This window comes from Haemorhous mexicanus, chromosome 5 (genome assembly GCF_027477595.1).
Source record: "Haemorhous mexicanus isolate bHaeMex1 chromosome 5, bHaeMex1.pri, whole genome shotgun sequence".
NCBI lineage: Eukaryota > Metazoa > Chordata > Aves > Passeriformes > Fringillidae > Haemorhous > Haemorhous mexicanus.
The window spans coordinates 10,442-82,530 of NC_082345.1; the positions used below are offsets into that span (position 1 = coordinate 10,442).

The following is a 72,089-nucleotide window of genomic DNA, read 5'->3' on the forward strand; positions in this document are numbered from 1 at the left end:
CAGCCGGGGGGAAAAAAAAAAAACCCCCCCGGCTGGGGATTTTTTATTCTAAATTTAAATATGAGTTGAAAAACCTGAAAGGCAAAAGTCATACAAGGTGTTAGAAACATTCAACACACACACTTCCTTCAGCTTACGCACAAAACCACGCTCGCTCACGTGCAAATCCCTCTGCTAACCCCCGGCACTCATTCGTAGCGCTCTTCGGGAACGTGGTTCCCGGGAGCCTCCGAAAAACAATCCTCCTGCCTGACAAAAACCCCGGTCCCTGGACGGTCCGCGCCCAAACTTTGGCGATGAACGTCGCCTCGCGCACCGGCCGGGACCGAGGAAAAAAAAACCCAGCCGGGGGGAAAAAAAAAAAACCCCCCGGCTGGGGATTTTTTATTCTAAATTTAAAAATGAGTTGAAAAACCTGAAAGGCAAAAGTCATACAAGGTGTTAGAAACATTCAACACACATACACACAAACCCACGCTCACTCACACGTTAAATCCCTCTGCTAACCCCCGGCACTCATTCGTAGCGCTCTTCGGGAACGGGGTTCCCGGGAGCCTCCAAAAAACAATCCTCCTGCCTGACGAAAACCCCGGTCCCTGGACGGTCCGCGCCCAAACTTTGGCGATGAACGTCGCCTCGCGGACCGGCCGGGACCGAGGAAAAAAAAACCCAGCCGGGGGGAAAAAAAAAAAAACCCCCCGGCTGGGGATTTTTTATTCTGAATTTAAAAATGAGTTGAAAAACCTGAAAGGCAAAAGGTCATACGCACAAGGTTAGTTCCGGTCAGCGTGCACTCACACGTGCGGAGACGAGCGGACACGGACGGCCGCATGCTCTCGCACGCTTCCGACTCGGATGCTCGCTGCGGCCCTTACTTGAAACGCTGGAGAACGTGCTTCAACGCATCATCTGGCTGCTGCTCCTCGATGTCAAATGGTAGATTCCGGGGAGAAATCAGTAGCCTCGGGGACCTGCAAGACGAGAGAAAGTGGTCAACGAGGGGCTGACAGCTAGGACTTGTCCCCGCTCTGGACCGATAAAATTTCTACCCAAAATCCCGTAGAAGACAGATGAGCGGTAAAGTTTTCGTAACTGTTCTACCTAGCTGTGACTACGTGCCAGGGCAGGGCAGCTCCAATCGTAACAGGTACAAAATAAGTAAACACGATATAAGCCGACGCATACGGTGCAAGTGTACGTATGGTGTAATTACAGACAATACAAGTACATAAACTATAAGCCAACATAGGTACAGCCAACATAGGTACAGACACTATAAGTACAGACACTATAAGCCAACATAGGTACAGACACTATAAGTACAGACACTATAAGCCAACATAGGTACAGGCACTGTAAGTACAGACACTATAAGCCAACATAGGTACAGACACTGTAAGTACAGACACTATAAGCCAACATAGGTACAGACACTGTAAGTACAGACACTATAAGCCAACATAGGTACAGACACTATAAGCCAACATAGGTACAGACACTATAAGTACAGACACTATAAGCCAACATAGGTACAGACACTATAAGCCAACATAGGTACAGACACTATAAGCCAACATAGGTACAGACACTATAAGCCAACATAGGTACAGACACTATAAGCCAACATAGGTACAGCCAGCATAGGTACAGACACTATAAGCCAACATAGGTACAGCCAACATAGGTACAGACACTATAAGCCAGCATAGGTACAGACACTATAAGCCAACATAGGGACAGCCAACATAGGTACAGACACTATAAGCCAACATAGGTACAGACACTAAAGGTACAGACACTATAAGCCAACATAATTACAGACAATATAAGCCAACATAGGTACAGACAATATAAGTACATACACTATAAGCCAACATAGGTACAGACAATATAGAGTACATACAATATAAGCCAACGCAGGTAGATACAGTATAAGTACACAGAGTATAAGCCAACACAGGTAGATAAGGTATAAGCCAGGACTTGACATAACTCTCTGAAAGATTAATTCTTGAGCCCTATACCCTTTGAGAAGATGGAACCTAGAGAACTACTGCGGTCACGTGAGGAGGGTGTAAGACACTCCCTCTAAAAGTCCAAGAGAATGGCGTGGAGGAAAAGGCGCTACCAAAGCCGGTAGCGAGAAGGAAGATGGATGAGGACATCTTGTGTAATCTTTCCTGTCTCAAAGAGTAAAGATTTAAAGATGCCGGAATAAGTGAAGGAATGTGTGTAAAATACGGCCGATATGGCAAGAAATAGTGCCCGTAAAGAGCTGGGATGGAACGAAGGCCTACGACATGGAAGACGGTGGAGACAGACTACGTAACACGGACATGGATGACGTAACATAGACACGGATGATGTAACGGAGAGACGAGTGGAAACTGCCTGGCGCTTTCACCTTATGGACCCGAGATTGCTAGCGCAAGATGAGCCGGGGGCTGATGATGCAAAAGGAAAGAAAGCCGTATGACGATAGGATGTAATGATGAAATGTAACTCGTTAAAAGAAGTTAGCGCCGAAGCGGTTAAGAGGACGCTCGAGAGGCTCGGTGGGCCTAGAGAAGGAAGCGGAGACCGCCGGTTGACCGTGGCCGTAGCTCCGGACCTGAAGGCGAACTCCTCGGGCGAAAGATCCGTGACGATGTCGAGTTGAAGAAGGCTGACGACGCAAAGTTTACGACAATGTGGAGATGGGTCGGAACTGCCCTGCCCGGCAGAGGCTGTGGTGAGGCTGAGGAGAAACCCTCTCCCTTTGCTTCCAGAGAGCCCGTCCCGCTACAGACCTCTGCGCTAAACTGACATCAAATTGCCCCCTGTGATAGTAAAGGTTTTTCCCCTTCTCCCAACTACTGGCCGCGACACTTAGCTTTTGGAAGACGAGCGGACGAAATCCATCGTCGGTTGTACGTGGACGTCGGGACGTTCTCCGTGTTTGCTTCGGTGCTGCCGTTTCCAAACTTTGGCTGCAAACCTCCTCCGGGTACCTAAGACAATACAGAAAAGATGACTATTGCCCTCAAAAAGAGTAATCCCCGGGACTCCTCTGCACCGCTGCCCCAGCTCACCTCAAATCCTGATTCTACTCCAGAGGCTGCTCAAAGGATACCTGCAAAAAGAAAAGGTACAGGCTTAGCATGCTGCTGCATAAAACTCACCTATGAGTCACCCTGCCTAAACACAGACTCACCTGCTCTCCTCTGTTCTTTGGCATGCCTGGAGCGGTGACAGCACCTGGAAAAAAGCAAAGCAGAAAAGCATGATGAGATACTGAGAAAAGATAACCTCCCTAATCTGACAAGTATGCCATACTGATACCTTAAGCTTGTACCCACCTGACATCGGGCATGCTCGGCCAGGAGAGATGGCAAGTGGACCACCTAAAATAAAAAAATTAGGAGTAGATGTTTAGAGCTGCAGTGGAAACTGAGACCTCAGCAATACCTGCTTCTGGAAACTACTCAATGCTCACCTTGCCTACTTGGCCTTGACTGTGGCTCTCTGCCTTGACTTCCGAAAAAGACAAAGAACAGCGCTGTAACAGAGTCACCATTTACACTTCTGCTGCAGAGACAAACAGTGACGGACCTGCTCCGCGGGACTCCCAGACCCAGGATGGGGCCCTCGTGCACAGATATTATCCAGATGAATCTGAAAAACAAGTAAGAACAAACGTCAAAGGTCTCCAGGATAACTTCCCAGCTGCAAACACCTTGTGTCCATCTACAAATGCCATCTAGAGTCCAACCACACCCCACATTACCAACTACAAGGCCCCGGGACTTCCCCTATTGCACCAGGCTATGCGGCAGGGCAGAGCAGCTCCGGCACAAATGCAGACACCCGTGCAGACACCCGTGACGAACAAGGGGGACACAACACACACAGAAATCTCTTGGCAAGGAAAATGACTGCAAGGACTGAGAGAATGAAGAATGAGATGACCGAGGTGAGACCGATGGAGAGCTGATGAGGCTCAGAGAAGCCTGGAGGAAGAAGATGCTAACTGAATGATTTATCTCAAGAACTGCCAAGATGGATGCCTGGGAATCCTACGGTCAGAATCCTCTGCCTAAGCTCGCATTCTTACAAGTCCTAACCTGCCGTAATGGATCCCTTGCAGGGAGTGGCTTCCCGTACAGCTCGGGACAAGACCTGAGAAGACATCTGACTGGATGCTTCTAAAGAGACATGCGAGTCTGATGGCAGTCTGAGCTCCTAAGTCAAAAGTTCTATGGCATTGGTGCCAGAATAAAGAACGCGGATCACAGATGCCAAGAATGGTTTCTGATAGGCCCCTCAAAGGCCTGAGGTAATAGACATGACATATACAAACACACAGATTGCACGACAGACAAGTGACACGATACACACCGGACCTGCTCTGCCCTGTGCACCTTGGCACTCTGATCAAAAGTGACATTTTCCCTTTACAGGGCCTAAGGGGGCATTACTTGGACATCCCCATCTCCAAAGCCAAATCAAAATCCCCTCACCTTGAGTCGTGACCCAGACCCCCCTTTCATCCCCTCGCTGGGTCGTAGCCCTCTACTTATCTCTCGGACAGGTGGGCGTGCCGATCCGTGCGAAGGAAAGCGGACGCGCCGTCTGGGAAGTCCCTGCTGACACCGGGCTGTTGTCTCTTAGTCTGCCAGGAGAAAGGAAACCAAAGGTCAGTGCATAATCTCAGCAGCACGGCGGCCAAAATATGACAGCATTGCTACTCACCCCTCTCCTAAGAACGCCCAGGTCCTAGGGCCACACGCTTCAGGCTTGCTTGGAGACCATCGCCATTGTTGCAGGGTGCAGCTGGGTTAAAGTGGAGACAAGGTGATTTATCATTGCCGGGACCTGAGTGGAGCCTCCCTCCTCCTCCCCGCCTCCTCCACTCACCACAACTCCTCCGCCGTTCCTGAGGGCTGCCAGGATGGGACCATGAAATAGAAAAGTTGAAGGCTTCATCATCACAGACTCTTGTAATACTTCCACAGGACTTGCATTTGCAGGAAACCCGGTGCATCAGCCGGCAGGTGACGGGGGCTGGATGTACGCTGAGTCAATTGCCTAAAGTGCACAAACAGGAATGAATGCTTAGAGCTGCACCAGAACCTGAGACTTGAGCAATAACAACTGCTCCTGTACACTACTCAATACTCACCTTGACCACTTGGCCTTGACTGCGGCTCTCTGCTTTGACTGGCTAAAAAAACCACAAAAACCACAAAAACCACAAAAACCACAAAAACCACAAAAACCACAAAAACCACAAAAACCACAAAAACCACAAAAACCACAAAAACCACAAAAACCACAAAAACCACAAAAACCACAAAAACCACAAAAACCACAAAAACCACAAAAACCACAAAAACCACAAAAACCACAAAAACCACAAAAACCACAAAAACCACAAAAACCACAAAAACCACAAAAACCACAAAAACCACAAAAACCACAAAAACCACAAAAACCACAAAAACCACAAAAACCACAAAAACCACAAAAACCACAAAAACCACAAAAACCACAAAAACCACAAAAACCACAAAAACCACAAAAACCACAAAAACCACAAAAACCACAAAAACCACAAAAACCACAAAAACCACAAAAACCACAAAAACCACAAAAACCACAAAAACCACAAAAACCACAAAAACCACAAAAACCACAAAAACCACAAAAACACAAACAAAAAACAGTGCTGTAACAGAGTCACCATTTAAACTTCTGCTGCAGACACAAAGAGTAACTGACCTGCTCAGGGGAACTCCCTCACCTGGGATGGGGCCGTCTGGCACAGATTTAATCCATCTGAAGCTGAAACAAAAGGTAGGACAATAGTCAGTGTTGCAGGATCACTTAACTTGCAGAGCTCCAGACATCTTGTGTCCATCTACAAATGCCATCTAGAGTCCAACCACACCCCACATTACAAACTACAAGGACCCGGAACTTCTCCTATTGCACCAGGCTATGCGGCAGGGCAGAGCGGCTCCGACACAAATGTGTGCAGACACCCGTGACACAGGACGGGACGTGACAAACAAGGGGGACACAACACACACAGAAATCTCTTGGCAAGGAAAATGACTGCAAGGACTGAGAGAATGAAGAATGAGATGACCGAGGTGAGACCGATGGAGAGCTGATGAGGCTCAGAGAAGCCTGGAGGAAGAAGATGCTAACTGAATGATTTATCTCAAGAACTGCCAAGATGGATGCCTGGGAATCCTACGGTCAGAATCCTCTGCCTAGAGCTCTCATTCTGACAAGTCCTAACCTGCCATAATGGATCCCTTGCAGGGAGCGGCTTCCCGTACAGCTCGGGACAAGACCTGAGAAGACATCTGACTGGATGCTTCTAAAGAAGACATGCGAGTCTGATGGCAGTCTGAGCTCCTAAATCAAAAGTTCTATGGCATTGGTGCCAGAATAAAGAACACAGATCACAGATGCCAAGAATGGTTTCTGATAGGCCCCTCAAAGGCCTGAGGTAATAGACATGACATATCCAAACACAGAGAATGCACAATAGACAAGTGACACGATACACACCGGACCTGCTCTGCCCTGTGCACCTTGGCACTCTGATCAAAAGTGACATTTTCCCTTTACAGGGCCTAAGGGGCCACTGCTTGGAAATCCCCATCACCAAAGCTGAATTAAAATCCCATCAAAGTGAATTGTGACCCAGACCCCCCTTTCATCCCCTCTCTGGGTCATAGCCCTCTACTTATCTCTCGGACAGGTGGGCGTGCCAATCTGAGCGAGGGGGGAAGGAAAGCGGACGCGCCGTCTGGGAAGTCCCTGCTGACACCGGGCTGTTGTCTCTTAGTCTGCCAGGAGAAAGGAAACCAAAGGTCAGTGCATAATCTCAGCAGCACGGCGGCCAAAATATGACAGCATTGCTACTCACCCCTCTCCTAAGAACGCCCAGGTCCTCGGGCCACACGCTTCAGGCTTGCTTGGAGGCCATCGCCATTGTTGCAGGGTGCAGCTGGGTTAAAGTGGAGACAAGGTGATTTATCATTGCCGGGACCTGAGTGGAGCCTCCCTCCTCCTCCCCGCCTCCTCCACTCACCACAACTCCTCCGCCGTTCCTGAGGGCTGCCAGGATGGGACCATGAAATAGAAAAGTTGAAGGCTTCATCATCACAGACTCTTGTAATACTTCCACAGGACTTGCATTTGCAGGAAACCCGGTGCATCGGCCGGCAGGTGACGGGGGCTGGATGTACGCTGAGTCAATTGCCTAAAGTGCACAAACAGGAATGAATGCTTAGAGCTGCACCAGAACCTGAGACTTGAGCAATAACAACTGCTCCTGTACACTACTCAATACTCACCTTGACCACTTGGCCTTGACTGCGGCTCTCTGCCTTGACTTCCTAAAAAGAATGACAAAGAACAGTGCTGTAACAGAGTCAACATTTACACTTCTGCTGCAGAGACAAACAGCGAGTGACTGACCTGCTCAGGAGGATGCCTGCACCCAGGATAGGGCCCTCTGGGACAGATTTGATCCATATGAATCTGAAAGGAAAGTTAGGACAATAGTCAAACTGTTGAAAGATAACTTTACCTGCAGAGCTCCAGACATCGTGTGCCCATCTAGAGTCCAACCACACCCCACATTACCAACTACAAGGCCCCGGGACTTCCCCTATTGCACCAGGCTATGCGACAGAGCAGAGCAGCTCCGGCACAAATGCGTGCAGACACCCGTGACGAACAAGGGGGACACAACACACACAGAAATCTCTTGGCAATGGAAATGACTGCAAGGACTGAGAGAATGCAGATTGAGATGACCGAGGTGAGACCGATGGAGAGCTGATGAGGCCCAGAGAACCCTGGAGGAAGAAGATGCTAACTGAATGATTTATCTCAAGAACTGCCAAGATGGATGCCTGGGAATCCTACGGTCAGAATCCTCTGCCTAGAGATCTCATTCTGACAAGTCCTAACCTGCCGTAATGGATCCCTTGCAGGGAGCGGCTTCCCGTACAGCTCGGGACAAGACCTGAGAAGACATCTGACTGGATGCTTCTAAAGAGACATGCGAGTCTGATGGCAGTCTGAGCTCCTAAGTCAAAAGTTCTATGGCATTGGCGCCAGAATAAAGAACACAGATCACAGATGCCAAGAATGGTTTCTGATAGGCCCCTCAAAGGCCTGAGGTAATAGACATGACATATACAAACACACAGATTGCACGACAGACAAGTGACACGATACACACCGGACCTGCTCTGCCCTGTGCACCTTGGCACTCTGATCAAAAGTGACATTTTCCCTTTACAGGGCCTAAGGGGGCATTACTTGGACATCCCCATCTCCAAAGCCAAATCAAAATCCCCTCACCTTGAGTCGTGACCCAGACCCCCCTTTCATCCCCTCTCTGGGTCGTAGCCCTCTACTTATCTCTCGGACAGGTGGGCGTGCCGATCCGTGCGAAGGAAAGCGGACGCGCCGTCTGGGAAGTCCCTGCTGACACCGGGCTGTTGTCTCTTAGTCTGCCAGGAGAAAGGAAACCAAAGGTCAGTGCATAATCTCAGCAGCACGGCGGCCAAAATATGACAGCATTGCTACTCACCCCTCTCCTAAGAACGCCCAGGTCCTAGGGCCACACGCTTCAGGCTTGCTTGGAGACCATCGCCATTGTTGCAGGGTGCAGCTGGGTTAAAGTGGAGACAAGGTGATTTATCATTGCCGGGACCTGAGTGGAGCCTCCCTCCTCCTCCCCGCCTCCTCCACTCACCACAACTCCTCCGCCGTTCCTGAGGGCTGCCAGGATGGGACCATGAAATAGAAAAGTTGAAGGCTTCATCATCACAGACTCTTGTAATACTTCCACAGGACTTGCATTTGCAGGAAACCCGGTGCATCAGCCGGCAGGTGACGGGGGCTGGATGTACGCTGAGTCAATTGCCTAAAGTGCACAAACAGGAATGAATGCTTAGAGCTGCACCAGAACCTGAGACTTGAGCAATAACAACTGCTCCTGTACACTACTCAATACTCACCTTGACCACTTGGCCTTGACTGCGGCTCTCTGCCTTGACTGGCAAAAACCACAAAAACCACAAAAACCACAAAAACCACAAAAACCACAAAAACCACAAAAACCACAAAAACCACAAAAACCACAAAAACCACAAAAACCACAAAAACCACAAAAACCACAAAAACCACAAAAACCACAAAAACCACAAAAACCACAAAAACCACAAAAACCACAAAAACCACAAAAACCACAAAAACCACAAAAACCACAAAAACCACAAAAACCACAAAAACCACAAAAACCACAAAAACCACAAAAACCACAAAAACCACAAAAACCACAAAAACCACAAAAACCACAAAAACCACAAAAACCACAAAAACCACAAAAACCACAAACAAAAAAAAACAAAAAACAAAAAAAAAAACAAAAAACAAACAAAAAAAAAAAACCAAAAAACAGTGCTGTAACAGAGTCACCATTTAAACTTCTGCTGCAGACACAAAGAGTAACTGACCTGCTCAGGGGAACTCCCTCACCTGGGATGGGGCCGTCTGGCACAGATTTAATCCATCTGAAGCTGAAACAAAAGGTAGGACAATAGTCAGTGTTGCAGGATCACTTAACTTGCAGAGCTCCAGACATCTTGTGTCCATCTACAAATGCCATCTAGAGTCCAACCACACCCCACATTACCAACTACAAGGCCCCGGGACTTCTCCTACTGCACCAGGCTATGCGGCAGAGCAGAGCAGCTCCGACACAAATGCGTGCAGGCACCCGTGACACAGGACGGGACGTGACAAACAAGGGGGACACAACACACAGGCAGAAATCTCTCGGCAAGAGGAATGACTGCAAGGACGGAGAGAATGCAGATTGAGATGACCGAGGTGAGACTGATGGAGAGCTGATGAGGCTCAGAGAACCCTGGAGGAAGAAGATGCTAACTGAATGATTTAGTCCAAGAACTGCCAAGATAGATGCCTGGGAATCCTACGGTCAGAATCCCATACCTAAGCTCTCATTCTGACAAGTCCTAACCTGCCGTAATGGATCCCTTGCAGGGAGCGGCTTCCCGTACAGCTCGGGACAAGACCTGAAAAGACATCTGACTGGATGCTTCTAAAGTAGAGATGCGAGTCTGAGCTCCTAAGCCAAAAGTTCTATGGCATTGGTGCCAGAATAAAGAACGCAGATCACAGATGCCAAGAATGGTTTCTGGTAGGTCCCTCAAAGGCCTAAGGTGAAAGACATGTGACAGAGGATACCCAAACGACGCATAAGACACGATAGACAAGTGGCACAATACACACCGGGACTGCTCTGCCCTGTGCACCTCGGCACTCTGATCAAAAATGACACTTTGCTTTTATGTAACCTAAGAGGACACTTCACGTACACCTCCGTCTCCAAAGCGGACTCAAAAACTCCTCCTGGTGGGTCCCTGCCCAGCACCCCACTTTGGTCCCCTCTGTGGGTCATAGCTCTCGACTTATCTCTCAGACATCTGGGGATTCCGGTCCGTGTCAGGTGCACAAGAAGGCGGCCTCGACATCTGGGAAGTTCCGCTGGCACTGTTGTTCAACAACTTCCTGTTGCTACTTAGTCGGCTGCATTAAAGGAAACCAAACATCAATGCGTGATCTCGGCAGCACAGCGGCCAAAATCCAATAATTCTTCTACTCACCGTTCTCCTAAGAATGCCCGGCTCCTCGGGCCGCACGCTTCGGCCGCGCTCGGAGGCTTACGCCGTCCTCGCGGGGTACGCCTGGATTAAGAGGAGACGAGGTGATGTGGCGTTGCTGAAACCTGAGTGGAGCCTCACTCCTCCTCCCTACTTCCCCGACTCACCGCTACTCCTCGGCCATTGCCAAAGACTACCCGGGTGACACCTTTAAATAGAAAAGGCAGAGGCTTCGTCCCCGAGTCCCGTAATACTTCCAGAGGGCTCACGGGTGCACCAAACCCAGCGCGTCGGCCGGTCGGTGACGGGGCCCGGACGTACTCCGAGCGGATCGCCTAAAGCGCGCGAACGAGAACGGATGCTTAGAGTTGCACCAGAAAGTGAGACTTGAGCAATAACAACTGCTCCTGTACACCGCTCAATGCTCACCTTGCCCGCCTCACCTTGACTGCTGATATCCGGCTTTACTTCCTAAAAATAAAAAGAACGGTGCTGTAACAGACTCACGCTTCACACTCCCCCGGCAGAGACAAACGGTGACTGACTGACCTGCTCGGCAGAACCTCCTCACCCAGGATGGGTGGATGGATTTTTCCCTGGATTTCATCCTTCTGCATCTGAAAGAAAGTGAGGACTAAAGTCAAAGGGCTGCAGGCCAACTTCACAGCTCCAAACATCTTGTGTCAATCTAGGAATATCATCTAGACTCCAGCAATACCTCACAAACTGCAAGTCCCCGGGACTCGTCCTATTGCACCGGGCTATGCGGCAGGGCAGAGCGGCTCCGGCACAAATACGTGCGGACACCCGTGACACGGAACGTGACGAACAAGAGGACGTTAAACACGACACACTATGCTAGAAACGGTGTGACGCAAGGATGAGAGAAGAGTTCCTGGCAAGATTAATAATGGCAAGGACCAAGAGGATGCCAAAAGAGATGACTGATGCTAAGGTGATGGTAGATGGAGGAGGCTCGTCTAAGGAGCAGAAGAAAAGACTGGAACAGAGTGGCCTGTTAGAAGAACTGTCGGTCACGATGATCGAGGTGGCTCTGAGACGATGCTACGTTTGGAATGCTCTCCGTAGCATACAATGTTATAAGGCCCCGAGTGTTATGACTCGGGCTGGAAAGGATGGATGGTGATACGCCGCAAAACAGAGCCTCAAAAAACATCTGACTCGATGCATCTGAGATGTGACTAGGACAGGGCCGAGCCTGCCGGTGAAGAAACAAATGATATCGGCATTGTGCCGAGAAGTATGAGCGTTTGAAAACCTAGAGATGATAGCTGATGCTTGTAGTAAGAGCCTCGAGAGGAAAAGCAGAGCTATCTGATCAAAGGACCCCAAAGACACGCTAGGTAACATGGTACACCAGACAACACGACACAGACCGGAACTGTTCTGCGCTGCGCACCCGACAGCTGCTATCAAAAGTAGAGCCTCTCTCTTTAGCTGTTCTAAGAGGCCTCTTAGAGGACATCCTTTTACCCTCTACTAATTTTTACATCCGTTCCAGGAATTTCCAACCCCGTACTCGCCTATCCTCCCATCTACCGGCTGTGGCTCCTGACTTATCTTTTGGATGATCGGTGATGTGAATCCACATTGGACCTGAAACGAGTCTGCCTCTGAGGGCCCCGTGATCGCCTCTTAGCCTCTCGGTCAGCTACAATAAAGAAAACCAAAACCAATGTATGAGTTCGGTGTTATGTGGGCCGCATCCCAGCAAGTCAGCTACCTGCCCTCTCCTGAGTGTGCCTGGGTCCTTGATTCTCCAGGTTCATCCCGATTCCAAGGCTGCAGCCGTTATTATGAGTAGCGCCTGCGTTAGAGAAAAGCAAGGTTAAATGGCATTCCTAAGATTGCAATGAGTGACCTTGTGGGCTGTAAGGCATGTGAATGCCTCTGCTATGCTTCTGAAAAGCCTTGGGGGGGAGGTTAGGGGTGACCCTGAAATAGACACCGTTTCTCCCGCTGCTGCCTTAACCCTCAACCCCAATAACCCCTAACCTGATACCTGCTCACCCTCCCGCTCCTAGGCACAATCCTCAACTCATCTGAAGCCTCATCTTCAAACATCATCTTGTACACTGGGCAGATGCCTCTTGTGATAGGATGGATCTGCCGAAAGAAATGTTGTATTTAAAACAACCTGGAATTTCTGCAAGCTGCACTCTTCCTAGAAAAAAAAAAAAAAAACCAAACAAGAACAAAACCATAATTAAAAATACGCTTTACTGCCCCTAAACACAAAACCCAAAAATGTAAACTTAAATACTCCCTGTAATCAATGCTGTTTTCCTCACAGTATCTTCAAAGCTGCTGCTGCTGCTGCTGCTTTAGATACCCAGAAGCACCTGCTGAAAACAAGCTGAGATAGGCTGACAGAGTCTCTTCCCTGCAGTGAGAGGAGACCTCTTACCCTAGCACACCCCAGAGAGGGAATGAAGCCCCTTAGCAAAGGCTGGGGTTAATATACCCCTGATTGTGCCCGCCTCTCTTTCCCATGATGCCCGGGAAAAGGGAGGGGGCAAATCCCACCGGCTATAAAAGCCCTCAGAGCTGCTGCAGCTGTTTGGCTCCTCTGACTTGAATTTGAGGGGAGTAAAGGGCTTGTTATAGAAGAAAACTCTTCAGAGAAATTAACAGCGCTTTCTTTTTTGCTACGACTACTTGGAGCAGAAGAACAGAAAACTGGTAAGAAGTAAAACTTTGTGTTTAGGTAGTATAGCTAGATAAATTGGGTAATTTGCTGTTAACTTACATAATTAGTCCTTGGTGATTACTAAGTAGTACCTCACGTGTGACTAAGCCGAGTGGAGAAAATGACTAATGACATGAATAGTCAAAGTCTCCTTGGGACCTCTAATTAGAGCTATCTACATTGTAAACAAAAATAAGAGAAAAACTCTCCTGGGCAGCGTAAGGATTAAGTACGTACCAGGCTGACCCTTCTCTGAGATATCTAGTCCAAAGGCACAGAAAGAAGTGCCCAGAAATGAATATATAAATCCTTAAAATGCTGAAAAAGACAGAGCTTCCTTCAAGTGAACCCCTAAAAATGAAAAAAACAGGGCAGTTATCTCCACTGAAACTGATAAAATGGGCCAAAAAACTGCTTCTGCCCTTTAATTTATTCTCCAAAAATATTGTGAAAAGAAGGGTTCTCCTCAACTTAAATCTCTCCAGCAATGAAAAAAGAGAAATTTTTCCCTCAATCAAAACCCTAAACAAGGAGGGACAGCTGGAGAAGACTTGCAGGAGGCACTTGGGACCCACAAAGCAGCCCAACTTTGTGGTGGTGGCCGCTGGGGTCTGGGAGGCGTCCCGTGCAACGCGGAATTTTCAGCGTGCGGCCGGCCTCTCTGGGCACCGGGCCCCTGAACGACGGTGCCGGCCCTTTTTCCGAGTAAGCGAAACTGACTGTTCCGGGTTCCCGATGGCAGTTTGCAGGAGGCGCTTGGCATTATCAAAGCACCTTGAGTTGGCACCGGTGCTGACTTGGGTCTGGGAGACATATTTCACAATGTGGAATTTCAGCAGGGAGCCGGCCACTCTGGGCTACAGGCCCCCGAACACCAACGTCAGCCCTTATCCCTGGCAAACAAAACTCACCGGCTGAGGTTCCTGATGTCAGTTTGCAGGAGGCACTTGACACTGTCAGTGCAGCCCAAGATGGCGCAGGTGCCAGTTTGGGTCTGGGAGGCATCCTGTGCGATGCGGAATTTCAGCAGACGGCCGGCTACTCTGGGCCGCGGGCCCCTGACCGTCCGTGCTGGCCCTTTTCCCTCGAAATCAAAACTCACTAGCCCAGGTTCCTGATGGCAGATTGCAGGAGGTGCTTGAGGCTGTCGAAGCAGCACGAGTTCCCAGTGATTACTGTGTGAATGCATTATACCAAAAGGTTTTGGGAAAGCTGCAAAAGGCAGTTCTCGGAGACAGCGGAACTGTGATTAAAAATAAGCAGTACCCTTGAGGTAGGTCAGCAGAGAAATTATTTAAAAATAGAAAAGTATGGACAAATAGAACAATGGTCTGTGTATTAATGCTTGTCTAGCATAACTCCCTAAGCTGCAGAGAAGCATTTCTAGGAAGATATTAGGAAGTTCTAAGCTTAATAATGGAGCTCTGTGCATTGTGTTTTAAGGCTTACAAGCAGGTATTGTATTTAAAATAAGCAAGCAATGTTTTAACCAAAGGTACCTGTGCTTATAGTGGCTCAATAGAACTACTGTCAATATGCTTTTGCTTTGTGTGTCTGGTCAAAAAACTGTTAAAGTAAGTTGTAACAATAAGTTCTTGGTCTACTGCCTGGGATGTGAGCTGCTGGCATCTTCCCATTGTCATAACCATGTAATGAGACTGATGCTGAAAAATAAAACAGCTCAAGGCACATTCCTAGCAGTCTCATCCTGTTTTTGATTTGTACATAGCTCCCAGCCGGTGATAGTGGCAGCTTGGGTCTGAGAGGAATTCTGAGCCGTGTGGAATTTCTGGAGGCGGCCACCCGCTCTGAGGCACGGACCCCTGAACACCAACTCTGGTCATTTTTCCTGGGAAACGAAACTCACCGGCCCAGGCTCCTGCTGGCAGTTTGCGGGAGGCGAGGCACTAGGGACTGTCAAAGCAGCGTGAGTTCCCGGAGCTGGCAGGTTGGGTCTCGGAGGCATCCCACACCGTGTGGAATTTCGGTATGGGGCCACCCGCTCGGGACCACAGGCCCCTGAACTGAAAGGTGGGTCCTTTTCCCTGGGAAATGAAACTCACGAACCTAGGTACCTGAACTCAGTTTGCAGGAAGTGCTTAGGACTGTCAAAGCAGCCCAAGTTCCCGGTGGTGACAAGTTGGATCTGGGAGGCATCCTGTGGCATGTGAAATTTCAAGAGGTGGCCGCCCACTCAGGCTCACAGGCCCCTGAACACCAAGGCAGGACCTTTTCTCAGGGAAGAAGAAACTCAGCAGCCCAGGTTCCTTGACGTCAGTTTGCAGAAGGTGCTTGGGACTGTCACAGCAGCAGAAATTCCCAGTGGTGGCAGGCTCGGTCTAGGAGGAATTCTGAGCAGTGTGGAATTTCAGGAGGTGGGTGCCCGCTCAGGGCCACAGGCCCCTGAACTGAAAGGTGGGCCCTTTTCCCTGGGAAACCAAACTCACCATCCCAGGCTCCTGATGTCATTTTGCAGGAGGCAATTGGGACTGTCAAAGCACTGTAAGTTCTAGGTGGAGGGGGGTTGGGTCTGGGAGGCATCCTGTGCCATGCAGACTTTCTGGAGGTGGCCGCCCACTCAGGGCCACAGGCCCCTGAACACCAAGGCGGGTCCATTACCCTGGTAAACAAAACTCACTAACCCGGGTTCCTGATGGCAGTTTGCAGGAAGCACTTGGCACTGTCAAAGCAGCCCGAGCTAGTACTGGAGGCAGATTTTATCTAGGAGGCATCATACACCACATGAAATTACAGGAGGTGGCTGCAGACTCAAGACGAATGCTGCCTCACCTGCCCGGGGATCCGCTCACCCGGCACGCTGCTCTCTGCCGTGCATTTTGTCTGGCGGCACCTGAAAGAATGGGAGGACAAAAGTCAGAGCGCTGCAGAATAACTTAAGAGTTCCAGACACCTTGTGTCAAGCTACAGATCCCATCTAGAGTCCAGCTACACCCTGCATTAACAATCCCCATGGCCCCGGACTTGTCCTATTACACCTACACCAGGCTGTGCAGCAGGGCAGAGCAGCTTCAGGCCAAATACCCAGACACCCGTGACAGAGAACAAGACAAACGAGAGGACACAACGGGGAGAGAAAGCTCTCGGCGAGAAGAATGCCAGCAATGACCGGGAGAAGGTGGGACGAGATGACCTGGGTGAGAGTGATGGCGAGCCCGTGAGGCTCAGAGAACCCTGGAGGAAGAAGATGCTGACCAAAGAACTTATCACAAGCGGTGCAAAGATGGGCGCCCGAGAATCCTACCGTCACAATCCTCTACCTATCTTGCCATTTTTACAAGTCCTAATCAGCTAGAATGGATGGTTGCCATGCGCAGCTGTCGAGAATGGCTCAGAACAAGACCGTACAAGTAATCTGACTGGATGATTCTAAAGAGAGATGCTATGCCCATGCCTGGCCAGCCTCCTGAGTCAAGGCTTTGAAGGAATTGGCACTGGGCCAAGGAACACAGATCTGAGTTACAAAAATGGACACCTGCGTTTCAGATAAGCCCCTCAAAGGACTAAGGCAAAGGACGTGAGACACACAAAAGACACGCAAGGCACGATAGACAAGTGACACAAGGGACACGCACCGGGACTGCTCTGCCCTGAGCACCTCAGCACCGGGTGACTCTTCCTTTACGTGGCCTAAGGGGCCGCCTCCTGCACAACCCCGCCTCCAAAGCTGCCACTCCAAAGGCCCTCCCAGCACCTCGCTTTCGTCCCCCTCTCAGGGGGCTCGTAACCCTCCACTTATCTCTTGGACGTCCGGGGATGACAATCCGCCTCCGCTGCCAAGGAAGGCCGCCTCACCCGCTGGGAATTTTCCGCAGTCATCGGGCTCTGGTCTCTTGGTCAGCTACAATCAGCAACACCAAATATCACTGCACCCTCTTAGCTGCACAGCGGCCAAAGCCCACCGAGCCTGCTACTCACCCTTCTGCTAAGAACGCCCGGCTCCTCGGGCCGCACGCTACGGCCACGCTCGGAGGCTGCCTCCGTCATCGCGGGCTCTGCCTGGCTCGAGAGGAGACGAGGTGATTCGGCATTGCTGACACTTGAGGGGACCCTGGCTCCCCCTCATTACTTGCCCAACTTAGAGCAACTCCTCAGCCGTTCCTGAAGGCTCTCCAGGCTACACCCTGAAATGGAAAAGGTCAAGGCTCCGTCACAGAGCCCTGTGCTACTTCCAGAGTTCCCACCAGAGTGACGAACCGGGTCTGTTGGCCTGTTTTTTAGTTTCAGCATAACATGCATGGACCATCTAAAACACACAAACAAAAATGGGTACTTAGAGTTGCAACAGAAACACCACTACCCCAAGCAGATAAATACATACATTTTTCAAAAACAAAACTAAAAAAAACACCAAAAAAACCCACCTCCCTTACCGACTTCCCCACTACCTAATGTAATAACAAAGACCCCATATCTAATCACCTTAATAAAACCTGTAAAATCTATGCCAAAAAAACCCTAAAACTAAAAAACCTTGCCTCTGACCAAATAAGAGGCAAAAAACCATGTCTTCTTAACTATACAATACCATTAACCTAACACATAAACCCCACAAAATTATAAAACCTTTCTGAACATCGTTACATGCTAATGTCATCACAACATATGAAAATCCACCTATTTCTAACATAAAACATCACAAAATTTTACTGCAGTGGTATCTTAAAACCTCACTAAAAATAAAATTTAAAAATTCCATTACAACCTGAAAACTCATACATTCTAAACATGAACTTCCTCCAAAAGAAATATTTCTAAAACCCAGAAATCTTAAATCAATATTTAAAATAACTTAGAGGGAGTGTTGTAGTGTCATAAAACCTCCCAGTGTGACCACGCTCCCTCCGTGATGCCCGCCCTGGTTACGTTGACAATCCGTGGAAGTTGTAGCGAGTGTTCGGTGTTCCAAGCTGGGAGAACGGCCCAGCAACTGTAGAAGGCCTTTGCTCTGAGGAAATACATAGTAAATATACTACCCACTAACTTTCTTTCTTTCTTTCTCTTTCTTTCTTTCTTTCCTCCTCCCTTCCTCCTTCCCTCCTTTCTTTCTTCAATTCTTCCTTTCCTTCTTTCCTTTCCTCCTTCCTTTCTTTCTTCCTTTCTTTCTTTCCTTCCTTTCTTTCTTTCCTTCTTTTCATTCTTCCTTTCTTTCTTTCCCTGTAGTTCTAACTTTATTTTTCTTTTTAGCTTTAGAATAAAAAAAGCAGCAGTAGAAACTTTCAGGATACCTGGAAGTAAAAAAAACCCCAAACTATAATGATTTAAAGAATACAATTTACTGCCTGGGAGCCTGAAATTTTCTACTGCTGCACCAGACATGTAACATTTATTCCTTTTAATATATACTTTATAAGGCCCCAATTACTGCTCCAGCTGTCAGTAACGAATAGCAATATCCATTAACCACAGCACCAGTACTCCCATCTACATTACCAGTCAAATAATGACACAACTAAGAGGTAACTGCGTCATGATTATGTAATTGCATAAACCGGCAATCCATCATCACAGCTATCAGTCACCATCAAGCCCACCCCTCACAAAAACCTCGCCGCCGCAACTGCGTCCCGCCCCGGACCCATCTCCGGCGAGCCAGCACAGCGCTGCCTGCCGTCTGCCCCGGCACGCTGCTGGAAAAGCACCGCCCAATGACGTCACCGCGTCGACACGGCGCACCGCCCCGGCCGCGCCCCCAGCGCCTTAGGAAGGACACCGAAGCGTAGCCGAACTCCCAGCTGCCTGATCAAAATGCCCGCACCGACACCGCAGCCTAGAAACAATTTCCCGCCACGCTGCCCTCTGCAGACGAACCGGAATGCCACCACCGCCACCGGGGACCCGCGGAAGGCACGGAAAAAGCGCCACAAACCGAAAAAAACCCCGGCGCCTAAAGCCGCCATCTTCGTCGGGCATCACGTGACGCGGGCAGCCGTCGCCATCTTGTACGGCACCCCTTAACGGGCAAGGCGCCGCCATATTGTACGGACGCCGTGAATATAGCGCCGCCATCTTGTACGGAACCACGGAACGTGGGCGGCGGCCGCCATCTTGTACGGCACGCCGTGGCGGCCAAAGCGCCGCCGACTTGCGTGAAACCACGTGACGTCCAGGGCGCCGCTGTCATGTACGGCGCCAGGCGACGGCTAGGGCGCCGCCATCTTGTACGGTCGTAATGTTCGGCTGAGCTCGTTCGATTCGACCGAAGGGGGCGTCGTTCGGTTCTGTTCAATTAAACTCAGCTAAATTCGGCTTGGTTCGGCTCTTCATCTAAACTCGGCACGCTTCGGCTAAACTCGGTCATATTCGACTCTTCGTCTAAACGCGGCTAGTGTCGGATACACTCGGCTCTCATCGGCTACACTCGGCTACCATCGGCTCTTCGGCTAAGCTCGGCTATTTTCGCCTTGTTTCGGCTCCTCGGCTAAACTCGGCTACTTTCGTACACACTCGGCTAATTTCGGCTACTCGGCTAAACTCGGCTACTTTCGGCTACACTCGGCTATCATCGGCTTTTCTCCTAAACTCGGCTATTTTCGGCTATTCCCGGCAATCATCGGCTTTTTGCCTAAACTCGGCAATTTCCGGCTAACCTCGGCTATTTTCGGCTCATCGGCTAAACCCGGCTCTTTTCGGCTACAGTCGTCTAGATTCGGCACTTCGGAAGAATTCGCTGCGGCTCGGCTCCCCGAGGGCGGGAAAGCGAGCGAGAGGACACCGGCTGGGAGAGGCGTTTACACAGATGCCCGTTAGAAACCCGCCGAAATACGCCCGCCCGCGGCGCCGATGAGCCCACAGACCGTGTCCGCGGCACTCGAAATGCCACAGAAAACCTCGCCGGGGCCGCGCCGGCGTCGGGGTGCCGTGCAGGCAATCCGGTTAGACGGACCGGGGTGGGGGGGGAGGCGAGGGCGTCTCTTCAACTTTCCCGCCCTTTTTGCCACCACCTTGGGAAAGTCAAGCGACTCCGCGACATCCGCGGCGTGCTACTCCCAACGTGGCGGCCGTGGGGCTGCCTGTTGGTGCGGGGCTGCAGTACCGCGCTCTGCCCACGAGGCGGCAGCACCGCCGCCCACCCCAGCCGGGGGCAGCCGCGAGCCTTGGGGCTGCGGGCAAGGAAGGCGGCGAAAGAGAACAGGGGCGGCCCCCGCCAAAAACTCCTCTGAAATAAATGCCAAAAAACAAGCCGGAAGAAGAAAAAAAAACCCAACAGGATCAAACCCACCCCCCCCCCCCCCCCCCAACAATTTATTTTTTAAAATATTTAAATATTTTGAAAATATTTTTTATATTTATATTCACATTTCTATTTATAATGTATATTAATGGATAATGTTTAGCTATACATTTTTATTTATAAATAAATGTATATTCTATATTACATATTTTCCTATTTCTTAGATTTATTTATGTATTTTTATACACATTTTTACATATTGATTATATATTTCTGTGTTAGGATTTTTACTTCTGTAACACTTATAGTATTTAAAATAAATCTCCTGCTTCTACCGAAATAAAAGCCAAAAAAACCCACATTAATTTCAACTGTATTCAATTTTTTTTTTAAATTCTATTTTTCACATTTATATTCACATTTATATTTATAATTTATCTGGCCCTATAATGTTATTTATATTCTATATTACATATCTTCATTTTACTTACATATATTTATATTTAAATTCATATTTAGAGCTTAGTAATATATCTTTATATATTTATTATACACTTCTATATTTAGATTTACATTTCTATAATACATATATTATTTAAAATAAAAGCCATGCCTCTAATCAAATAAAGACCAAAGACACCCCTTTATTTAAACCATATTTAAAATTTAAAAAATAATTTTACTTTTCAAAATTCTATTCACATTTACATTTATAATTTTATTTATTATATTTATTGATATTATAGATATTAGAGAGAATACCTTTTAATATAATAATAGATATATTATTTTTATATTAGATATTTCTAGCACTTCATTTATATTAAATATTTATATTTATCACTACATATATTACATATTTGTATATTTTCATTTCTATGTTTATATTATTTATATTTATATTATATATAAAAACCCTAGCCTATAACCTAATAAAAATCAAAAAAATACCCAATGTATTTTGACTATGTTTAAATATTTTTGTATTTACAATCTATATTTACATATCTTTGTATTTATATAATAGACTATAATTTTTATATATTATATGTTAAACAATATACTGTACATATTATAGTTTTATATATTTATTTATTTGTTCACTGATCTTATGTTTACGGCTTTAATTTTATATTTCTTTTAAAATTTATATTTAATTCTATTTTTATCTGTATATTAAACCATATAAATGCACCTGATACATCAGAACCACATAAGTCCTGTGCCTTGGTCAGCACCGGCACAAAGGGCACGCTCGTCCCATTGCAGCACATCAAAACAAAACCTATTTCTACTACTAACAAAGAACAAAGGTCCCACTACATTTCACCCTAATAAAATCTCAAACCTAACTGTAAATAAATTTAGAAATCCCACTATAACTGGCCCAAAACCCCCATCCATTCCAATCCTAAACTTCCTCCCAAACCAGCATCTCAGAAACCCAAAAAACTCAAAATCACATTGAAACTGAAATAACTGCTAATAAAAACAAAAACCCGTAAAATCAAGCCGACTCACTGAACTCAAAACTGTGCAACTGACCCTAAACATTACTACAAAAAGCCCCCAAAGCTCCACCTTTATGCTAACTCACAAATAAGAACCAATAATCTACAAAGTTATCTTAGAAATTTAAAAAAACTCATTAAAAGCATAAAAATAAAAAATGTAAACTATTAAAATAATAAAAAATACCACTACCCAAAGTAAAAAAAAAAAAGTTGCCTATAAAAACCCACCATAAAAATGCCCCTGTCCCCAAAGATAAAACCAAAAAAACCCATCACACCAGAAATAAATCGGAACTTGGGAACGCTAAAACCGTAACACTTCAAGACGTACACCATATCCCTTATCATACACCAACTACAAACAGCATAAAACAATACAATCAATTCTTAAAAACCACCTTAAAGCCACTACATTCAAAAAAACAATTCAAAGATTAAAAACTGCATTTAACAAAAGCCATCTAATAAATTAACACCCAACACTCCAGCAGCCGAGCTACCCCTACCAAATCTCTATGTTTATACATCCAATAAACAAAACCAAAATCCCAACAATACCTATCAGAAGTCTATTAAAGGAACCTATTGAATATAATCCTACCTCAAATAAAAACCAACCCATCCATAAAGTTAGCTTCACTCAAAAAACAAATTACGCAGATTTCATAATACCAAGAAATAAAACAACACACCATATACCACCAACGAATACAATATTGAATGAAAGAAACCACTTTTTTTGCCTTTTTTTTTTTTTTTTAACTTCTTTTATTAGCTAGAACAAAAGATTTTGCCAGGACTGTAACAACAACTTCCTCTTCTCCTCATTCCTCTTCTTCTGAAACGTCCCATCTCATTCCCAAATTCCTTACAACTTCTGAGTTGAAATCCAAGCAAAAAGCAAAACTTGTGCACGTGTGCGTCGGATGCTCCTGCCAGATTCTCCATTTCACCCCACGTCTTCTTACACGTTCAGTCTTCATGCTGACCTGCTGGGATGAGTTTCGCAGATGAATTGGCACATGTGAAGAGAGGATTTCACTCCCTCCCTCCTTCCCTCCCTCCCTCCCTATCCAGGTGCTGTGTAAGAGCCAGGGGGGTCAAGGCTGTTCAGAACCATAGGATCCTTTAGGCTGGAAAAGCCTTCTAAGGTCACCGAGCCCAGCTGTTGCCCCGGCACTGCCAAGCCCCTCCCAAATCAGGTCCCTAAACACCCTTTAAATGTCTCCAGGGATGGGGGCTTCCCTGGGCAGCCTGCTCCTAGGCCTGACCACACCTTCAGTGAAGAAATTTTTCCTCAAATCCAACCTAAGCCTTCCCTGCTGCAACTTGAGGCCATTTCCTTTTGTCATGTCGCCTCTTACTTGGGAGATGTCGGTACTTAAACCTTACCTGCTTGTTCCCTAGGAGGTCTCTGGCTTGGCTGGATGAGAGGAGAAACACTCCCAGCACAGGAATGGGAGCTCAGGAGGTCCCACACCAAGGCAGAGGGAGCGGCAGTCCTCACCAGGGCTCACACGTCAGTTCTCAGTGCTTGGCTCTGCTTTTCCTCCCAGATCTCTGGCAGATCTCTGGTGAGCGCTTCAAAATTGGCTGTTTGGAAGAGGGAGGAAAAAGAGGTTAGCCAAGGTTTTTATCCAGACTCCTCTGATGTCTTTGCCTGCTTTGCCTCTTCCAGACTTCCTTCTGCTAAGAAAACAGCTGCCTTTGGACTTCTAGGGGGAACTTTCATGTAATGCTTGAAAAGGAGCTACAGAAAAGCGCCTCATTTTTAAAGACTCGGCCGAGAAGACAGACAACTGCAGCTTCTCCATCCCCACTGCCTGCAGAGCTGGCAGGCACCAGGCCAGCTCTGCTCCTCCTTCAAGTTGTTCCCAAACCTGCTGAAGAACTGAAGGCTACTTTGGTGTTCCATCGCTCTGCTTTTCCCGAAAAAGATCTTTGGGTGCTGCTATCCCTCCACGGGAAGGGCCCTTCTGTCTCGCACGCTCGGTGACACGAGGCTGCACGAAGCTGCAGCGGCCTCTGCTCCGGGTGGGAAGGGCTTTCTGCCTCCTCTAGCACCTGGCTGGCAGAGGTTGCTCAGAGATGCTGCGACTGCCCCACGCCTGGAAGTGCTCAAGGCCCATTGGTGCTCTGGGATGGGGCTACAATCAGCAACACCAAATATCACTGCACCCTCTTAGCTGCACAGCGGCCAAAGCCCACCAAGCCTGCTACTCACCCTTCTGCTAAGAACGCCCGGCTCCTCGGGCCGCACGCTACGGCCACGCTCGGAGGCCGCCGCCGTCATCGCGGGCTCTGCCTGGCTCAAGAGGAGACAAGGTGATTTGGCATTGCTGAATCTTCAGGGCAGTCAGGCTCCTCCTCCTTACTTCCCCAACTTACAGCAACTCCTCGGCCCTTCCTGAAGGCTCTCCAGGCCTCACCTTCAAATGGCAAAGGTCACGGCACCATCACAGAGCCCCGTACCGCTTAGCGAGTTCCCACCAGAGCGACGAACCGGGTCTGTCGGCCACTCGCTGATGGGGTCTCGGCGTGATACCCGTGGACCGCCTGAAGCACACAAAGGAGAATGGAGGCTGAGAGATGCAGCAGAAATTGAGACCTGTGCAATAACCACTGCTTCCATCCAGGGCCCGCTGCTCACCTTGCCCGCTTACCTTGACTCCTCAGGTTCGGCTTTATGTCCTAAAAATAAAGGCAAAGAACAACGCTGTAAACACACAGTCACCATTAACGCCGCCCCTGCGAAGGGAAACGGTGCCTCGCCTGCTCAGGGGAACCACTCACCCGCCACGGGGCGCTCCGCCATGGATTTCATCTGCCAGCACCTGAAAGAATGGGAGGACAGGGGTCAGAGGGCTGCAGGATAACTTAGGCCTTCCAGACATCTTGTGTCAATCGACAAATGCCATCTAGAGTCCAGCTACACCCTGCATTACAACTCCCCAGGCCCCAGGACTCGTCCTATTATACCTACACCAGGCTGTGCAGCAGGGCAGAGCAGCTTCGGGCCCAATACCCAGACACCCGTGACACAGAACAAGACAAACGAGGGGACACAACGGGGAGAGAAAGCTCTCGGCGAGAAGAATGCCAGCCAGGGCCCAGAGAAGGCGGGACCAGATGACCTGGGTGAGAGCGACGGTGAGCCCGTCAGGCTCAGAGAATCCTGGAGGAACAAAGACGCTAACAGAAGGACTTATCGCAAGCGGGGCAAAGATGGGTGCCCCAGAATCCTACGGTCAGAATCTCCCCCTATCCTGGAATTTGTACAAGTCCTAACCAGCTAGAAGGGATCGTTGCCATGCACAGCTGTCGAGAACAGCTCAGAACAAGACCTGAATAGAACCATCCGGTCAGATGTCTTAAGAGAGATGCTACGCCGTTGCCTGTCCAGCCTCCTGAGTCAAGGCTTTGAAGGAACACGCACTGGGCCGAGGAACACAGAGATCTCAGTGGCAAAGATGGACACCTGGGCTTCGGATAATCCTTTGTGGGGCACGAGGCAAAAGACACAGAAGGCACGATACACACAGAAGGCACCATAGACAAGTGACACAAGTGACACACACCGGGACTGCTCTGCCCTGAGCACCTCAGCACCGGGTAACTCTTCCTTTACGTGGCCTAAGGGGCCATCTCCTGCACAACCCCGCCTCCAAAGCTGCCACTCCAAAGGCCCTCCCAGCACCTCGCTTTCGTCCCCCTCTCAGGGGGCTCGTAACCCTCCACTTATCTCTTGGACGTCCGGGGATGACAATCCGCCTCCGCTGCCAAGGAAGGCCGCCTCACCCGCCGGGAATTTTCCGCAGTCACCGGGCTCTGGTCTCTTGGTCAGCTACAATCAGCAACACCAAATATCACTGCACCCTCTTAGCTGCACAGCGGCCAAAGCCCACCAAGCCTGCTACTCACCCTTCTGCTAAGAACGCCCGGCTCCTCGGGCCGCACGCTACGGCCACGCTCGGAGGCCGCCGCCGTCATCGCGGGCTCTGCCTGGCTCAAGAGGAGACAAGGTGATTTGGCATTGCTGAATCTTCAGGGCAGTCAGGCTCCTCCTCCTTACTTCCCCAACTTACAGCAACTCCTCGGCCCTTCCTGAAGGCTCTCCAGGCCTCACCTTCAAATGGCAAAGGTCACGGCACCATCACAGAGCCCCGTACCGCTTAGCGAGTTCCCACGAGAGCGACGAACCGGGTCTGTCGGCCACTCGCTGACGGGGTCTCGGCGTGATACCCGTGGACCGCCTGAAGCACACATAGGAGAATGGAGGCTGAGAGATGCAGCAGAAATTGAGACCTGTGCAATAACCACTGCTTCCATCCAGGGCCCGCTGCTCACCTTGCCCGCTTACCTTGACTCCTCAGGTTCGGCTTTATGTCCTAAAAATAAAGGCAAAGAACAACGCTGTAAACACACAGTCACCATTAACGCCGCCCCTGCGAAGGGAAACGGTGCCTCACCTGCTCAGGGGAACCACTCACCCTCCACGTGGCGCTCCGCCACGGATTTCATCTGCCAGCACCTGAAAGAATGGGAGGACAGGGGTCAGAGGGCTGCAGGATAACTTAGGCCTTCCAGACATCTTGTGTCAATCGACAAATACTATCTAGAGTCCAGCTACACCCTGCATTACAACTCCCCAGGCCCCAGGACTTGTCCTATGATACCTACACCAGGCTGTGCAGCAGGGCAGAGCAGCTTCGGGCCCAATACCCAGACACCCGTGACACAGAACAAGACAAACGAGGGGATACAACGGGGAGAGAAAGCTCTCGGCGAGAAGAATGCCAGCCAGGGCCCAGAGAAGGCGGGACCAGATGCCCTGGGTGAGAGCGACGGTGAGCCCGTCAGGCTCAGAGAATCCTGGAGGAACAAAGACGCTAACAGAAGGACTTATCGCAAGCGGGGCAAAGATGGGTGCCCCAGAATCCTACGGTCAGAATCTCCCCCTATCCTGGAATTTGTACAAGTCCTAACCAGCTAGAAGGGATCGTTGCCATGCACAGCTGTCGAGAACAGCGCAGAACAAGACCTGAATAGAACCATCCGGTCAGATGTCTTAAGAGAGATGCTACGCCGTTGCCTGTCCAGCCTCCTGAGTCAAGGCTTTGAAGGAACACGCACTGGGCCGAGGAACACAGAGATCTCAGTGGCAAAGATGGACACCTGGGCTTCGGATAATCCTTTGTGGGGCACGAGGCAAAAGACACAGAAGGCACGATACACACAGAAGGCACCATAGACAAGTGACACAAGTGACACGCACCGGGACTGCTCTGCCCTGAGCACCTCAGCACCGGGTAACTCTTCCCTTACGTGGCCTAAAGGGCCACCTCCTGCATAACCCCGCCTCCAAAGCTGCCACTCAAAAAACCCTCCCAGCACCTCGCTTTCGTCCCCCTCTCAGGGGGCTCGTAACCCTCCACTTATCTCTTGGACGTCCGGGGATGACAATCTGCCTCCGCTGCCAAGGAAGGCCGCCTCACCCGCCGGGAATTTTCCGCAGTCACCGGGCTCTGGTCTCTTGGTCAGCTACAATCAGCAACACCAAATATCACTGCACCCTCTTAGCTGCACAGCGGCCAAAGCCCACCAAGCCTGCTACTCACCCTTCTGCTAAGAACGCCCGGCTCCTCGGGCCGCACGCTACGGCCACGCTCGGAGGCCGCCGCCGTCATCGCGGGCTCTGCCTGGCTCAAGAGGAGACAAGGTGATTTGGCATTGCTGAATCTTCAGGGCAGTCAGGCTCCTCCTCCTTACTTCCCCAACTTACAGCAACTCCTCGGCCCTTCCTGAAGGCTCTCCAGGCCTCACCTTCAAATGGCAAAGGTCACGGCACCATCACAGAGCCCCGTACCGCTTAGCGAGTTCCCACGAGAGCGACGAACCGGGTCTGTCGGCCACTCGCTGACGGGGTCTCGGCGTGATACCCGTGGACCGCCTGAAGCACACATAGGAGAATGGAGGCTGAGAGATGCAGCAGAAATTGAGACCTGTGCAATAACCACTGCTTCCATCCAGGGCCCGCTGCTCACCTTGCCCGCTTACCTTGACTCCTCAGGTTCGGCTTTATGTCCTAAAAATAAAGGCAAAGAACAACGCTGTAAACACACAGTCACCATTAACGCCGCCCCTGCAAAGGGAAACGGTGCCTCACCTGCTCAGGGGAACCACTCACCCTCCACGGGGCGCTCCGCCACGGATTTCATCTGCCAGCACCTGAAAGAATGGGAGGACAGGGGTCAGAGGGCTGCAGGATAACTTAGGCCTTCCAGACATCTTGTGTCAATCGACAAATACTATCTACAGTCCAGCTACACCCTGCATTACAACTCCCCAGGCCCCAGGACTTGTCCTATGATACCTACACCAGGCTGTGCAGCAGGGCAGAGCAGCTTCGGGCCCAATACCCAGACACCCGTGACACAGAACAAGACAAACGAGGGGACACAACGGGGAGAGAAAGCTCTCGGCGAGAAGAATGCCAGCCAGGGCCCAGAGAAGGCGGGACCAGATGCCCTGGGTGAGAGCGACGGTGAGCCCGTCAGGCTCAGAGAATCCTGGAGGAACAAAGACGCTAACAGAAGGACTTATCGCAAGCGGGGCAAAGATGGGTGCCCCAGAATCCTACGGTCAGAATCTCCCCCTATCCTGGAATTTGTACAAGTTCTAACCAGCTAGAAGGGAGGGATCGTTGCCATGCACAGCTGTCGAGAACAGCTCAGAACAAGACCTGAATAGAACCATCCGGTCAGATGTCTTAAGAGAGATGCTACGCCGTTGCCTGTCCAGCCTCCTGAGTCAAGGCTTTGAAGGAACACGCACTGGGCCGAGGAACACAGAGATCTCAGTGGCAAAGATGGACACCTGGGCTTCGGATAATCCTTTGTGGGGCACGAGGCAAAAGACACAGAAGGCACGATACACACAGAAGGCACCATAGACAAGTGACACAAGTGACACGCACCGGGACTGCTCTGCCCTGAGCACCTCAGCACCGGGTAACTCTTCCCTTACGTGGCCTAAAGGGCCACCTCCTGCATAACCCCGCCTCCAAAGCTGCCACTCAAAAAACCCTCCCAGCACCTCGCTTTCGTCCCCCTCTCAGGGGGCTCGTAACCCTCCACTTATCTCTTGGACGTCCGGGGATGACAATCCGCCTCCGCTGCCAAGGAAGGCCGCCTCACCCGCCGGGAATTTTCCGCAGTCACCGGGCTCTGGTCTCTTGGTCAGCTACAATCAGCAACACCAAATATCACTGCACCCTCTTAGCTGCACAGCGGCCAAAGCCCACCAAGCCTGCTACTCACCCTTCTGCTAAGAACGCCCGGCTCCTCGGGCCGCACGCTACGGCCACGCTCGGAGGCCGCCGCCGTCATCGCGGGCTCTGCCTGGCTCAAGAGGAGACAAGGTGATTTGGCATTGCTGAATCTTCAGGGCAGTCAGGCTCCTCCTCCTTACTTCCCCAACTTACAGCAACTCCTCGGCCCTTCCTGAAGGCTCTCCAGGCCTCACCTTCAAATGGCAAAGGTCACGGCACCATCACAGAGCCCCGTACCGCTTACCGAGTTCCCACCAGAGCGACGAACCGGGTCTGTCGGCCACTCGCTAACGGGGTCTCGGCGTGATACCCGTGGACCGCCTGAAGCACACAAAGGAGAATGGAGGCTGAGAGATGCAGCAGAAATTGAGACCTGTGCAATAACCACTGCTTCCATCCAGGGCCCGCTGCTCACCTTGCCCGCTTACCTTGACTCCTCAGGTTCGGCTTTATGTCCTAAAAATAAAGGCAAAGAACAACGCTGTAAACACACAGTCACCATTAACGCCGCCCCTGCAAAGGCAAACGGTGCCTCGCCTGCTCAGGGGAGCCACTCACCCTCTACGGGGCGCTCCGCCACGGATTTCATCTGCCAGCACCTGAAAGAATGGGAGGACAGGGGTCAGAGGGCTGCAGGATAACTTAGGCCTTCCAGACATCTTGTGTCAATCGACAAATACTATCTAGAGTCCAGCTACACCCTGCATTACAACTCCCCAGGCCCCAGGACTTGTCCTATGATACCTACACCAGGCTGTGCAGCAGGGCAGAGCAGCTTCGGGCCCAATACCCAGACACCCGTGACACAGAACAAGACAAACGAGGGGATACAACGGGGAGAGAAAGCTCTCGGCGAGAAGAATGCCAGCCAGGGCCCAGAGAAGGCGGGACCAGATGCCCTGGGTGAGAGCGACGGTGAGCCCGTCAGGCTCAGAGAATCCTGGAGGAACAAAGACGCTAACAGAAGGAATTATCGCAAGCGGGCCAAAGATGGGTGCCCCAGAATCCTACGGTCAGAATCTCCCCCTATCCTGGAATTTGTACAAGTTCTAACCAGCTAGAAGGGAGGGATCGTTGCCATGCACAGCTGTCGAAAACTGCTCAGAACAAGACCTGAATAGAACCATCCGGTCAGATGTCTTAAGAGAGATGCTACGCCGTTGCCTGTCCAGCCTCCTGAGTCAAGGCTTTGAAGGAACACGCACTGGGCCGAGGAACACAGAGATCTCAGTGGCAAAGATGGACACCTGGGCTTCGGATAATCCTTTGTGGGGCACGAGGCAAAAGACACAGAAGGCACGATACACACAGAAGGCACCATAGACAAGTGACACAAGTGACACGCACCGGGACTGCTCTGCCCTGAGCACCTCAGCACCGGGTAACTCTTCCCTTACGTGGCCTAAAGGGCCACCTCCTGCATAACCCCGCCTCCAAAGCTGCCACTCAAAAAACCCTCCCAGCACCTCGCTTTCGTCCCCCTCTCAGGGGGCTCGTAACCCTCCACTTATCTCTTGGACGTCCGGGGATGACAATCCGCCTCCGCTGCCAAGGAAGGCCGCCTCACCCGCCGGGAATTTTCCGCAGTCACCGGGCTCTGGTCTCTTGGTCAGCTACAATCAGCAACACCAAATATCACTGCACCCTCTTAGCTGCACAGCGGCCAAAGCCCACCAAGCCTGCTACTCACCCTTCTGCTAAGAACGCCCGGCTCCTCGGGCCGCACGCTACGGCCACGCTCGGAGGCCGCCGCCGTCATCGCGGGCTCTGCCTGGCTCAAGAGGAGACAAGGTGATTTGGCATTGCTGAATCTTCAGGGCAGTCAGGCTCCTCCTCCTTACTTCCCCAACTTACAGCAACTCCTCGGCCCTTCCTGAAGGCTCTCCAGGCCTCACCTTCAAATGGCAAAGGTCACGGCACCATCACAGAGCCCCGTACCGCTTAGCGAGTTCCCACGAGAGCGACGAACCGGGTCTGTCGGCCACTCGCTGACGGGGTCTCGGCGTGATACCCGTGGACCGCCTGAAGCACACAAAGGAGAATGGAGGCTGAGAGATGCAGCAGAAATTGAGACCTGTGCAATAACCACTGCTTCCATCCAGGGCCCGCTGCTCACCTTGCCCGCTTACCTTGACTCCTCAGGTTCGGCTTTATGTCCTAAAAATAAAGGCAAAGAACAACGCTGTAAACACACAGTCACCATTAACGCCGCCCCTGCAAAGGCAAACGGTGCCTCGCCTGCTCAGGGGAGCCACTCACCCTCCACGGGGCGCTCCGCCACGGATTTCATCTGCCAGCACCTGAAAGAATGGGAGGACAGGGGTCAGAGGGCTGCAGGATAACTTAGGCCTTCCAGACATCTTGTGTCAATCGACAAATGCCATCTAGAGTCCAGCTACACCCTGCATTACAACTCCCCAGGCCCCAGGACTTGTCCTATTATACCGACACCAGGCTGTGCAGCAGGGCAGAGCAGCTTCGGGCCCAATACCCAGACACCCGTGACACAGAACAAGACAAACGAGGGGACACAACGGGGAGAGAAAGCTCTCGGCGAGAAGAATGCCAGCCAGGGCCCAGAGAAGGCGGGACCAGATGCCCTGGGTGAGAGCGACGGTGAGCCCGTCAGGCTCAGAGAATCCTGGAGGAACAAAGACGCTAACAGAAGGACTTATCGCAAGCGGGGCAAAGATGGGTGCCCCAGAATCCTACGGTCAGAATCTCCCCCTATCCTGGAATTTGTACAAGTTCTAACCAGCTAGAAGGGAGGGATCGTTGCCATGCACAGCTGTCGAGAACAGCTCAGAACAAGACCTGAATAGAACCATCCGGTCAGATGTCTTAAGAGAGATGCTACGCCGTTGCCTGTCCAGCCTCCTGAGTCAAGGCTTTGAAGGAACACGCACTGGGCCGAGGAACACAGAGATCTCAGTGGCAAAGATGGACACCTGGGCTTCGGATAATCCTTTGTGGGGCACGAGGCAAAAGACACAGAAGGCACGATACACACAGAAGGCACCATAGACAAGTGACACAAGTGACACGCACCGGGACTGCTCTGCCCTGAGCACCTCAGCACCGGGTAACTCTTCCCTTACGTGGCCTAAAGGGCCACCTCCTGCACAACCCCGCCTCCAAAGCTGCCACTCAAAAAACCCTCCCAGCACCTCGCTTTCGTCCCCCTCTCAGGGGGCTCGTAACCCTCCACTTATCTCTTGGACGTCCGGGGATGACAATCCGCCTCCGCTGCCAAGGAAGGCCGCCTCACCCGCCGGGAATTTTCCGCAGTCACCGGGCTCTGGTCTCTTGGTCAGCTACAATCAGCAACACCAAATATCACTGCACCCTCTTAGCTGCACAGCGGCCAAAGCCCACCAAGCCTGCTACTCACCCTTCTGCTAAGAACGCCCGGCTCCTCGGGCCGCACGCTACGGCCACGCTCGGAGGCCGCCACCGTCATCGCGGGCTCTGCCTGGCTCAAGAGGAGACAAGGTGATTTGGCATTGCTGAATCTTCAGGGCAGTCAGGCTCCTCCTCCTTACTTCCCCAACTTACAGCAACTCCTCGGCCCTTCCTGAAGGCTCTCCAGGCCTCACCTTCAAATGGCAAAGGTCACGGCACCATCACAGAGCCCCGTACCGCTTAGCGAGTTCCCACGAGAGCGACGAACCGGGTCTGTCGGCCACTCGCTGACGGGGTCTCGGCGTGATACCCGTGGACCGCCTGAAGCACACATAGGAGAATGGAGGCTGAGAGATGCAGCAGAAATTGAGACCTGTGCAATAACCACTGCTTCCATCCAGGGCCCGCTGCTCACCTTGCCCGCTTACCTTGACTCCTCAGGTTCGGCTTTATGTCCTAAAAATAAAGGCAAAGAACAACGCTGTAAACACACAGTCACCATTAACGCCGCCCCTGCGAAGGGAAACGGTGCCTCACCTGCTCAGGGGAACCACTCACCCGCCACGGGGCGCTCCGCCACGGATTTCATCTGCCAGCACCTGAAAGAATGGGAGGACAGGGGTCAGAGGGCTGCAGGATAACTTAGGCCTTCCAGACATCTTGTGTCAATCGACAAATACTATCTAGAGTCCAGCTACACCCTGCATTACAACTCCCCAGGCCCCAGGACTTGTCCTATGATACCTACACCAGGCTGTGCAGCAGGGCAGAGCAGCTTCGGGCCCAATACCCAGACACCCGTGACACAGAACAAGACAAACGAGGGGATACAACGGGGAGAGAAAGCTCTCGGCGAGAAGAATGCCAGCCAGGGCCCAGAGAAGGCGGGACCAGATGCCCTGGGTGAGAGCGACGGTGAGCCCGTCAGGCTCAGAGAATCCTGGAGGAACAAAGACGCTAACAGAAGGACTTATCGCAAGCGGGGCAAAGATGGGTGCCCCAGAATCCTACGGTCAGAATCTCCCCCTATCCTGGAATTTGTACAAGTTCTAACCAGCTAGAAGGGAGGGATCGTTGCCATGCACAGCTGTCGAAAACTGCTCAGAACAAGACCTGAATAGAACCATCCGGTCAGATGTCTTAAGAGAGATGCTACGCCGTTGCCTGTCCAGCCTCCTGAGTCAAGGCTTTGAAGGAACACGCACTGGGCCGAGGAACACAGAGATCTCAGTGGCAAAGATGGACACCTGGGCTTCGGATAATCCTTTGTGGGGCACGAGGCAAAAGACACAGAAGGCACGATACACACAGAAGGCACCATAGACAAGTGACACAAGTGACACGCACCGGGACTGCTCTGCCCTGAGCACCTCAGCACCGGGTAACTCTTCCCTTACGTGGCCTAAAGGGCCACCTCCTGCATAACCCCGCCTCCAAAGCTGCCACTCAAAAAACCCTCCCAGCACCTCGCTTTCGTCCCCCTCTCAGGGGGCTCGTAACCCTCCACTTATCTCTTGGACGTCCGGGGATGACAATCCGCCTCCGCTGCCAAGGAAGGCCGCCTCACCCGCCGGGAATTTTCCGCAGTCACCGGGCTCTGGTCTCTTGGTCAGCTACAATCAGCAACACCAAATATCACTGCACCCTCTTAGCTGCACAGCGGCCAAAGCCCACCAAGCCTGCTACTCACCCTTCTGCTAAGAACGCCCGGCTCCTCGGGCCGCACGCTACGGCCACGCTCGGAGGCCGCCGCCGTCATCGCGGGCTCTGCCTGGCTCAAGAGGAGACAAGGTGATTTGGCATTGCTGAATCTTCAGGGCAGTCAGGCTCCTCCTCCTTACTTCCCCAACTTACAGCAACTCCTCGGCCCTTCCTGAAGGCTCTCCAGGCCTCACCTTCAAATGGCAAAGGTCACGGCACCATCACAGAGCCCCGTACCGCTTAGCGAGTTCCCACGAGAGCGACGAACCGGGTCTGTCGGCCACTCGCTGACGGGGTCTCGGCGTGATACCCGTGGACCGCCTGAAGCACACATAGGAGAATGGAGGCTGAGAGATGCAGCAGAAATTGAGACCTGTGCAATAACCACTGCTTCCATCCAGGGCCCGCTGCTCACCTTGCCCGCTTACCTTGACTCCTCAGGTTCGGCTTTATGTCCTAAAAATAAAGGCAAAGAACAACGCTGTAAACACACAGTCACCATTAACGCCGCCCCTGCGAAGGGAAACGGTGCCTCACCTGCTCAGGGGAACCACTCACCCGCCACGGGGCGCTCCGCCACGGATTTCATCTGCCAGCACCTGAAAGAATGGGAGGACAGGGGTCAGAGGGCTGCAGGATAACTTAGGCCTTCCAGACATCTTGTGTCAATCGACAAATACTATCTAGAGTCCAGCTACACCCTGCATTACAACTCCCCAGGCCCCAGGACTTGTCCTATGATACCTACACCAGGCTGTGCAGCAGGGCAGAGCAGCTTCGGGCCCAATACCCAGACACCCGTGACACAGAACAAGACAAACGAGGGGATACAACGGGGAGAGAAAGCTCTCGGCGAGAAGAATGCCAGCCAGGGCCCAGAGAAGGCGGGACCAGATGCCCTGGGTGAGAGCGACGGTGAGCCCGTCAGGCTCAGAGAATCCTGGAGGAACAAAGACGCTAACAGAAGGACTTATCGCAAGCGGGGCAAAGATGGGTGCCCCAGAATCCTACGGTCAGAATCTCCCCCTATCCTGGAATTTGTACAAGTTCTAACCAGCTAGAAGGGAGGGATCGTTGCCATGCACAGCTGTCGAAAACTGCTCAGAACAAGACCTGAATAGAACCATCCGGTCAGATGTCTTAAGAGAGATGCTACGCCGTTGCCTGTCCAGCCTCCTGAGTCAAGGCTTTGAAGGAACACGCACTGGGCCGAGGAACACAGAGATCTCAGTGGCAAAGATGGACACCTGGGCTTCGGATAATCCTTTGTGGGGCACGAGGCAAAAGACACAGAAGGCACGATACACACAGAAGGCACCATAGACAAGTGACACAAGTGACACGCACCGGGACTGCTCTGCCCTGAGCACCTCAGCACCGGGTAACTCTTCCCTTACGTGGCCTAAAGGGCCACCTCCTGCATAACCCCGCCTCCAAAGCTGCCACTCAAAAAACCCTCCCAGCACCTCGCTTTCGTCCCCCTCTCAGGGGGCTCGTAACCCTCCACTTATCTCTTGGACGTCCGGGGATGACAATCCGCCTCCGCTGCCAAGGAAGGCCGCCTCACCCGCCGGGAATTTTCCGCAGTCACCGGGCTCTGGTCTCTTGGTCAGCTACAATCAGCAACACCAAATATCACTGCACCCTCTTAGCTGCACAGCGGCCAAAGCCCACCAAGCCTGCTACTCACCCTTCTGCTAAGAACGCCCGGCTCCTCGGGCCGCACGCTACGGCCACGCTCGGAGGCCGCCGCCGTCATCGCGGGCTCTGCCTGGCTCAAGAGGAGACAAGGTGATTTGGCATTGCTGAATCTTCAGGGCAGTCAGGCTCCTCCTCCTTACTTCCCCAACTTACAGCAACTCCTCGGCCCTTCCTGAAGGCTCTCCAGGCCTCACCTTCAAATGGCAAAGGTCACGGCACCATCACAGAGCCCCGTACCGCTTAGCGAGTTCCCACGAGAGCGACGAACCGGGTCTGTCGGCCACTCGCTGACGGGGTCTCGGCGTGATACCCGTGGACCGCCTGAAGCACACATAGGAGAATGGAGGCTGAGAGATGCAGCAGAAATTGAGACCTGTGCAATAACCACTGCTTCCATCCAGGGCCCGCTGCTCACCTTGCCCGCTTACCTTGACTCCTCAGGTTCGGCTTTATGTCCTAAAAATAAAGGCAAAGAACAACGCTGTAAACACACAGTCACCATTAACGCCGCCCCTGCGAAGGGAAACGGTGCCTCACCTGCTCAGGGGAACCACTCACCCGCCACGGGGCGCTCCGCCACGGATTTCATCTGCCAGCACCTGAAAGAATGGGAGGACAGGGGTCAGAGGGCTGCAGGATAACTTAGGCCTTCCAGACATCTTGTGTCAATCGACAAATACTATCTAGAGTCCAGCTACACCCTGCATTACAACTCCCCAGGCCCCAGGACTTGTCCTATGATACCTACACCAGGCTGTGCAGCAGGGCAGAGCAGCTTCGGGCCCAATACCCAGACACCCGTGACACAGAACAAGACAAACGAGGGGATACAACGGGGAGAGAAAGCTCTCGGCGAGAAGAATGCCAGCCAGGGCCCAGAGAAGGCGGGACCAGATGCCCTGGGTGAGAGCGACGGTGAGCCCGTCAGGCTCAGAGAATCCTGGAGGAACAAAGACGCTAACAGAAGGACTTATCGCAAGCGGGGCAAAGATGGGTGCCCCAGAATCCTACGGTCAGAATCTCCCCCTATCCTGGAATTTGTACAAGTTCTAACCAGCTAGAAGGGAGGGATCGTTGCCATGCACAGCTGTCGAAAACTGCTCAGAACAAGACCTGAATAGAACCATCCGGTCAGATGTCTTAAGAGAGATGCTACGCCGTTGCCTGTCCAGCCTCCTGAGTCAAGGCTTTGAAGGAACACGCACTGGGCCGAGGAACACAGAGATCTCAGTGGCAAAGATGGACACCTGGGCTTCGGATAATCCTTTGTGGGGCACGAGGCAAAAGACACAGAAGGCACGATACACACAGAAGGCACCATAGACAAGTGACACAAGTGACACGCACCGGGACTGCTCTGCCCTGAGCACCTCAGCACCGGGTAACTCTTCCCTTACGTGGCCTAAAGGGCCACCTCCTGCATAACCCCGCCTCCAAAGCTGCCACTCAAAAAACCCTCCCAGCACCTCGCTTTCGTCCCCCTCTCAGGGGGCTCGTAACCCTCCACTTATCTCTTGGACGTCCGGGGATGACAATCCGCCTCCGCTGCCAAGGAAGGCCGCCTCACCCGCCGGGAATTTTCCGCAGTCACCGGGCTCTGGTCTCTTGGTCAGCTACAATCAGCAACACCAAATATCACTGCACCCTCTTAGCTGCACAGCGGCCAAAGCCCACCAAGCCTGCTACTCACCCTTCTGCTAAGAACGCCCGGCTCCTCGGGCCGCACGCTACGGCCACGCTCGGAGGCCGCCGCCGTCATCGCGGGCTCTGCCTGGCTCAAGAGGAGACAAGGTGATTTGGCATTGCTGAATCTTCAGGGCAGTCAGGCTCCTCCTCCTTACTTCCCCAACTTACAGCAACTCCTCGGCCCTTCCTGAAGGCTCTCCAGGCCTCACCTTCAAATGGCAAAGGTCACGGCACCATCACAGAGCCCCGTACCGCTTACCGAGTTCCCACCAGAGCGACGAACCGGGTCTGTCGGCCACTCGCTAACGGGGTCTCGGCGTGATACCCGTGGACCGCCTGAAGCACACAAAGGAGAATGGAGGCTGAGAGATGCAGCAGAAATTGAGACCTGTGCAATAACCACTGCTTCCATCCAGGGCCCGCTGCTCACCTTGCCCGCTTACCTTGACTCCTCAGGTTCGGCTTTATGTCCTAAAAATAAAGGCAAAGAACAACGCTGTAAACACACAGTCACCATTAACGCCGCCCCTGCAAAGGCAAACGGTGCCTCGCCTGCTCAGGGGAGCCACTCACCCTCTACGGGGCGCTCCGCCACGGATTTCATCTGCCAGCACCTGAAAGAATGGGAGGACAGGGGTCAGAGGGCTGCAGGATAACTTAGGCCTTCCAGACATCTTGTGTCAATCGACAAATGCCATCTAGAGTCCAGCTACACCCTGCATTACAACTCCCCAGGCCCCAGGACTTGTCCTATTATACCTACACCAGGCTGTGCAGCAGGGCAGAGCAGCTTCGGGCCCAATACCCAGACACCCGTGACACAGAACAAGACAAACGAGGGGACACAACGGGGAGAGAAAGCTCTCGGCGAGAAGAATGCCAGCCAGGGCCCAGAGAAGGCGGGACCAGATGCCCTGGGTGAGAGCGACGGTGAGCCCGTCAGGCTCAGAGAATCCTGGAGGAACAAAGACGCTAACAGAAGGACTTATCGCAAGCGGGGCAAAGATGGGTGCCCCAGAATCCTACGGTCAGAATCTCCCCCTATCCTGGAATTTGTACAAGTTCTAACCAGCTAGAAGGGAGGGATCGTTGCCATGCACAGCTGTCGAAAACTGCTCAGAACAAGACCTGAATAGAACCATCCGGTCAGATGTCTTAAGAGAGATGCTACGCCGTTGCCTGTCCAGCCTCCTGAGTCAAGGCTTTGAAGGAACACGCACTGGGCCGAGGAACACAGAGATCTCAGTGGCAAAGATGGACACCTGGGCTTCGGATAATCCTTTGTGGGGCACGAGGCAAAAGACACAGAAGGCACGATACACACAGAAGGCACCATAGACAAGTGACACAAGTGACACGCACCGGGACTGCTCTGCCCTGAGCACCTCAGCACCGGGTAACTCTTCCCTTACGTGGCCTAAAGGGCCACCTCCTGCACAACCCCGCCTCCAAAGCTGCCACTCAAAAAACCCTCCCAGCACCTCGCTTTCGTCCCCCTCTCAGGGGGCTCGTAACCCTCCACTTATCTCTTGGACGTCCGGGGATGACAATCCGCCTCCGCTGCCAAGGAAGGCCGCCTCACCCGCCGGGAATTTTCCGCAGTCACCGGGCTCTGGTCTCTTGGTCAGCTACAATCAGCAACACCAAATATCACTGCACCCTCTTAGCTGCACAGCGGCCAAAGCCCACCAAGCCTGCTACTCACCCTTCTGCTAAGAACGCCCGGCTCCTCGGGCCGCACGCTACGGCCACGCTCGGAGGCCGCCGCCGTCATCGCGGGCTCTGCCTGGCTCAAGAGGAGACAAGGTGATTTGGCATTGCTGAATCTTCAGGGCAGTCAGGCTCCTCCTCCTTACTTCCCCAACTTACAGCAACTCCTCGGCCCTTCCTGAAGGCTCTCCAGGCCTCACCTTCAAATGGCAAAGGTCACGGCACCATCACAGAGCCCCGTACCGCTTAGCGAGTTCCCACGAGAGCGACGAACCGGGTCTGTCGGCCACTCGCTGACGGGGTCTCGGCGTGATACCCGTGGACCGCCTGAAGCACACATAGGAGAATGGAGGCTGAGAGATGCAGCAGAAATTGAGACCTGTGCAATAACCACTGCTTCCATCCAGGGCCCGCTGCTCACCTTGCCCGCTTACCTTGACTCCTCAGGTTCGGCTTTATGTCCTAAAAATAAAGGCAAAGAACAACGCTGTAAACACACAGTCACCATTAACGCCGCCCCTGCGAAGGGAAACGGTGCCTCACCTGCTCAGGGGAACCACTCACCCTCCACGGGGCGCTCCGCCACGGATTTCATCTGCCAGCACCTGAAAGAATGGGAGGACAGGGGTCAGAGGGCTGCAGGATAACTTAGGCCTTCCAGACATCTTGTGTCAATCGACAAATACTATCTAGAGTCCAGCTACACCCTGCATTACAACTCCCCAGGCCCCAGGACTTGTCCTATGATACCTACACCAGGCTGTGCAGCAGGGCAGAGCAGCTTCGGGCCCAATACCCAGACACCCGTGACACAGAACAAGACAAACGAGGGGACACAACGGGGAGAGAAAGCTCTCGGCGAGAAGAATGCCAGCCAGGGCCCAGAGAAGGCGGGACCAGATGCCCTGGGTGAGAGCGACGGTGAGCCCGTCAGGCTCAGAGAATCCTGGAGGAACAAAGACGCTAACAGAAGGACTTATCGCAAGCGGGGCAAAGATGGGTGCCCCAGAATCCTACGGTCAGAATCTCCCCCTATCCTGGAATTTGTACAAGTTCTAACCAGCTAGAAGGGAGGGATCGTTGCCATGCACAGCTGTCGAGAACAGCTCAGAACAAGACCTGAATAGAACCATCCGGTCAGATGTCTTAAGAGAGATGCTACGCCGTTGCCTGTCCAGCCTCCTGAGTCAAGGCTTTGAAGGAACACGCACTGGGCCGAGGAACACAGAGATCTCAGTGGCAAAGATGGACACCTGGGCTTCGGATAATCCTTTGTGGGGCACGAGGCAAAAGACACAGAAGGCACGATACACACAGAAGGCACCATAGACAAGTGACACAAGTGACACGCACCGGGACTGCTCTGCCCTGAGCACCTCAGCACCGGGTAACTCTTCCCTTACGTGGCCTAAAGGGCCACCTCCTGCACAACCCCGCCTCCAAAGCTGCCACTCAAAAAACCCTCCCAGCACCTCGCTTTCGTCCCCCTCTCAGGGGGCTCGTAACCCTCCACTTATCTCTTGGACGTCCGGGGATGACAATCCGCCTCCGCTGCCAAGGAAGGCCGCCTCACCCGCCGGGAATTTTCCGCAGTCACCGGGCTCTGGTCTCTTGGTCAGCTACAATCAGCAACACCAAATATCACTGCACCCTCTTAGCTGCACAGCGGCCAAAGCCCACCAAGCCTGCTACTCACCCTTCTGCTAAGAACGCCCGGCTCCTCGGGCCGCACGCTACGGCCACGCTCGGAGGCCGCCGCCGTCATCGCGGGCTCTGCCTGGCTCAAGAGGAGACAAGGTGATTTGGCATTGCTGAATCTTCAGGGCAGTCAGGCTCCTCCTCCTTACTTCCCCAACTTACAGCAACTCCTCGGCCCTTCCTGAAGGCTCTCCAGGCCTCACCTTCAAATGGCAAAGGTCACGGCACCATCACAGAGCCCTGTACCGCTTACCGAGTTCCCACGAGAGCGACGAACCGGGTCTGTCGGCCACTCTCTGACGGGGTCTCGGCGTGATACCCGTGGACCGCCTGAAGCACACAAAGGAGAATGGAGGCTGAGAGATGCAGCAGAAATTGAGACCTGTGCAATAACCACTGCTTCCATCCAGGGCCCGCTGCTCACCTTGTCCGCTTACCTTGACTCCTCAGGTTCGGCTTTATGTCCTAAAAATAAAGGCAAAGGACAACGCTGTAAACACACAGTCACCATTAACGCCGCCCCTGCGAAGGGAAACGGTGCCTCACCTGCTCAGGGGAACCACTCACCCTCCACGGGGCGCTCCGCCACGGATTTCATCTGCCAGCACCTGAAAGAATGGGAGGACAGGGGTCAGAGGGCTGCAGGATAACTTAGGCCTTCCAGACATCTTGTGTCAATCGACAAATGCCATCTAGAGTCCAGCTACAGCCTGCATTACAACTCCCCAGGCCCCAGGACTCGTCCTATTATACCTACACCAGGCTGTGCAGCAGGGCAGAGCAGCTTCGGGCCCAATACCCAGACACCCGTGACACAGAACAAGACAAACGAGGGGACACAACAGGGAGAGAAAGCTCTCGGCGAGAAGAATGCCAGCCAGGGCCCAGAGAAGGCGGGACCAGATGACCTGGGTGAGAGCGACGGTGAGCCCGTCAGGCTCAGAGAATCCTGGAGGAACAAAGACGCTAACAGAAGGACTTCTCGCAAGCGGGGCAAAGAAGGGTGCCCCAGAATCCTACGGTCAGAATCTCCCCCTATCCTGGAATTTGTACAAGTCCTAACCAGCTAGAAGGGATCGTTGCCATGCACAGCTGTCGAAAACAGCTCAGAACAAGACCTGAATAGAACCATCCGGTCAGATGTCTTAAGAGAGATGCTACGCCGTTGCCTGTCCAGCCTCCTGAGTCAAGGCTTTGAAGGAACACGCACTGGGCCGAGGAACACAGAGATCTCAGTGGCAAAGATGGACACCTGGGCTTCGGATAATCCTTTGTGGGGCACGAGGCAAAAGACACAGAAGGCACGATACACACAGAAGGCACCATAGACAAGTGACACAAGTGACACGCACCGGGACTGCTCTGCCCTGAGCACCTCAGCACCGGGTAACTCTTCCCTTACGTGGCCTAAAGGGCCACCTCCTGCATAACCCCGCCTCCAAAGCTGCCACTCAAAAAACCCTCCCAGCACCTCGCTTTCGTCCCCCTCTCAGGGGGCTCGTAACCCTCCACTTATCTCTTGGACGTCCGGGGATGACAATCCGCCTCCGCTGCCAAGGAAGGCCGCCTCACCCGCCGGGAATTTTCCGCAGTCACCGGGCTCTGGTCTCTTGGTCAGCTACAATCAGCAACACCAAATATCACTGCACCCTCTTAGCTGCACAGCGGCCAAAGCCCACCAAGCCTGCTACTCACCCTTCTGCTAAGAACGCCCGGCTCCTCGGGCCGCACGCTACGGCCACGCTCGGAGGCCGCCGCCGTCATCGCGGGCTCTGCCTGGCTCAAGAGGAGACAAGGTGATTTGGCATTGCTGAATCTTCAGGGCAGTCAGGCTCCTCCTCCTTACTTCCCCAACTTACAGCAACTCCTCGGCCCTTCCTGAAGGCTCTCCAGGCCTCACCTTCAAATGGCAAAGGTCACGGCACCATCACAGAGCCCCGTACCGCTTACCGAGTTCCCACCAGAGCGACGAACCGGGTCTGTCGGCCACTCGCTGACGGGGTCTCGGCGTGATACCCGTGGACCGCCTGAAGCACACAAAGGAGAATGGAGGCTGAGAGATGCAGCAGAAATTGAGACCTGTGCAATAACCACTGCTTCCATCCAGGGCCCGCTGCTCACCTTGCCCGCTTACCTTGACTCCTCAGGTTCGGCTTTATGTCCTAAAAATAAAGGCAAAGAACAACGCTGTAAACACACAGTCACCATTAACGCCGCCCCTGCAAAGGCAAACGGTGCCTCGCCTGCTCAGGGGAGCCACTCACCCTCCACGGGGCGCTCCGCCACGGATTTCATCTGCCAGCACCTGAAAGAATGGGAGGACAGGGGTCAGAGGGCTGCAGGATAACTTAGGCCTTCCAGACATCTTGTGTCAATCGACAAATGCCATCTAGAGTCCAGCTACACCCTGCATTACAACTCCCCAGGCCCCAGGACTTGTCCTATTATACCTACACCAGGCTGTGCAGCAGGGCAGAGCAGCTTCGGGCCCAATACCCAGACACCCGTGACACAGAACAAGACAAACGAGGGGACACAACGGGGAGAGAAAGCTCTCGGCGAGAAGAATGCCAGCCAGGGCCCAGAGAAGGCGGGACCAGATGCCCTGGGTGAGAGCGACGGTGAGCCCGTCAGGCTCAGAGAATCCTGGAGGAACAAAGACGCTAACAGAAGGACTTATCGCAAGCGGGGCAAAGATGGGTGCCCCAGAATCCTACGGTCAGAATCTCCCCCTATCCTGGAATTTGTACAAGTTCTAACCAGCTAGAAGGGAGGGATCGTTGCCATGCACAGCTGTCGAGAACAGCTCAGAACAAGACCTGAATAGAACCATCCGGTCAGATGTCTTAAGAGAGATGCTACGCCGTTGCCTGTCCAGCCTCCTGAGTCAAGGCTTTGAAGGAACACGCACTGGGCCGAGGAACACAGAGATCTCAGTGGCAAAGATGGACACCTGGGCTTCGGATAATCCTTTGTGGGGCACGAGGCAAAAGACACAGAAGGCACGATACACACAGAAGGCACCATAGACAAGTGACACAAGTGACACGCACCGGGACTGCTCTGCCCTGAGCACCTCAGCACCGGGTAACTCTTCCCTTACGTGGCCTAAAGGGCCACCTCCTGCACAACCCCGCCTCCAAAGCTGCCACTCAAAAAACCCTCCCAGCACCTCGCTTTCGTCCCCCTCTCAGGGGGCTCGTAACCCTCCACTTATCTCTTGGACGTCCGGGGATGACAATCCGCCTCCGCTGCCAAGGAAGGCCGCCTCACCCGCCGGGAATTTTCCGCAGTCACCGGGCTCTGGTCTCTTGGTCAGCTACAATCAGCAACACCAAATATCACTGCACCCTCTTAGCTGCACAGCGGCCAAAGCCCACCAAGCCTGCTACTCACCCTTCTGCTAAGAACGCCCGGCTCCTCGGGCCGCACGCTACGGCCACGCTCGGAGGCCGCCGCCGTCATCGCGGGCTCTGCCTGGCTCAAGAGGAGACAAGGTGATTTGGCATTGCTGAATCTTCAGGGCAGTCAGGCTCCTCCTCCTTACTTCCCCAACTTACAGCAACTCCTCGGCCCTTCCTGAAGGCTCTCCAGGCCTCACCTTCAAATGGAAAAGGTCAAGGCTTCATCAGTAAGGCCTATATAACCTCCCTAGTTCCCACGAGACTGACAAAGTGGGTCTCTTGGCCGCTTTTTTATTCTCGGCATAACATGCATGGACCATCTAAAACATGCAAACAATAATGGATGCTTAGAGATGCATCAGAAACACCACTACCCTAGGTAGACAAATATATAAATTTTAAACAACAAAACTCAAAAAACACCCACCAAAAAACCTGCCTCCAATTACTCATAACCACACTACCTGATATAATAACAAAGACCCCACATCCAATCCCCTTAGTAAAACCTGTAAAATCTGTGCCAAAAAAATCACTAAAACTGAAAAAACCTTGCCTCTTACCAAATAAAAGCCAAAGAAACATGTCTTTTGATCTATAAAAAATCATTAACCTAACACAAAAAAACCACAAAAAGATAAAACCTTACTGAACAGCATTACACGCTAATTTCATCACAACATATAAAAATCCACCTATTTTTAACCTAACAAAAACATCACCAAATTTTACTGCAATAAAACCTTGAAAACCTCACTAAAAATAAAATTTCAAAATTCCATTTTAACCTGAAAACTCATACATTAGTTATACATACTAAACATGGACTTCCTCCAAAACAAATATTCCTAATACCCAAACATCGCAAATAAAGATTTAAAATAACTACTAAAGAGCCAAAAGCCATAAAACAATTAAAAACCCAACCTCAACTATCTAAAACTGTCTATAATATCTCTTCTTAAAAAACAGCCCCACAAATACCAATTACCACCTCAACAATACACCACCAGCAACACCCAACAACTCAACATGCTGTCATCCCCATCCAAAAGATACACCATAAACTAAAACACCAAAAAAAAAAAAAAATCAATCAGCAAAACCCACTCACCCTTCAACAAACCCATTTAGCCTCCACACATAGCCAAAACAAATAAAAATTAACTATAAAGTATCATACCTTAATTAACTCCACCATTAAACACTGCTGTACCAAACTTAATTTAAAAAAATCACAAAAACCAAGTTACAAGTGGTAAATAACACCAACAACTAAACCAACACGCTATATACCACCAAAAAATGAATAAAAGCCACATATAAATGCCACTATTTATTAAACAGCACTGCCATTAGATATATTTACCTGTATATATAAATGTATACATACAATAAAAATATATTAATTTGAGCATTAAACCAACGATATAAGAAAATAAAACGTCCTAAAGTGATAATATAATAGGATATCCTCTATCATCCTCACCCTATTTCTCTCTGAACTATATTGCCGACCACAAACAATAGAAAAAAAAATCAATTTTTTACTTATTCTACCTTATGTCTCATGTATTAGCCAAAACGAAAAATTTGGCCAAAACTGTAATTTCTTCTTCTAAAACTATTCAACCTCACTGCGATACAAAAAACCAAACCACCACCAAAAACCTGATGACGAAAAGATGCTGGTCACACCCCATGCACAATTCCGTCCGCCCCTGCCGCTGCACGGACGCAGCAATGTAAAAACGGACACCCGGAGGTCTCACGACACAGTGCGAAACGCGTGGAACACTGTTTCCATAAGACGCCCACGGTATTATTTAAAGCTGTGGCTCGCTTGCAGAGCAACACCAACAAAGCTCACAAACAAAAAGCCCTCGTGGTCGGCGCTGGGTTTTTTTCCCCCTTCTTCCTTTCAGTGACTTTGGCAAGCATGCTCCGAAGCTGACAAGCCACAAGCGTCCCCGAGCGCCCCTTGCCGGGACTCGCTCCCGGCTGGCGCCGCTCCGCGGGGCGGGCGGCACCGGGAAGGCCACTCGAGCCACGGGAACGGCGGCACCCGGTGCCCCAGGGCGGCCCGGGGATCCCGGCACCGGAACGAGCGCGGCTGCCGGCAGGACAGCGGCTCCTCCGGCGCGCAGGGGCAGCGCCGAGCCGGGAGACTTCCGCCCGCTCCCCCCGGCCCGGCCGGACCGGCACCTGGCCCAGGGGCCCCGGCAGCGCCCGAGCCCCGCGCCCGGAGCGGGCAGAGCGGCCGGCACCGGCCGGGCCAGCGCAGGGCCCATGCCGCCTCTCCCGCCCGCCGGCCCGGCACAGCCCCGCTCGGCTCCGGCACGGCTCGCACCGGCGCGTCCCACCTCCACGCCACCCCGGCGCCGCCCCGCCGGGATTTTCCGGCACGCGGTCACTTCCAGGGCCTGGAGAGGGGCGCGCAGCCCTGTTCCGACGGGGGTCGGGGGTTGCAGCCCTGTTCCGACGCCGCTCGCCCGCCCCCGCCGGCTGCCCCCGGCCCGTGGAGCGCTGCGATCGCGCCCCTGCCGACCGCCGAAACTGGCCCCGCCGGGCCTCCCTCACCGCTGCCACTCACCCCAGTCATCGTGTCCCGTTGCACTCCTGAATCTCCTTCCCTCCTACCCTCTATTTACAGACACCGCCACGCTCGCCGCTCGCTCCCGCCCCTCGCCTTCCCTCGACGGGCAGCGGTCCTTCCCCCGCCCCCCCGGCACCCAGCGGCGCAGGGCAGGGCGCTGGCTCGGGGGGTGCTGCAGTACCGCTGCCTGTCCACAAGGCAGCAGACGGACCGCGGTCCTCGATTTTCCCGCCCTTTTCCTCGCCATCTAGAAAAGGTAAAAGCGTATCCGCGACACCCGCCACACGCCACTCCCAAGATGGCGGCGGCCAAGTGACGACGCCGGCAGAGAGGCGTTTACGCAGATACCTTTCAGAAACCCGCCGAAATAGAACCGCTCGCTGCGCCGCTGAGCCCACAGCCAGTGTCCGGGGCACTTTAAACGCCACAGAAAATCCCGTCGGAGCCGCGCCGCTGTCGGGGTGCCGCGCAGGCAGCCCGCTTAGACCGACCGGCGGGTCTTCAATTTTCCCGCCCTTTTTGCCGCCCCCTTGAGAAGGTCACGCGAGAGTTCGCGAGATCCGCGACACGCCACTCCCAACATGGCGGCCGCGGGGCTGCCTGCCGGCGCAGGGCTGCAGTACCGCGCTCTGGCCACAAGGCGGCAGCACCGCCGAGCACCCCAGCCGGGGCGGCGGGCAGGGAAGGCGCGAAAGAGAACAGGGGCGGCCCCCGCCGAAAACTCCTCTGAAATAAAGGCCAAAAACCTGCCTCTAACCCAACGAGAACCAAGGAAGCCCGCTTTCTTTAAAAACATATAAACTATATTTTAGATTATATTCTTCATATTTATGATCACATGCATGCGTATTATAGACATTGATGTTTTATGTAATTTATATATGATGCCTATTCCTATTATTTATATTGATTTTTAATAAATATCTTTATATATTGATTGTACATTTCTATATTTAGATTTATATTTCTATAATACTTCTATTATTATAAACAAAAGCCCATCTCTAACCAAATAAATACCGAAAAACCCTTCTTTTAAACTATATTGAAATATTTTTATATTTACACTTTCTATACTTATATTCACATTTATATTTATAGTTTCTTTTGATTTCTTATAATTATAATCATATATAATACGTATAAAACTCTAAAAAGATATTTAAACGAACATTTGCATATGTATCTTACCTACTGCTACAACCTTTTCTCTTATATTTTTATTTTAATATAAATCTTATGTATTTATGATATATTTCTATACTTAGATTTCTACCTTTATACTATCTGTATTTATAATTTTTATAATCAAAACCCTGCCTATTGCCTAAAAAAACCAAGACCCCCCCTTTATTTAAACTACTTTAAAATGTTTATATTTATATTTTTCATATTTATATTTATAACTTGATATATAATATATGATATCATATTGATGAACTATATTTATATATGTTTCCTATAATAAATTATATTAAGATATTCACAGTATTACTTCTATTATGCATTGTATCGATTTCTATAATTTTATGTTTATGAATATTTTATATTTTTATATTTGTCTACATTTATTTGTAATACATTTCTATATCTATATTTTGTATGTGTTTGTTTATATTTACAATCTATATTTATATATTTCTATAAACATATAAAATACTCTATAAGAAACAATATACTATTGTAATATATAAGGACTTATGTTACATGTTTTATTTTTATATATTCTTTCTACATTCAAAATTCAAGTTTTTATTCTCATTTCTATACATATATTTGTTTTGTTTAAATATAGTTTTAATTTTACATTAAAAATCTAATTCCTAAAAAATTACAAAACAAACAGCATCAAATATCCACAAATATCGTCGAAAAACATCAAAATACCCCCACCAGCCAACCAACTGCCAGCAAAAAACCCCCACACTATGCTCTTTTCACTAACAATTCTTATTACACCAGAAAAATAGACGAAAATAAAAAAAAACCCTATGGAAAAACACAGGAAATCACAAAAACTACTAAAAAAAAAAAATCATACCAACTTACTAAACTATAAACCGTACCGCTATTACTAAAACAAACAAACAAACAAGCAAACAAAAAACACAAACAAAAACCACAACACTACCTCTACAGTAACTCAAAGAATAACCAGTACTCTATAAAAATAACTAAAAAACCAGAAGTAATTAACGATATAAAAAAAAAAACCCTCAACCAATAAAGAATAAGAAAATAACTACCCAAATAAAAAAACGACCTAAGGAGACCCACCATAAAAACCAAAGTAATAAACAACAAGGAAAAAAAAAAAAAACCAAAACAACTTCAATTGACAACAAATAAATTATTCCTAACGGATAAAAGCCATAAACCATACACTCCAATCAAACAGACCAAACAAGTAAAAGCCCCGTAAGATAATAAACAAAACTGCAATTATAAGTATTAAAACACCCTCACCTATTAACTACCTGACGCCACCTGAAACCCACCAGAACAAACGCTGCACACTCACGCTAATAAAAGCCACCGCAAGAGACTTAAAACCCGAAGCGCTACTTCACGCTACGACCCATAAAAACCATCGCACACCTTTAAAAACCATCGCACACCCCGGCAAAAAAATATATCCGACAACAAAACTCCATTCAAAACAAACCTTTATCGTCACCACCTGAACCGAGATCCACAGCATTCAGGAAAAACACCCTATCCCTTAGCATCCAGCAACTGCAAACAGAACGAACCGATGCAATCGATTCCCAAAACCCGCCTCGAAACCACGACGTCCAAGAACTTTCAGCAATCGAAGCCCGCGCTGCCGGCACGGACGGAGCGCGGCTGCCGGCAGGACAGCGGCTCCTCCGGCGCGCAGGGGCGGCGCCGCCCCGGAGCCCCCCGCCCGCTCCCCCGGCCCGGCGGGGCCGGCACCGGGCCCAGGGGGCCCCGGCGGCGCCCGAGCCCCGCGCCCGGAGCGGGCAGAGCGGCCGGCACCGGCCGGGCCAGCGCAGGGCCCGGGCCGCCTCTCCCGCCCGCCGGCCCGGCACACCCCCGCTCGGCTCCGGCACGGCTCGCACCGGCGCTGCCGCGGCAGCCCCGCCGCGCCAAATTCCCCGTCCGCCTCAGCGAGCGCCCGGGCGGTGCCGGGAGGGCTCCCGAGCGGGAACGTTCGGGGCCGGGCCACGGGCAGAAGAAGCGCCCTCGAACGCTGCGGCGCGGCCCGATCGCAAGCCTGCGAACGCTGCGAGAGCTGGAGGTGCCCGCAATTGTACCCCGAAACTGACGCCGCGGGCGGGGCTCACCTCGCTTCAACAAGGGCGAATAAACGTGTGTTCTCCCCTTCAGTTTCATCCCCTGTCATAACAGAAAATAAGGGGTTCTCCTCAAATGAAAGCCTTCAACTGATGGCAAAGAGGGATTTGGACCCCAATTCGAACCCTCGAGAAGGAGGGACAACAGGGCTGCCCTCTCAATTTAAACCTTAGGATGATGAAAATGGGGTGGCTGCCTTCAAATCAAACTCACAATACGACCACGATATTTTTCCGATTCCCCTTAAAACAGAACGCAGGGATTCCCTGTCGCCCCTGTGATACCCCTAACAGCCTGGAAAAGGCAGGTTTTCCTTCAATCAACACCCTTAAAACCGCAAGTGAAGGGGGATCCCCCCCCCCGGTTCAAACACAGACAATAATAGAAGAGTAGCTGCTTCCCTCTCCTTAATTTCTTTTGTCCTCATAAGCACCATTTTTGTTCCTGGGGAACCGGGGTGGGACTGGCAAGATGAAATTGAGAAGGGAAAGGACAAAAGTCCCCGCTCCGAGTCCACACGGGCTCACCTGTTCGGCTGCCGCTTCCCGGCACAAAGCTCTGTCTCTCGGCACCTCCTTTAAGCAACGCTCCGCGTATCCAAGCGCGCATCCTGGTGTTCCCCCAGAGCCCGTGACAAGCTCTCACCGTCCTTCCACGAGACAGCCCCGGGAACCCCGCTACTCAGCAGCAGCACCATGCAAAAGGGAGCTGAGGCAAACCCTCCCCCTAAAACAGACCCCGGCAGGAGCCGGCCCCTCCTCATCGTCACACTCACACCTGGGGCTGCTCCGAGCCCTCAATCATCGTCACACTCACACCTGGCGCTGGTGCCACTCTCCAACAGCGCCTCTCGGTGACCAGCGCAGAGCCCGCTTCTCACAGACCCAGAGCAAACAGAAATCTGCTACGGGTGTTGGCTTTTCTCATTCCGTCTGGTTCCACAACTAAAGCGCGTTCGTGCGCTGATGGCATTGAGAGAAAGCTTTCCAGGGGAGAGAACTGTCATTCAGGTAGCACGCTTTGATACACCTTCAGAAAAAGCAGAATCAGCGCCAACTCCTAAGACCCCCGCTGAGGAACCCAGCCCTCCTTGGGACACCCAATGCACCTCGAAAAAGGAGGGGAGAAGTTCTCGTGCTGAACTCGGCACGGTTCGTCTAAACTCGGTCCTATTCGGTTCTTCGGCTCCACTCGGCTATTTTCGTCCACACTCGGCTATTTTCGGTTCTTCGGCTCCACTCGGCTATTTTCGTCCACCCTCGGCTATTTTCGGTTCTTCGGCTCCACTCGGCTATTTCCGTCCACACTCGGCTATTTTCGGTTCTTCGGCTCCACTCGGCTATTTTCGGTTCTTCGGCTCCACTCGGCTATTTTCGGTTCTTCGGCTCCACTCGGCTATTGTCGGCTAACCTCGGGGGGCTGCAGTACCGCGCTCTGCCCACCAGGCGGCTAAAAAGCAAAAAAAAGTCAACAAAGAACAACCCAAGCCTTTCTTTTAAACAATATTTAAATATATTTTATTTTCAAATTTTTCATGTTTATACCCAAATTTCGATTTAGAATGTATATTGATGCCTAATGTTGATTTCTATATTTATAATTTTCTATTGATATATACATTTATAGTCTATATTTAATCGATTCCTATTACTTAGATTTATTAATATATTTTACATATTGATTATATATTTCTGGTTAAGATTTTATAATTCTGTAACAATCATATGATTTCAAATAAAACCCCTGCCTCTACCCAAATAAAAGCCGAAAAGAACCCCTTTCTTTTAAACTTTATTTAATTTTTTTTTAAATTACATTTTTCATATTTATACTCCCATTTACAGTTTAAATGTATATTCATGTATAGTGTCATTTGTGCTCTATATTACATCTCTTCCTATTATATTTATTTCTATTTTATATTTCTCTATCTATATATTTATATCCTGATTATATATTTCTATATTTAGAAATAGACAAAAATAATATCTATATTCATATTATTTAAAACAAAACCCCTGCCTCTAACCCAATAAAAACGAAAAAAAAAAAAAAACAAACCACCAACCCTTTGTTGTAAAAAATATTTGAATTTTTTTTTTTAGATTTATATTCCTTTCTTATTAAAATGTATATTGATGTACAACGTTTATTTGTACATTTATGTTTATCGTTTTCTATCGGTATATAAATTTATATTCTATATTACATACATTCCTATTATTTATATTTATTTATATATTTTTATACATATGTTTTTATATTGATTATATATGTCTGGTTAAGTTTTTTACTTCGGTAACACTTCTATTATTTAAAAAAATAAACCTGCCTCTAACCAAAAAAAAGCCGAGAAGAACCACTTTTTTTAAACTGTATTTAATTTTTTTTTTACTTATGGTTTTTATATTTAGACTCACATTTACATTTCAAATGTATATTAATGTATATATTAAATATTTGTGCTCTCTATTACTTCTCTTCCTATTATTTCTATTGATTTATACTTTATATCTACATTTATATCCTGATTATATAGTTCTATATTTAGAAATATAAAACAATAATATCTATATTCATATTATTTAAAATAAAAGCCCTGCCTCTAACCAAATAAAAACGAAAAGAACCCTTTCTTTTAACCTATATTTACATATCTTTATATTTACAATTTTCATATTTATATACACATTCATACGAATTAATTATTTCGCCGCCTAATATTATTTATATTCTAAATGACGCCTCTTCATATTACTTACATATATTCATATTTAAATTTAAATTTATCGTTTAGTTATAGGTGTATATCTTTATACATTTATTTTATATTTCTCTATTTAGATATAGAAAATATTTCTAAAATATTTACATTATTTAAAATAAAACCCTTGCCTCTAACCAAATGAAAACCAGAAACACCCCTTTATTTACAACCTATTTAAAGATTTAAAAATAATTTTGTTCTGCATAATTATATTTACATGTCCATTTATAATTTTTATTCGTTATATTTATAGATGTGATATATAGTCTAGAGAAAACCTTTTAATCTATCAGATATAGTATTTTTATAATAGGTATTTCTATAAGTTTAATTTATTTACATTAGATATTTACAGGTATCGGTATAGATAGTATATATTTGTATAGTCGGATTTATAGTTTTATATTATTTATATTTATATTATTTTTCAAAAACTCCAGCCTATAACCTAATAAAAACCAAAAAAGCCCCAATTTTTTTTAAACGACATTTAAATATTTTTCTGTTTACGATCCCTATTTCTATCTCTTTGTACAGATCTCTATCCCTCTAGCGCCCTTTTTGCGGTCGCTTCCAACGCCTGGGGATGGGCAGGGCGCTGGCTCGGGGGGACTGCAGTACCGCTCTCTGTCCACAAGGCGGCAGACTTACCGGGAGGGGCGCGCTTCGATTTTCCCGCCCTTTATGCCGCCACCTTGAGAAGGTCAAGCGAGTCCGCGACATCCGCGACACTCCACTCCCAACATGGCGGCCAAACGAGGACCCCCCCCTCCCCCACCGTGAGGCGTTTACGCAGATGCCTGTCAGAAACACGCCAAATTACAACCGTCCGCGACTCACCTGAGCTCACAGCCCGCGTCCGAGGCACTTGATACGCCACAAAAAATCCCGCCGTGGCCGCGCAGGCGTCAGGGTGCTGTGCAGGCAGTCCGGTTAGACCGACCGCGGGGCCTTCTTTTTCACCGCCATCTTGAGAAGGTCAGAGAAAGTCCGCGACATTCGCGACACGCCACTCTCAACATGGCGGCCGCGAGAAGACCCCCCCCCCCCCGCAGCAGAGAGAGGCGTTTACGCAGATGCCTGTCAGAAACCCGCCGAAAAGCGCCCGCCCACCGCGCCGCTGAGCCGACAGCCCGCGTCCGGGACACATGAAACGCCACAGAAAATCCTGCCGGGGCCGCCCTGGCGCCGGGGTGCCGTGCAGGCAGTTCGGTTAGACGGACCGCGGGTCTTCAACTTTCCCGCCCTTTTGGCCGCCACCTTGAGAAGGTCAAGCGGCTCCGCGACACCCGCCGCACGCCACTCCCAACATGGCGGCAGCGGTGATGCCCGCCCGTGCCGGGCTGCAGTACCGCGCTCTGCCCACAAGGCGGCAGCACCGCCGCGCGCCCCAGCCGGGGGCAGCCGCGCGCCTTGGGGCTGCGGGCAGGGAAGGCGGCGAGAGAGAACAGGGGCGGCCCCCGCCGAAAACTCCTCTGAAAGAAATGCCAAAAAATAAGCCGGAAGAAATTAAACCCTGCCTCTCACCCAATAAGAAACAAAAAGAAAAACACAAAACAAAAAAACCCCCAAAAACCAGCCCAAACCCGAACATTCCTTTAAAACAGTATCTATTTTACTTTTTATATTTTTTCATATTTATATTCACATTTATATCTATCATGTATATATTGGTGTATCATGTAATTTAACAATTTATACTTACAAATTTCTATTTAGATAGAAATTGAATTTCTATATTTCATCTGTTCCCATTACTTAGGTTTATTTCTATGGTTTTATACATATTTTTATATACTGATTAGATATTTCGGGTTAAGATTTTTACTTCTGTAACACTTACATTATTTCTAATTAAACCCCTGCCTTTACCCAAACAAAAGCCAAAAAGAACCCCTTTCCTTTAAAATGTATTTCATTAGTTTTTATTTTATTTTTCATATTTATACTCGTATATATCTTAATGTATGGTGTCATTTGTGTTCTATATTACACCTCTTCCTATTATTTATATATATTTCTAGCTTATATTTCTATATCTGTATTTTCATATCTTCTTTCTATATTTCGATATTTAGAAATATCAAACAATAATATCTATATTCATATTATTTAAAACAAAAACCCTGCCTCACACCAAATAAAAAGAAAAAACGACCTTTCTTTTAAATTATATTAACATATTTTATAGTAATATTTTTCGTATTTATTTTCCCATTTATATTTATAATTTCAATTGCCCTATAATGTTATTGACATTCTAGATTACATCTCTTCACATTACTTACACATATTTATATTTAGGTTTACATTTAGAGTTTAATTATAGTTACATATCTTTATATAATATATTTCTATATTTCGATTTACATTTCTATAATACTTGCCTTGTTTAAAATAAAGCCCCTGTCTCTAACCAAATAAAAACCAAAGACACCCCTTCGGTTAAACCGTATTTAAAAGTTTAAAAATAATTTCATTTTTCATCATTATATTCACATGTCCATTTCTATTTTTTACTATATTTATAGATTATCTAGTATAGAGAATGCCTTGAAGAACAGACCTGTCTTTATACTATATATTTATATTACTTATATTTAGTTATATTAAATATTTATAGGTATCAGTAGATATATTATAGATTTGTATAGTTGGATTTATAGTTTTATATTATTTATATTTCTACTATTTATAAAAGAACCCAGCCTATAAGCTAAAAAAAACAAAAAAAAAAATCCCCAATTTCTTTTAAACTATAGTGAATATTTTTATATTTACAATCTCTACTTATATATATTTGTGTATATATATTAGACTCTATTTTCCATATATTATAGTATGTCACAATAACATACATTATATGATAGTTTTATATATTTATCTGTTTTCCATGTTTATGTTTACAGTTATAGTTTTAGATTTCCTTTCAAATTTATTTTTATTTCTCTTTTGACCTGTCTAGTAAACCATATCAACTCACTCACCTGACCCGTCAGAACCACAGAAATCCCGACGCGCCTCGGTCAGCGCCGGCGCGCAGGGCACGCTCGTCCCATCGCAGCACATCCAAACAAAACCTATTTCTGCTACTAACAAAGAACAAAGGCCCCACTACACTTCACCCCATTAAAAACTCACAGAAACCCAACTGGAAATAAATTTTAAAACCCCTCTATAACTAGCCCAAACCCCCCTATCCATTCCAATCCTAAACTTCCTCCCAAACCAGTAGCTCAGAAACCCAAAAAACTCAAACACACATTGAAAATGAAATAACTGCTAATAAAAACAAAAACCCATGAAAAAATAAACCAAACCGACTCACTGAACTCAAAACTGTGCAACTGACCCTAAACATTACTACAAAAAGCCCCCAAAGCTCCACCTTTATGCTAACTCACAAATAAGAACAAATAATCTATAAAAATTATCTGAAAAATTAAAAAAAAACTAATTAAAAGCATACAAATAAAAAATCTAAACTATTAAAATACTAAAAATACCACTACCCGAATTTTAAAAAATGTTGCCTATAAAAACCCACCATAAAAATGCCCCTGTCCCCAAAGATAAAACTAAACAAAACCCATCACACCAGAAATAAATCGGAACTTGGGAAAGCTAAAACCGTAACACTCAAGAAGTACACCACATCCCTTCTGGTACACCAGCTACAAACAGCATAAAACAATACAATCAATTCTTAAAAACCACCTTTAAACCACTACCTTTTTAAGAAAACTTTCAACAATTTAAAAACGGCTTTTAACAAAAGCCATCTAATAAATTAACACCCAAAACTCCAGCAGCCGAGCTAGCCCTACCAAATCTCTCTGTTTATACATCCAAAAAACAAAACCAAAATCCCAACAATATCCCAAGTCTATTAAAGAAACCTACTGAAATTAATCCTACTCAAGTACAAACCAACCCATCCATAAAGTTAGCCTCACTCAAAAAGAAAACAATGACAGAGAGTTAATAATACCAAGAAATAAAGCAACACACCATACACCACCAACGAATATAATATTCAAGGAAAAAAAACACTTTTTTTTTTTTTTTTTTTAATTTTTTTTTTTTTTAACTAACTTCTTTTATTAGCTAGAACAAAGGATTTTGCCAGGACTGTAACACTGTAACAACAACAACTTCTCCTCCTTCCTCTTCTTCTGAAACGTCCCATCTCATTCCCAAATTCCTTACAACTTTTGAGTTTCAATCCAAGCAAAAAGCAAAACTTGTGCACGTGTGCGTCGGATGCTCCTGCCAGGTTCTCCATTGCACCCCACATCTTCTTACACGTTCAGTCTTCGTGCTGTCCTGCCGGGGTGAGTTTCAGAGAAGGATTGGCACATGTGAAGAGAGGATTTCCTCTCCCTCCCTCCCTCCCTCCCCCCCCAGAGCCGGTTTCCTTAGCGCATTTCAATAAATTCCAAGCCTGCAATGATGCACACTCGTCCCAAGGCTCACAGCAAGCACGCAGGAGCTCAGGCTTACTTGCTTCCATGGCTCTGTGCCTGAGATAGCTGAGGAAATTTCCCGTGACCCTCTGTTGCAATAAACTGGAATGCAAACTCGGCTCCATCTCAGAGCCTCAGTGGGAGGCAGGAGCACATCTGGCTGACCCACAAAAATCCTTTCTTGGGCGGCGGCACCGCGCTGGAAAGGGGAAACACGTGCTAGTGAACAGCAGCTCAGAAACAATTCTTGTCCAATGTTACCTGCTCTACTTGGCAGCTCACTAACACCAGTCTAATTTTATCACTGCAGGGAGAATTCTGTAGGAAAGTGTCTGATGAGCAGCGACAAGGGCTTCACTCCCTGCTACGCAGCCTGCAACACCCTTGAGAGAGCAGAGCAGCAAAATCACCAAACTCTTCTTGCCGTGGGGCAGGGTAGAAGATCACTGTGGGAGGCACATCAAAAGAGGGGAAATGGTCTATAAATGCACAGACATTTGATTTCAGAAGCCCAGAGATAAGGATTTTCTCTAGGAAGCCAGACGTGACATGATATTTCTAAGATTTTCTTCTTCATTGAAGGAAATCTATGTGTATATATACACACTTACAAATGATTGCGTGAGGTTTTTTTTTTTTTTTTCTTTTGAAGCTCCAAGAATGATTTCCCATCTTGAGTCACTCAGGAAGAAATGGCCCCTGTGACTCAGGACAGAAGGGCTGCCTGCTCTTTTGATCATGACAGCTTTTGGGTGTACCCGGGAAGCAGGAGCAGCAGAGCTGAGGCTCAGCAGAGGCTGACCCCGGCCAGCCCCTTCCTCACTTCCCTGTGTCACAACCCTTCCAGGCAGAAGGACGCAAAGCAGGTTACGATTTCTCTCCTAGATATGTTTTTCGAAAATAATACTTCCAGGGGTGATCACAACGGGGGCACAGAAAAACACAAAGAATGAAAAGTACCGTGTTTGGTGTTTTAGCAAACGGTGTGTCTTCCCTACCATGTCCGGAAGCTGGATCGATGCACCAAACTTTTCACTGCACCCTTGTCCTTGCTTCTGCGCCATCTTCACCAGCTGCTCTTGGGAAGTGCTTGTATTGCCCTGGAAAGGTGATCACCCTGCACGAAACTGGAGGCTGAGCTTTCGGCCTCTGGAGGAGGGAGCTGCGCCGTGGATCCCGTCCCGATGGCGCTGCAGACGCCAGCACCCGCGGGAGGACTGGGGGGACTCCGAGCTCCACCTCTCTCTGCCCAGGCCCTGGGGAAGATGGGGGAGCTATTCTCCAGAAGCATCGCCCCTGCAATCATCACCTCCATCAACATTCTGAGAGCCCTTTTGGTTTTAACAAAGAGCAACCCTGATTTGCCATTTGCAGATCACAATGGGAATGAACCTGGAAGACAAAACACAAGATCAATTCACAGCTGGACGTTCAAATCTTTTTCTCCAAAACCCAATCAACGTGCAGCTTTTCCCTTAAGCTGAAGTACGGACCAAAGTCATAGAATCGTTCAGGTCAGAAAGGACCTTCAGGCAGCAAAGATGAGCATTTAGGTGTGGCATGAAGCTTGGGGAGCACTGAAGAAGCTGTAAAAGTCAACTGATATTCTTTGGAAATTAAAAACAAAACGAAGTAATTAACTAACAAGGAATCCTCTGCGGAAACGACACAAGGGACGGCCTGCGGGGGAGATGCCCGAAAGCCAAAGCTGCGCTTCAGTGGCATCTAAGGTGGGAATTTTGCAGAGTGCCTGTACACAAGTTTGTTTTCACTGGGATCAGTGAGCAGTGGCCACCGCAGAGCAGGAGGTGCTGTGGCTCAGAAGACCTGGCTGTGAAAAGTACAGGTTATTGTCCCCAAGCACATGCCAGCGGTCTGGAAAAGGGTGATGCGGCTTGACACTGCCGGTGTGCTTGCTAAAGGGGGGGAGCGGCTCAGTCCTCGTCACTCACCTGATGCTCCCAGTCGGGGCGCAGTCGAACGGCACCACTTGGCCGGGCTTCACCTCCCTGGCTATTTTCTGTGCAGGGAACTGCAATGCCATTGCAACTTTTCTGTTCTCGCATCATTCTTCTAGAAAAAAAAAAAACAATACGTTGAAGGGGAAACTGCCTTGTCACCGTCCCAAAATCCTTTATCGCTTGTGGTAACCCACGGCACACTCCCTGCCCGCGTTATCTTCACCTTAACTCTGTTTACAAGTGCCGTGAATAAACCCAGATCCAACTGAGAAAGCTCCTCTTTCCTCACATTTCAATTCAAGGCTGGAACGATCACCTTGCAAAGAACTTTCCTCTACCGGTGCTAGATGCAAAAGAAAAAAAGCCAACCCAGGAATGCCTGCCACACCGGAGTACACAAAGCTGCTGCTGCTGCTTCCAATGGCTTAGGCTGAGGGCTTCTCTGTTCTTCTTTTGCCCTTCTCACGGGAAGGACTGGCTTTGACTGTCTTTGAACTAGCTACAGATACGAAAGATTTAGTAAACAAGTATTCTTTATCCCATTTCTCTTAAGAGTGTTTCCTGACAGATGTCTTCTTCCTCCTGAGGTTTAGACCACTGTTTGATCTTTTTTTCTTTTCCCCCCGCTTTTTTCCCCCCCTTTATTCCCTGAAGCATTTCACACCATGATGGGCAAAGGCCCAGCAGGAATTAGACTGAACACGGAGACAAAAGAAAAGGCTGGAAGTTACTCTTGTTCTCCAGGCTGGCACTGCCAGCTCCTGAGGGCTCAGTCAGGACAGTCAACATTTCTGAGAGTACCTGTACACAGGCGTGTGCAGACCTTGGGTCCTGCTGCGGCTCGCAGCTGCAGGCTCAGACACGCACGCCGAGCTCCTGGATCCTCCACGACAGAGCCGCCTCTCCCTGCTGATCCCGTGCTGTGCCTGCGGAGCAGGGAGGGAAGGAGAGGCACGCAGGGTACCACAGTGGCAGTGCACAAGCTGCCAGGCCTCACCCATCGGACCTGCACCGAAGAGGAAATCTTACTTTTCAAAACTCTCCATCGTGCCATACAAAACACTGAATCCTTCCCAGTCTGGAAGGGACAGCCTGGCATGATGCCCCTCAGGTCACATCTTACATAAAGGGTTCTTTCTTCTCCTGCACAATGCTCTATAGTCTACTTTTACTTTTTATCTTTCTATAGATATAAAAATACCTACAGAAACTATCGATATTCACGAAGCGACCTTCAATCGTAACAGCCAGGCCTCCGCATGACTGCGCTTAACTCCTGCTTAGCTCAGGGCATCTCCCTGTTCCTCAGGCTCCAGAAACCACTGAAACTCCCCTGTTTTCCCCGGGGGGCTGCCTGCTGGCAGCCGCCCTCCTCTCTCCAACGCGGTCACCTGCCAGGCTGTAATATTGACATTGTTGTGACTCTCGAGTCATTGGAGACTCATCCACGCTTAAATCAGATAAACCCCCTACTTTTAAGTACTAAATTCCCTACCAAAGCAAGCGTTTTACTGACGCCTACACGGGCATACCGGGCAGCTTATTTTCATTCGGAAAAATAAAATAAGCTTCCCCAGTACAAAAGCCCCCTCCAGCAGCACAGGATGCACCCTGAGTACCTCGGCGAAGAGAGGCCACCACGCCAGTGCCCGTCAGCGGCCCCCCAAAACCCGCCCGCCCGCGGCGCTGACGAGCCCACAGCCCGCCAGCCCCGCACCGGAACCACCGCGGAAAGCCCCGACGGGCCGGCGCCGCCACGGGGGCGCCGTGCGGGCAGCGCAGCGAACGGACCGCGAGCCTCGACTGCGCCCCCCCTTCGTGCCGCCATCTTGGGAAGGTCACCCGGCTCCCGGCCGAGCCTCTCCCGAGTCCCGGGACGGCGGCGGCTGCGGGTCCCCGGCAGAGAGAGGCGTCCGTGCCATTGCCTGTCGGCGCCCGCCCGCCACCCGCCCGCCAGCGGCGCCACTGACCCAGGGCCCGTGTGCCCGGCGCTGCATACCTCACGGAAAATCCCGCCGGGCCGGCGGGCAGGCAGTCTGGTGTACAGACCGTGGTGCTCCTTTTTCCCGCCCTTTTGGCCGCCATCTTGGGAAGGTCAAGCGCGTCCCGGCCGAGCCGCCCCCCAGGGCGCGATCGCGCGCGGGCCTCGGCACGGACGCGTCCCGGCCGCTGCCCGTCCGGGGGGCGGTACCGCGCTCGGCTGCGGGCGGGGAAGGCGGGCAAAAAACCGGCTGCCATCCCCCAGAAAATCCTCTGAAATAAACGCCGAAAACCTGCCTCTTACCCAACAGGAACGAAACAAGCGCCCTTTCTTTAAAACCCTATTTAAATCCATTTTAGATTTAAATGTTTCATGTTTACATTCACATGCATCTTTATACCGGACATTGATGCGTTAGGTAATTTGTATAATATATTACATCTACTCCTATGGTTTGTATTTATTTATGTTTTGCGTTTTTATACATATCTGTCTATATCGATTGTATATTTCTTCCTTTAGATTTCTATTTATATAATACTTCTATTATTCAAAATAAAAACCCTGTCTCTAACAAAATAAATACAACCCCCCCTTATTTTAAACGCCATTGAAATATTTTTATTTCTACTTCCTATAATTATATTCACATATGATTCTTTCGTTTCTTTTGATGCATTATAATAGTGATTACATATAAGACATATAAAATTCTAAAAAAGTATTTAAATTATTATTTCTATTATGTATCATATCTACTGCTACAACTGATTTTTTCTTATATTTTTAAATTTTATATATATCTGTATGTATTTATGATCTATTTCTATCCTTAGATTTCCACCTTTATATTATTTGTATCTCAAATTTTTACAATCAAAACTCTGCCTATTGACAAAAAAAACCCCGCTTTACTATTTAAAAATATTTTTATATTTATAATTTTCATATTTATATATATAATTTGTTATATAGTATACGATAACATATTGATGTACTCTACTTATATATATCCAATACACATTTCCTATAATCTATTATCCATAAGATATATACAGTATTACTTGTATTATGTATTGTATCGGTTTTTATTATTCTGTATTTATAATTATCTTATATTTTTATATATGTCTGCATATATTTGTCATCCATTTCTATATTTATATTTTGATTGGGGCTTTGTTTCTATTTATAATCTAGATCTTTAGATATCTATAAACATATGTAATACTCTGTATTAAAAATTATAATAGCTTATTGTAATATATAATGATTCATGTTACATGTTTCACTTTTATATATTCGGTCTATATTTAAATTTTAAGGGGTTTTATTCCCATTTTTATACATCTATTTGCTTTGTTTAATTATCGTCACAGTTATAATTTTACATTTAAAATCCAATTCCTAAATAATAGGACAAAACAAACAGCATCACATTCCCACCAATATCCTCCAAAAGCATCCAGATACCTCCACCAGCCAACCGACGGCCAGCAAAAAGCCACACAACGCTCTTTGCCGTAACAATTCTCATCACATCAGAAATATGCAACGAATATAAAAGAAAACCCAATAGAAACGCACACAGCAAATCACAAAAACTACGAGGAAAAATTCAAACCACCTTACTAAACTCCAAACAGTGCCAATGACCCTGAACTTTGCTAAAAAAAAAAAAAAAAAAAAAAAAAAGAAAAAAAAATTCTACCTCTACACTAAGTCAAAGAATAACCAATACTCTGTAAAAATAACTTTAAAAACCGAACTAATTAACGAAATAGAAAAAAATCTCAACCACTACAAAATAAGAAAATAACTACCCAAATAAAAAAACTACTTAAAAAGACCCACCCTATAAATACCCATGTTCCAAAAAAAAAACCCCTGATAAACAACAACCAAATATATCAAAGGCCAAAAAAAAAAAAAAAAAAAAAGCACCACCAAAAAAACCCCAACCAAAAACCCAACCGAAAACTTAAATTTAAAAAAACTTAAATTTACAACAACAACAAAACATTCCTAACTGAATCAACCCATAGTGCCTCAATCTATCAAAATAAAATGCCGCCTAGAAATGAACACAAAGCCTAAGGAGAAACGGAACCATAAACAATATCTCCCAAATGATCCGTCACAATAAAACGTACGCTACAATCGAACAAACCAAATAAATGAAAGCCCTGTAAGACGATAAACACAAACGCAATTATCAATATCTTTAAAACCCCGCTGCTATTAACTACCTGACGCTACCTCAAGCCCACCAGAACAAACGCTACACACTCACGCTACTAAAAGCCACCACAACAGAATTAAACGCCTAACCTCTACTTCACGCTACGACCCATAAAAACCATCGCACACCTTTAGAAAACATCGCACACCCCGGCAAAAAAAAAAAAAAAAAAAAAAAAAAAATCCGACAACAAAACTCCATTCAAAACAAACCTTTATCGTCACCACCTGAACCGAGATCCACAGCATTCAGGAAAAACACCCTATCCCTTAGCATCCAGCAACTGCAACCTGCGAACGCTGCGAGAGCTGGAGGTGCCCGCAATTGTACCCCGAAACGGACGCCGCGGGCGGGGCTCACCTCGCTTCAACAAGGGCGAATAAATGTGTGTTCTCCCCTTCAGTTTCATCCCCTGTCATAACAGAAAATAAGGGGTTCTCCTCAAATGAAAGCCTTCAACTGATGGCAAAGAGGGATTTGGACCTCAATTCGAACCCTCGAGAAGGAGGGACAACAGGGCTGCCCCCTCAATTTAAACCTTAGGATGATGAAAATGGGGTGGCTGCCTTCAAATCAAACTCACAATACGACCACGATATTTTTCCAATTGCCTTTAAAACAGAACGCAGGGATTCCCTGTCGCCCCTGTGATACCCCTAACAGCCTGGAAAAGGCAGGTTTTCCTTCAATCAACACCCTTAAAACCGCAAGTGAAGGGGGATCCCCCCCCGGTTCAAACACAGACAATAATAGAAGAGTAGCTGCTTCCCTCTCCTTAATTTCTTTTGTCCTCATAAGCTCCATTTTTGTTCCTGGGGAACCGGGGAGGGACTGGCAAGATGAAATTGAGAAGGGAAAGGACAAAAGTCCCCGCTCCGAGTCCACACGGGCTCACCTGTTCGGCTGCCGCTTCCCGGCACAAAGCTCTGTCTCTCGGCACCTCCTTTAAGCAACGCTCCGCGTATCCAAGCGCGCATCCTGGTGTTCCCCCAGAGCCCGTGACAAGCTCTCACCGTCCTTCCACGAGACAGCCCCGGGAGCCCCGCTACTCAGCAGCACCATGCAAAAGGGAGCTGAGGCAAACCCTCCCCCTAAAACAGACCCCGGCAGGAGCCGGCCCCTCCTCATCCTCACACTCACACCTGGGGCTGCTCCGAGCCCTCATCATCGTCACACTCACACCTGGCGCTGGTGCCACTCTCCAACAGCGCCTCTCGGTGACCAGCGCAGAGCCCGCTTCTCACAGACCCAGAGCAAACAGAAATCTGCTACGGGTGTTGGCTTTTCTCATTCCGTCTGGTTCCACAACTAAAGCGCGTTCGTGCGCTGATGGCATTGAGAGAAAGCTTTCCAGGGGAGAGAACTGTCATTCAGGTAGCACACTTTGATACACCTTCAGAAAAAGCAGAATCAGCGCCAACTCCTAAGACCCCTGCTGAGGAACCCAGCCCTCCTTGGGACACCCAATGCACCTCGAAAAAGGAGGGGAGAAGTTCTTGTGCTGAACTCGGCACGGTCCGTCTAAACTCGGTCCTATTCGGTTCTTCGGCTCCACTCGGCTATTTCCGTCCACACTCGGCTATTTTCGGTTCTTCGGCTCCACTCGGCTATTTCCGTCCACACTCGGCTATTTTCGGTTCTTCGGCTCCACTCGGCTATTTCCGTCCACACTCGGCTATTTTCGGTTCTTCGGCTCCACTCGGCTATTGTCGGCTAACCTCGGGGGGCTGCAGTACCGCGCTCTGCCCACCAGGCGGCTAAAAAGCAAAAAAAAGTCAACAAAGAACAACCCAAGCCTTTCTTTTAAACAATATTTAAATATATTTTATTTTCAAATTTTTCATGTTTATACCCAAATTTCGATTTAGAATGTATATTGATGCCTAATGTTGATTTCTATATTTATAATTTTCTATTGATATATACATTTATAGTCTATATTTAATCGATTCCTATTACTTAGATTTATTAATATATTTTACATATTGATTATATATTTCTGGTTAAGATTTTATAGTTCTGTAACAATCATATGATTTCAAATAAAACCCCTGCCTCTACCCAAATAAAAGCCGAAAAGAACCCCTTTCTTTTAAACTTTATTTAATTTTTTTTTAAATTACATTTTTCATATTTATACTCCCATTTACAGTTTAAATGTATATTCATGTATAGTGTCATTTGTGCTCTATATTACATCTCTTCCTATTATATTTATTTCTATTTTATATTTCTCTATCTATATATTTATATCCTGATTATATATTTCTATATTTAGAAATAGACAAAAATAATATCTATATTCATATTATTTAAAACAAAACCCCTGCCTCTAACCCAATAAAAACGAAAAAAAAAAAAAAACAAACCACCAACCCTTTGTTGTAAAAAATATTTGAATTTTTTTTTTTAGATTTATATTCCTTTCTTATTAAAATGTATATTGATGTACAACGTTTATTTGTACATTTATGTTTATCGTTTTCTATCGGTATATAAATTTATATTCTATATTACATACATTCCTATTATTTATATTTATTTATATATTTTTATACATATGTTTTTATATTGATTATATATGTCTGGTTAAGTTTTTTACTTCGGTAACACTTCTATTATTTAAAAAAATAAACCTGCCTCTAACCAAAAAAAAGCCGAGAAGAACCACTTTTTTTAAACTGTATTTAATTTTTTTTTTACTTATGGTTTTTATATTTAGACTCACATTTACATTTCAAATGTATATTAATGTATATATTAAATATTTGTGCTCTCTATTACTTCTCTTCCTATTATTTCTATTGATTTATACTTTATATCTACATTTATATCCTGATTATATAGTTCTATATTTAGAAATATAAAACAATAATATCTATATTCATATTATTTAAAATAAAAGCCCTGCCTCTAACCAAATAAAAACGAAAAGAACCCTTTCTTTTAACCTATATTTACATATCTTTATATTTACAATTTTCATATTTATATACACATTCATACGAATTAATTATTTCGCCGCCTAATATTATTTATATTCTAAATGACGCCTCTTCATATTACTTACATATATTCATATTTAAATTTAAATTTATCGTTTAGTTATAGGTGTATATCTTTATACATTTATTTTATATTTCTCTATTTAGATATAGAAAATATTTCTAAAATATTTACATTATTTAAAATAAAACCCTTGCCTCTAACCAAATGAAAACCAGAAACACCCCTTTATTTACAACCTATTTAAAGATTTAAAAATAATTTTGTTCTGCATAATTATATTTACATGTCCATTTATAATTTTTATTCGTTATATTTATAGATGTGATATATAGTCTAGAGAAAACCTTTTAATCTATCAGATATAGTATTTTTATAATAGGTATTTCTATAAGTTTAATTTATTTACATTAGATATTTACAGGTATCGGTATATATAGTATATATTTGTATAGTCGGATTTATAGTTTTATATTATTTATATTTATATTATTTTTCAAAAACTCCAGCCTATAACCTAATAAAAACCAAAAAAGCCCCAATTTTTTTTAAACGACATTTAAATATTTTTCTGTTTACGATCCCTATTTCTATCTCTTTGTACAGATCTCTATCCCTCTAGCGCCCTTTTTGCGGTCGCTTCCAACGCCTGGGGATGGGCAGGGCGCTGGCTCGGGGGGACTGCAGTACCGCTCTCTGTCCACAAGGCGGCAGACTTACCGGGAGGGGCGCGCTTCGATTTTCCCGCCCTTTATGCCGCCACCTTGAGAAGGTCAAGCGAGTCCGCGACATCCGCGACACTCCACTCCCAACATGGCGGCCAAACGAGGACCCCCCCCTCCCCCACCGTGAGGCGTTTACGCAGATGCCTGTCAGAAACACGCCAAATTACAACCGTCCGCGACTCACCTGAGCTCACAGCCCGCGTCCGAGGCACTTGATACGCCACAAAAAATCCCGCCGTGGCCGCGCAGGCGTCAGGGTGCTGTGCAGGCAGTCCGGTTAGACCGACCGCGGGGCCTTCTTTTTCACCGCCATCTTGAGAAGGTCAGAGAAAGTCCGCGACATTCGCGACACGCCACTCTCAACATGGCGGCCGCGAGAAGACCCCCCCCCCCCGCAGCAGAGAGAGGCGTTTACGCAGATGCCTGTCAGAAACCCGCCGAAAAGCGCCCGCCCACCGCGCCGCTGAGCCGACAGCCCGCGTCCGGGACACATGAAACGCCACAGAAAATCCTGCCGGGGCCGCCCTGGCGCCGGGGTGCCGTGCAGGCAGTTCGGTTAGACGGACCGCGGGTCTTCAACTTTCCCGCCCTTTTGGCCGCCACCTTGAGAAGGTCAAGCGGCTCCGCGACACCCGCCGCACGCCACTCCCAACATGGCGGCAGCGGTGATGCCCGCCCGTGCCGGGCTGCAGTACCGCGCTCTGCCCACAAGGCGGCAGCACCGCCGCGCGCCCCAGCCGGGGGCAGCCGCGCGCCTTGGGGCTGCGGGCAGGGAAGGCGGCGAGAGAGAACAGGGGCGGCCCCCGCCGAAAACTCCTCTGAAAGAAATGCCAAAAAATAAGCCGGAAGAAATTAAACCCTGCCTCTCACCCAATAAGAAACAAAAAGAAAAACACAAAACAAAAAAACCCCCAAAAACCAGCCCAAACCCGAACATTCCTTTAAAACAGTATCTATTTTACTTTTTATATTTTTTCATATTTATATTCACATTTATATCTATCATGTATATATTGGTGTATCATGTAATTTAACAATTTATACTTACAAATTTCTATTTAGATAGAAATTGAATTTCTATATTTCATCTGTTCCCATTACTTAGGTTTATTTCTATGGTTTTATACATATTTTTATATACTGATTAGATATTTCGGGTTAAGATTTTTACTTCTGTAACACTTACATTATTTCTAATTAAACCCCTGCCTTTACCCAAACAAAAGCCAAAAAGAACCCCTTTCCTTTAAAATGTATTTCATTAGTTTTTATTTTATTTTTCATATTTATACTCGTATATATCTTAATGTATGGTGTCATTTGTGTTCTATATTACACCTCTTCCTATTATTTATATATATTTCTAGCTTATATTTCTATATCTGTATTTTCATATCTTCTTTCTATATTTCGATATTTAGAAATATCAAACAATAATATCTATATTCATATTATTTAAAACAAAAACCCTGCCTCACACCAAATAAAAAGAAAAAACGACCTTTCTTTTAAATTATATTAACATATTTTATAGTAATATTTTTCGTATTTATTTTCCCATTTATATTTATAATTTCAATTGCCCTATAATGTTATTGACATTCTAGATTACATCTCTTCACATTACTTACACATATTTATATTTAGGTTTACATTTAGAGTTTAATTATAGTTACATATCTTTATATAATATATTTCTATATTTCGATTTACATTTCTATAATACTTGCCTTGTTTAAAATAAAGCCCCTGTCTCTAACCAAATAAAAACCAAAGACACCCCTTCGGTTAAACCGTATTTAAAAGTTTAAAAATAATTTCATTTTTCATCATTATATTCACATGTCCATTTCTATTTTTTACTATATTTATAGATTATCTAGTATAGAGAATGCCTTGAAGAACAGACCTGTCTTTATACTATATATTTATATTACTTATATTTAGTTATATTAAATATTTATAGGTATCAGTAGATATATTATAGATTTGTATAGTTGGATTTATAGTTTTATATTATTTATATTTCTACTATTTATAAAAGAACCCAGCCTATAAGCTAAAAAAAACAAAAAAAAAAATCCCCAATTTCTTTTAAACTATAGTGAATATTTTTATATTTACAATCTCTACTTATATATATTTGTGTATATATATTAGACTCTATTTTCCATATATTATAGTATGTCACAATAACATACATTATATGATAGTTTTATATATTTATCTGTTTTCCATGTTTATGTTTACAGTTATAGTTTTAGATTTCCTTTCAAATTTATTTTTATTTCTCTTTTGACCTGTCTAGTAAACCATATCAACTCACTCACCTGACCCGTCAGAACCACAGAAATCCCGACGCGCCTCGGTCAGCGCCGGCGCGCAGGGCACGCTCGTCCCATCGCAGCACATCCAAACAAAACCTATTTCTGCTACTAACAAAGAACAAAGGCCCCACTACACTTCACCCCATTAAAAACTCACAGAAACCCAACTGGAAATAAATTTTAAAACCCCTCTATAACTAGCCCAAACCCCCCTATCCATTCCAATCCTAAACTTCCTCCCAAACCAGTAGCTCAGAAACCCAAAAAACTCAAACACACATTGAAAATGAAATAACTGCTAATAAAAACAAAAACCCATGAAAAAATAAACCAAACCGACTCACTGAACTCAAAACTGTGCAACTGACCCTAAACATTACTACAAAAAGCCCCCAAAGCTCCACCTTTATGCTAACTCACAAATAAGAACAAATAATCTATAAAAATTATCTGAAAAATTAAAAAAAAACTAATTAAAAGCATACAAATAAAAAATCTAAACTATTAAAATACTAAAAATACCACTACCCGAATTTTAAAAAATGTTGCCTATAAAAACCCACCATAAAAATGCCCCTGTCCCCAAAGATAAAACTAAACAAAACCCATCACACCAGAAATAAATCGGAACTTGGGAAAGCTAAAACCGTAACACTCAAGAAGTACACCACATCCCTTCTGGTACACCAGCTACAAACAGCATAAAACAATACAATCAATTCTTAAAAACCACCTTTAAACCACTACCTTTTTAAGAAAACTTTCAACAATTTAAAAACGGCTTTTAACAAAAGCCATCTAATAAATTAACACCCAAAACTCCAGCAGCCGAGCTAGCCCTACCAAATCTCTCTGTTTATACATCCAAAAAACAAAACCAAAATCCCAACAATATCCCAAGTCTATTAAAGAAACCTACTGAAATTAATCCTACTCAAGTACAAACCAACCCATCCATAAAGTTAGCCTCACTCAAAAAGAAAACAATGACAGAGAGTTAATAATACCAAGAAATAAAGCAACACACCATACACCACCAACGAATATAATATTCAAGGAAAAAAAACACTTTTTTTTTTTTTTTTTTTAATTTTTTTTTTTTTTAACTAACTTCTTTTATTAGCTAGAACAAAGGATTTTGCCAGGACTGTAACACTGTAACAACAACAACAACTTCTCCTCCTTCCTCTTCTTCTGAAACGTCCCATCTCATTCCCAAATTCCTTACAACTTTTGAGTTTCAATCCAAGCAAAAAGCAAAACTTGTGCACGTGTGCGTCGGATGCTCCTGCCAGGTTCTCCATTGCACCCCACATCTTCTTACACGTTCAGTCTTCGTGCTGTCCTGCCGGGGTGAGTTTCAGAGAAGGATTGGCACATGTGAAGAGAGGATTTCCTCTCCCTCCCTCCCTCCCTCCCCCCCCAGAGCCGGTTTCCTTAGCGCATTTCAATAAATTCCAAGCCTGCAATGATGCACACTCGTCCCAAGGCTCACAGCAAGCACGCAGGAGCTCAGGCTTACTTGCTTCCATGGCTCTGTGCCTGAGATAGCTGAGGAAATTTCCCGTGACCCTCTGTTGCAATAAACTGGAATGCAAACTCGGCTCCATCTCAGAGCCTCAGTGGGAGGCAGGAGCACATCTGGCTGACCCACAAAAATCCTTTCTTGGGCGGCGGCACCGCGCTGGAAAGGGGAAACACGTGCTAGTGAACAGCAGCTCAGAAACAATTCTTGTCCAATGTTACCTGCTCTACTTGGCAGCTCACTAACACCAGTCTAATTTTATCACTGCAGGGAGAATTCTGTAGGAAAGTGTCTGATGAGCAGCGACAAGGGCTTCACTCCCTGCTACGCAGCCTGCAACACCCTTGAGAGAGCAGAGCAGCAAAATCACCAAACTCTTCTTGCCGTGGGGCAGGGTAGAAGATCACTGTGGGAGGCACATCAAAAG

General features: G+C 48.2%; 2 long non-coding RNA genes across 3 annotated transcripts; both read right to left on the minus strand.

Annotated features, from left to right (window-relative positions):
• Positions 1–1,494: 1,494 nt before the first annotated feature.
• LOC132328198 (uncharacterized) lies at positions 1,495–3,696 on the minus strand. The gene is made up of 5 exons (XR_009486709.1): positions 3,476–3,696; positions 3,339–3,383; positions 3,194–3,237; positions 3,072–3,112; positions 1,495–2,990 (listed from the first exon to the last, which is right to left on the minus strand). It is a non-coding gene; the product is annotated as an uncharacterized LOC132328198 (long non-coding RNA).
• A 19,130-nt stretch (positions 3,697–22,826) lies between these two features.
• LOC132328199 (uncharacterized) lies at positions 22,827–50,162 on the minus strand. 2 transcript variants are annotated; one of them, XR_009486711.1, is made up of 3 exons: positions 50,010–50,162; positions 23,509–23,709; positions 22,827–23,105 (listed from the first exon to the last, which is right to left on the minus strand). It is a non-coding gene; the product is annotated as an uncharacterized LOC132328199 (long non-coding RNA). The 2 variants fall into 2 exon arrangements; XR_009486710.1 differs by having other exon boundaries at positions 22,827–23,108.
• Between the last annotated feature and the right edge of the window lie 21,927 nt (positions 50,163–72,089).